The sequence below is a fragment of the Oncorhynchus mykiss genome, chromosome 9 (genome assembly GCF_013265735.2).
Source record: "Oncorhynchus mykiss isolate Arlee chromosome 9, USDA_OmykA_1.1, whole genome shotgun sequence".
Taxonomy (NCBI): domain Eukaryota; kingdom Metazoa; phylum Chordata; class Actinopteri; order Salmoniformes; family Salmonidae; genus Oncorhynchus; species Oncorhynchus mykiss.
In genome coordinates, this window is record NC_048573.1 from 61249490 (window position 1) to 61319615 (window position 70126).

Sequence of the window (70126 nt, forward strand, 5' to 3'; positions counted from 1 at the left end):
ATATAGTCCAGATTCAAAACTAGGGTTGCTAACCAAGCCAGCTGATCGTTCGTTCTATTAGCTCAGTTGTCAGAGACGCGACCCAGTCATTCAGTCTAAATGTTCCATGCCATACTGGCTGGCAACGTTCTTATCCTTTGCTTGCTAGCTAGCCAACTATGGCTAACTTAGTCACATCAAAAAGTGCAGTCAGAATAACAGCAAAGTAGCTGCATTTGGATTTGTTTAAACTGTTTTCTAGTGACCTTTATTTGGATATATCCATAACAATGAGCCAATGAGGTGCGATTTCCCTTGTCAGGACACTGTTCAGAGGAGCTAGCCAACAACACTGCTAACACAATCACAAAAAATTTAAGCTGTATAAACAGCAAACTAGCTGCACTTCATTTCTTTCATTGCCATTTCTTTGCATATATCCATAAAAATAATGCCAACTAATTCATGATTTCGACTGTCTGAGAAATGTCGGTCTCATCCCGACTCCCATCATGTTCATTACTATGGGACAGCTGGAGATCGAATTTTAATATTTAAACAATGTTGCAAATGTCAGGGAGACACAGCAAGGTTTAAACAAATCTCTGCTGTTGAAAACTAAATGTTAATCTAAAAGAAATAGATAATGTCGAGATGCTTTTTATAGTGGGGATCTGGCCGTGCTGATGAGAATGGATTGCGCAGTCAGATGGAACAGAGTAAATAGGCATTTTAACTAATAGATTTTGCAAGTGGTAACTTGTGGAATAAACACCGGCTGAGATGCCGTTTTAACCAATCAGCATTAGACCCACCCATTGTTTAACAGATAGCTCTTGCTAACTTTATCAAGCTAGCTAATGTTAACACTTGACAGCTGTCAGTTCCTTATTTGTTGATTTATTTCACCATTTTCTTTCCCACCCCTAATTCATGAATATGTACAGTGGGGAGAACAAGTATTTGATACAGTGGCGATTTTGAAGGTTTTCCTACTTACAAAGCATGTAGAGGTCTAATTTTTATTATAGGTACACTTCAACTGTGAGAGACGGAATCTAAAACAAAAATCCAGAAAATCACATTGAATGATTAAGTAATTAATTTGCATTTTGTTGCATGACATAAGTATTTGATCACCTACCTCTTAGGTTCTCTTTAAGAATCCCTCCTGTTCTCCACTCATTACCTGTATTAACTGCACCTGTTTGAACTTGTTACTTGTATAAAGGACACCTGTCCACACACTCAAACAGACTCCAACCTCTCCACAATGGCCAAGACAAGAGAGCTGTGTAAAAGGACATCAGGGATAAAATTGTAGACCTGCACAAGGCTGGGATGGCAACAAGGCTGGGATGGCTTGGTGAGAAGGCAACAACTGTTGGCGCAATTATTCAAGTTCAAGATGACGGTCAATTACCCTCGGTCTGGGACTCCATGTAAGATCTCACCTCGTGGGGCATCAATGATCATGAGGAAGGTGAGGGATCAGCCCAGAACTACACGGAAGGACCTGGTCAATGACCTGAAGAGAGCTGGGACCACAGTCTCAAAGAAAACCATTAGTAACACACTACACCGTCATGGATTAAAATCCTGCAGCGCACGCAAGGTCCCCCTGCTCAAGCCAGTGCATGTCCAAGCCCGTCTGAAATTAGCCAATGACCATTTGGATGATCCAGAGGAGGAATGGGAGAAGGTCATGTGGTCTGATGAGACAAAAAGAGAGCTTTTTGGTCTAAACTCCACTCGCCATGTTTGGAGGAAGTAGAAGGATGAGTACAACCCCAAGAACACCATCCCAACTGTGAAGCATGGAGGTGGAAACATCATTCTTTGGGGATGCTTTTCTGCAAAGGGGACAGGAAGACTGCACCGTATTGAGGGGAGGATGGATGGGGCCATGTATCGCAAGATCTTGGCCAACAACCTCCTTCCCTCAGTAAGAGCATTGAAGATGGGTCGTGGCTGGATCTTCCAGCATGACAACGACCCAAAACACACAGCCAGGGCAAGTAAGGAGTGGGTCCGTAAGAAGCATCTCAAGGTCCTGGAGTGGCCTAGCTAGCCTCCAGACCTGAACCCAATAGAAAAATTGGTGGAGGGAGCTGAAAGTCCATATTGCCCAGCGACAGCCCCGAAACCTGAAGGATCTGGAGAAGGTCTGTATGGAGGAGTGGGCCAAAATCCCTGCTGCAGTGTGTGCAAACCTGGTCAAGAACTACAGGAAACGTATGATCTCTAATTGCAAACAAAGGTTTCTGTGCAAATATTAAGTCCTGCTTTTCTGATGTATCAAATACTTATGTCATGTAATAAATTGCAAATTAAATACTTAAAAATCATACGTGATTTTCTGGATTTTTGTTTTAGATTCCGTCTCTCACAGTTGAAGTGAACCTGTGATAAAAATTAGACCTCTACATGCTTTGTAAGTAGGAAAACCTGCAAAATCAGTAGTGTATCAAATACTCTCCACACTGTATAAGTAGCATTCAGGATTAGACCCACCCGCTGTATAACAGATAACAGCTAGTAAGATATTCCGAGTGTGGAACCTAAACAAGCATTTCCACTCTCGGGCAGGAATTACGTCAAAATGGGGGAGGCATTTGCTTCTGGTGGGCAACTTTAAAATTTCTAATACGCATCACTGATAGATTGAATATTTGTCTTTAAGATCCCCATTACTCTTCCTGGGGTCCAAACCGTTAAATCACATAAAACAATAGAACATACAAGACATCACTATATTAAATGTACAGTATAAAATCCACAATATTACAATGTGTGTAAAGTGAGTGAGTGTGCGCATGTGAGTGTTTGTCTCCCAACAGTCCACGTTGTGCCAGGAGGTGTTATCAGTTTTTTAAAAATCTGATTTTACTGCACACTTGAGTTACTTGTTGTGGAAGACAGATCCATGACTACATGGAACTATGTAGTAAGTGCTGTGTTTCCCAGAATCTGGGGGACTGTGGAAACCTCTGGTGGCATGTCTAGTAACATGTACATTATTTTCATGATGTATGACCGCATTTCCTTCTGCAAAATAAAATATTCACAACCATAGTTTTGGCAAGATAACACAGACCAAGCTGAGATGTGTAAATATTAGGTCAAGAACCAACTGCCATGACCCAAATCACAGCATAATGTAACAGTAAATATAGATACTAGTTCAGTATCAAGAGTAAAGCATGGCCAAAGACAGGATGCCGGTTCATGTTAAAATGATTGCTGTTTAATTGATTAACTTAATGTACAAACAAGTGCTAAAAATATTTTTCATAACTGGCTAACCACAACATAACAGTTGTGGTCCCACACTGAATTTAACAGATTACAGACACACCGACACCAAAGACAGCGTATAGGAAGCGTGATTAAAATAAAGATACTGTTCCAGCTTTAACGCTGCATGTCAACCAATCAGAAAGTACCTTTACATTGTGCAATCTGTAATGCTTCAGCAATACAGATTGAATAGAGCCACTACAGAATACTTCAAAACACATGAATACATATTACTCTGTTGGAAATAGTGGTTTCAAAGATCAAGTGAAAGACGTTGGAACATGTATTTTCATTCCATTTTGAAAACATGGCAAGTGGGGTTGTCTTGTTTGGATATGTTGAACACCGCTCTGCTTAGTAGGGTACATTGATCAGAATAAAGCAAAGTCACTGTAGGCTATACAATAGACATCAAACTCCAAAATATTCTTCATTACAAGGCATAGTGAAGAATCCAGAGCACGTTGAACATTCAAAATGCACTAAGCTGAGCCTGATATTACAGAGAGCTGCAGGTTTCTTTCCTATAGAACACCATGACCCAGATAGTCTTGCACTGTGGTTAACGTCACTATGTACATTTACTCAAGGCAGTAATTAAACTGTTGGGTATGGTGGATGTTATATTACAAGTGGTTGAATAGCAGATCTCCAATACATTTGCGCAATCTGCTTAAATCAGTTCCCAGTTATTCTTACACATGCAATGTGAGCCAATTACACACAAATCCAGAACAGTTTAGAGGGAAAATGTGTCACATAAACATGACTCATCTCTGAAAATAGACATAACATTGTAAGCATGTATTTTCCCCATTTAACTTAATTAAAACTAGATGCATTTACATTCTTTTAAATAAATATTTCATTGTCTTATCTACAATATAACTCCAACACAATATAAATAGGCTATAAGTGCAAATAAAGATTCCAAAGCTGGATCATGAGTCCTTGATCACTCAAAGAACTAGCACACTTTACAAAATAAGTATACTACATCAATTCCATGGTCTCCTTATAAAACCAACCTTTTTAAATGAACCTGACATTTACACAATTAAAGACCAAGGCCAATGATTAGAGCTAAAGTTAGTGAGCGCCCATTGATTCTCCGAACCCGATTTTGTTCATGAACTCCAGATTACATTCAACACATCTGCAACCTAGTCTATGAAACCAGTGTTGACCTTTGGTGGTACGACTTTATCAAGACATTGGTGTCAAACTGCATGATATATTGTGAGTTTTTTTTTTATATTGCAAAGGATATGATTTCCTTAAATCTTCTTATTTCAGAGGGGGTAAAACTGGCTTTGTGATGCATGGTCGCTCTAAAGAGCAGCTTCCATACATATGTGGGACTTTTAACATCAGAATGTAGGCAATGAGATGAGGCAGGCTTAGATTAAGAAAAAGTGATATGTGAAGTACACTGGAAACATGAATAGTTATTAACTAATCAAGTAAGGCCACTCCTTATGCACAAGCTTCCAAATGGGAGAGAACCAATACATTGGTCATGAGGTTCCTAATCATCACATAATAAAGCTTCCTTTGAAAGGATATGAATCATTCCCGGTAATTGGGAAGGGCTGCTGCATTCATAAGCGGGAGGGTAGTAGATGATTCGGAGGCACCGTCACAGCAGCCAGTTCTCTGTGACTCCTTTCTCAATGAAGCAGGAGACGACTAAGGCAAATTAGGCTACTTGGCACTAAAAACAAAAACAAAACATCAAAATAAAATTGTTAGACAACTCCTGAAAAAATATTTATTTATATACTGATAATAACTATCTACCCAGCTAAACAAAAACCAACATGGACCTGTGGAACACAAACTGGATAAAATCTGTTGGACTTTGACACATATCACTGAACAGCTGCCACATGTCAGCTTGAAACAAAGTTTGAGATCATTATGTTTCAGTTCAAGGTTCATGCTCACCCTTCAAAAAAACTAAACATTTTGCATTTCACTGCCAATTCATTCTCAAATCACATTCCACCAACCTTTTCTTATTAAATAAAAACTGTGTGCTCAGAAGCCTTCTTACCATGGCAGAGGATGCTACAACTCATTATCTTCAGAGTTTTTAGTGGCCACATTTGATGAGTAGCCACCTCGAGAGCTGTAACCCAGAAGTCGAGCACCGGTCATCATCCGCCATTTCTCAACCTTAGAAAACCGCCACCATTGCCCACCACCTAAGTGACTACCCCTCTAGACCTCTTCAATGACACACACCAACCAGCTCAATGCTAAAAGAGCAATACACTTCTGACATGGCCATTGTCTTCACTTTGCTCCACTACTGTGACTGGTGTATTGATATCAAAACACCAGAAAGCTTTACAAACGTAAATTATGCAGCTTTGGCAGAAACCGGCATCAGTGGTAACAGTGCAAGAACACATGCAACTGAGCTCCAAACATTTATGAAGAAAAGAGGGAGGAGCCATGACAAAGCAAGCTTTGGTTGGATGTTAGTTAATGAAATGAGAACTTCTTACCTTTGTTTAACTTTGTAGACTGCAAATACTGCACCAAAAATAATGGCTAGAAAGAAAAATAAATATGAACCCATAAGTTATTATTCTGTTTAACATCAGAGGCAGTTCCTTTTTACTTGGCATACATTTTAAAACCAAAACATTCCTGCTCCTTTTCCCTTATTGTGAATATAATGAAAAAATAATATTGGTATGCCAGTAACAATAGCAAATTATTATTAAATAACTCAGACTGCACAAGAAACATAAAGTCTATACATTTGTGAGTATGTTAGACAATTATTTAATAGTACAGCAACTAGTACACAATAGTTGAACGATAACTTGATTTGAAAAGAAAGTTGCCAATCCAATGAAACTCTTCAGAAGAATAGTTCTGCGAATTTGACCAAATTCCCACTTATTAGCATGACGCTAATGTTAGACTGTAATAGAGTACAGTATCTTCCTTGATTGATGTTGTTATCCACATAGCATGTCATTCAAAAATAACATCTGCTGCAACTCACCAAGTCCACCTACAACACAGCCTGCTATTACCCCAGTGTTGTCTGTAAATAAATAAGCATACACAGAAGGAAGGTGACATGAATTTGCAGTGAAGATGACTCATCAATAGTCTAAATACTGCTTGAACCATCAAAACATTCCATCCTGTTGTGCAACAATCGATAGATAACATTAGGGATGGGCAGGGTTATTCAAATATGAATGGAGTTGTAGATATTGGACAGTGAGCGCTGAAAAATAACCTCAATTAGTCAAGCTACTTTAGCTAGCTAGCTTAACCACAATTTGATGCAGTCAAGGCACTATCAGATGGTATGATAACTTAAGGCAGCAACAAGTTTGTCGAACTAGCGCGAGTCGGTTTGGCTACTTTCTCGGTCTTGCTCTCCCCTCTGTGCCACACAGACGGTCAGATCGCAGCACACAGGCTCTCTCTCGTCATGCGAGCATTGAAGTAAACAGAAATAACACCAACATTTTCTTTACAACATCTATTTCGACTCTCCGGATATCTGAAAATATGATATTATTTGAATACTGAAATAATTTCAAATGCCCATCCTTACATCACCAACCGACTGCATTGTCGGGGGCTCATAAGTAAGCATTTCACTGTTGTATTCGGCACATGTGACTAATAAAATGTTATTTGATTTAGATAGATGGCATCTGGGGCACAGCTTACTGTTGGCCTTTGGGGTTAGATCAGTGGGACGGGGTACACGATCTGTAACATAAAGAAGTGACATTGGGGTTAACACATACACTAATACAACATTCTGATGTTGGATAAAACAAATCAAAACAATGTAGTGAAAGAATGGAGGTGGTGTTAAGTGTTAGAGCTCGGCGATATGGGAAGAAAATATTCATATTGCGATACATTTCCTGAATTGATGCGATACACATTATGAACTTATTGTTCTATTGTTAAGTCTATATTTATTATCATCCTTTAAACTAAACTACCAGTGTGATGGTTGTAGCCATCAATTGTCCCATTAACAATCATCCATATTAGCAAAAATGTCATTTCACATTTCTGTAGTAGAGGCTACTTAACGTAATGAACGATATCAACAAAACGCGATATGGTCGCTGTAGAGAAGTTTATCATTCCAGCTCTAGTTAGTGGCATGGCATACTAGTCAACAAACTGGAGTTACATTTCAACACATTATTTCCGTGTTAGAGGCCATGAGCTCACATAGCTCAAGGTAGGATTCAGCCGTTTGTGAGGACAGAGTGAGGATAACTTCATGCATTTGATATGGGTTAAGATTTTCTCCATGACCACTTGACAGGTACATTGTTACATATATTCAGATCACAATCAATCCTTTGTTTCAGGTGAAGGAGAGTCTGATGGAGAAAAGACACCATAAACTACCACTGGATGCCGTCCAGATTACATTTGAATGTATAATTCAAGTGTCAATGGAAGTTTAGACAAATAACTAGGGGAATTTAGTGAGCATACTAGGCTGTGTATACCACACAGAACCAATGACGATTCTTCACCTCAGCCAGAGACTGACATTAACTTGGTGTTAAGGTCATTCAAAAGCCTCAGACTATTACCACAAAGGATCAAAGGTTAGGCTAATACAATGAGTTAATGTGTTCGGTGACAAAGTGTTGGCATAATATCTTCTCTCTGTCAACACTAAAACAAATATGTGAAGGTCATTCAGCTGTACAACAGGCACTCTGATTTCCTGTAGGCTAGGTAATGATAGGGGTCAGAAGCAAAGCCATCGCAAGCACACATACATACATACATACATACATACATACATATGTGGACACCGCTTCAAATGAATGGGTTAAAAGGTGCGTAAAAATCGAGAACACAGCCATGCAATCTCCATAGACAAACATTGGCAGTAGAATGGCTTACTGAATCACAAATGGCCATGATTGGGAGTCCCAGGGGGCCAGCATTGTCCGAGTTTGGCCGGTGCAGGCCGTCATTGTAAATAATTTGTTCTTAAATCGACTTGCCTAGTTAAATAAAAGGTTCAAATAAAATAAAATACTGAAGGAGCTCAGTAACTTTCTATGTGGCACCGTCATAGGCTGTTATTGTGAAGTGGAAACATCTAAGAGCAAAAAAAAAAAAAAGTTCCAAAATGCCTCTGGAAGCCACGTCAGCTTCATGAAATGGGTTTCCATGGCCAAGAAGCCACACACAAGCCTAAGATCACCATGCGCAATGCCAAGCGTTGGCTGGAGTGATGTAAAGCTTGCCGCCATTGGACTCTGGTTCAGTGGCAACACGTTCTCTGGAGTGATGAAACATGCTTCACCATCTGGCAGTCTGACGGACAAATCTGGGTTTGACAGATGCCTGGAAAACACTACCTGCCCGAATGCATAGGGACAACTGTAACGTTTGGTGGAGGAGGAATAATGGTCTGGGGCTGTTTTTCATGGTTCGGGCTTAGTTCCAGTGAAGGGAAATCTTAACGCCACAGCATAAAATTACATTCTAGACGATTCTGTGCTTCCAACTTCTGTGGCAACCGTTTGGGCATGGACCTTTCCTGTTTCAGCATGACAATGCCCCTGTGTAAAGCACATTTTTTTAATGTATGGCACATGAGACACCCGTCTGATTCACGCCTGTCTGGATCCATTGCGGAGCCCGCAGGGAAGGCACACCAGTATCTCCAGTGGTACATTTACCGTTAATTACCATAATCTCTAATCGACAATGTTAATTTGGTTACGGTATTTTCAGTTAATGCATTCAAGAATATGCATATAATTGTCAGATTAGGATAGAAAACACTCTAAAGTTTCCAAAACTGTCAAAATATTGTCTGTGATATTATTATAATATATATATAAGTTTCTTATAATCAATCCTCAGGATAAAATATATATATATATTTTATCCTGAGGATTGATTATAAAAAACGTTTGACATGTTTCTGTGGACATTATGGATAGTATTTGGAATTCGTCTGCGTTGTCGTGACCGCTCTTTCCTGTGGATTTCTGAACATACCTTTGTTTGTTTATTTTTATATCCAAAATAACACGCCAATCTTTATGGATCAAAAGGAACATTTGTGTAACTGGGAGTCTCGTGAAAGGTAAACAATTAATTTGATTGCTTTTCTGATTTGTGACCAAACTACTTGATGCTAAGTGTACATAATGTTTTGTTGAGCGATCGATAAACTTACAAATGCTTGGATTGCTTTCACTGTAAAGCATATTTTCTAAATCTGACACGACAGGTGGATTAACAAAAGGCTAAGCTGTGTTTTTCTATATTGCACTTGTGATTTCATGAATATAAATATTTTCAGTAATATTCATTGAATGTGGCGCTATGCAATGTAGCGGTTGTTGATGACAATTATCCCGTTAACGGGATTGCAGCCATAACAAGTTAACAACAAGCTAAGCTGTGTTTTCCTATATTGCACTTGTGATTTCATGAAAATTAAATATGTTTAGTAATTTAATTTGATTTTGGCGCGCTGCAATTCAGCGGAGCGGGTGTTGATGAAAAAAATCCCACTAATGGGATGGGGTGCGTCAAGAAGTTAATGTCCCATTGGTAGTCTTCCCAGTAACTTGTCCATTTTATTGTCCAAAGATTGCATGTTTGCATGCAGAATTGAGGGGGTTTATTCAATAACCTCCGAATTTTCAGAAGTCAGCCTGCTCTCCGGCCTCTTTCTCCGCCTCTTCACACAGATCACTGGGGTCGGGGCCTGTTCCCGAGGAGCCATATATCCTCCGCCTCGGGCTCGTCAGAGCCATGAAAGAAAAATTATTATATTAGTCCATGGTGAGTAATCGCAGTCCTGATGTCTAGAAGTTATTTTCGGTCATAAGAGACTGTAGCGGCAACGTTATTATGTACAAAGAGTAAAAAAAATTATAAAAAGTGAAACGCAGATTAACTTCTTGCGACTAGGGGGCGATATTTAAATGTTTGGATGAAAAACGTTCCCGTTTTAAACAAGAAATTTTATCACAAAAAGATCCCCGACTATGCATATAATTGACAGCTTTGGATAGAAAACACTGACGTAACCAAAACTGCAAAGATAGTCTGTGAGTGCAACAGAACTGATGTTACAGGTGAAACCCAGATAAAAATCCAACCAGGAAGTGCTGTATTTTTTGAAACCGCCTCATGCCAATGACTCCTTATATGGCTGTGAATGAGCTACGAATGAGCTTACGTTTTCCACGTATTCCCCAAGGTGTCTACAGCATTGTGACGTCTTTTTACGCATTTCCGTTGAAGAATAGCCGTAAGGGACCATATTTAGCAAGTGGTCACATGGTGTCACCCGCAGAAAATCTTGCGTAAAATACTGAAGTAGCCATTTTTCCAATCGCTTCTTATGAGAAACCAATTGCCTCGACTGATATATTATCGAATATATATGTTAAAAACACCTTGAGGATTGATCCTAAACAACGTTTGCCGTGTTTGTCGATATTATGGAGCTAATTTGGAAAAAAGTTTGGCGTTGTAGTGGTAGCATTTTCCGGTCGATTTCTCAGCCAAGCATGATGAACAAACGGGAGCAATTTCGCCAACAAAAATATATATTTTTTGCTATCTAACTGGGAGTCTCCTGAGTGAAAACATCCGAAGTTCTTCAAAGGTAAATGATTTAATTTGGTTGCTTTTCTTATTTTCATGAAAATGTTGCCTGCTGCCAGCAGAGCCTAGCATAGCATTATGCCATGATATACTTACACAAATGCTTGTCTAGCGTTGGCTGTAACGCATATTTTGAAAATCTGAGATGACAGTGTGATTAACAAAAGGCTAAGCTTGTGTTTGAATAGATTTCATTTGCGGATCCGGGATTGCTAGTCGCAAAATGTTAAACAAAAAATAATTGGTTGTGGGCACGTAAAATGTCTGCCTTCTGCTTAGGCGCCATATTACAATCTTGTTAGTGCTAGTTTGACCACCTGAAGGCATCTTTGAGAAGCATTTGATAGCCTTCAACAGTAACTGTACTAGAGAATTTAAAACATTTTTAAGAACATAGTATATGGGACTGATTAAGAAATGTTGCTTAATTAATTTGATTAATATTATGGTGTTTCTATACCAAGAAAAACCCTTCAGGTTTCCGTTAAGATGGAACGGAAAATATGGTGTTGACGATCAGGAGTAGGCTACAGTACTGGCCTATTTAGTTAACTTCTTTGGGACTGGGGGGGTGGGGCAGTATTGACTAGCTTGGATAAAAAGGTGCCCAGAGTAAACTGCCTGCTACTCAGGCCTAAAAGCTAGAATATGCATATAATTAGTAGATTTGGATAGAAAACGCTCGGAAGATTCTAAAACTGTTTGAATGATGTCTGTGAGTATAACAGAACTCATGTGGCAGGCAAAAACCTGAGAAAAAAAATCCAACCAGGAAGTGGGGAAACCTGAGGTTTGTAGTTTAAGTCATTGCCTATCGAATATACAGTGTCTATGGGGTCATATTGCACTTCCTAAGGCTTCCACTAGATGTCAACAATCTTTAGAATCTTATTTGAGGCTTCTACTGTGAAATGGGGGTGAATGAGAGCTGATTCAACCAGTGGCATGAGCTGACCACGCGCACACACGTGAGAGCGACCTGCGTTCCCATTGCATTTCTGAAGACAAAGGAATTTTCCGGTTGGAACATTATTGAAGATTTATGTTAAAAACATCAGAAAGATTGATTCTATACATCGTTTGACATGTTTCTACGGGCTGTAATGGAACTTTTTGACTTTGTCTGGACCTAGTGATCGCGCCTCATGAATTTGGATTACTGGACTAAACGCGAACAAAAAGGAGGTATTTCGACATAAAATGGACATTATCGAACAAAAACATTTTTGTTGAAGATCAAAGGTAAGTGAATATTTATAATGCTATTTCTGACTTCTGTTGACTCCAACATGGCGGATATCTGTATGGCTTGTTGTGTCTGAGCGCTGTACTCAGATTATTGCACGGTGTGCTTTTTCCGTAAAGTGTTTTTGAAATCTGACACAGCGGTTGCATTAAGGAGAAGTGGATCTAAAATTCCATTCATAACACTTGTTATGAACACTTATGTTTTTCTGTAAATTGATGTGGCTCTCTGCAAAAATCACTGGATGTTTTGGAACTACTGAACATAATGCGCCAATGTTAACAGATTTTTGGATATAAATATGCACTGTATCGAACAAAACATACATGTATTGTGTAACATGAAGTCCTATGAGTGTCATCTGATGAAGATCAAAGGTTAGTGATTCATTTTCTCTATTTCTGCTTTTTGTGACTCCTCTCTTTGGCTGGAAAAATGGCTGTTTTTCTGTGACTAGGTGCTGACCTAACAATCGTTTGGTGTGCTTTCGTCATAGCCTTTTTGAAATCGGACACTGTGGCTGGATTTACAACAAGTGTATCTTTATAATGGTGTAAAATTATTGTATGTTTAAGGAATTTTAATTATGGGATTTCTGTTTTGAATTTGGTGCCCTGCAATTTCACTGGCTGTTGTCGAGGTGGGACGCTACTGTCCCACTTGTACCAAAGAGGTTAACACCCCCTATGACCTCGTTTCCACAGCAACCAGTGATCTGGGTCAACAGCATCAATGGGATCAACTTTTTTTCTACGACTACAAATCCTTTTCTTGTCGTCAAATCCCTGCCAAGTCAGGTAACCTAAGCGCTTCCAAATATGGAGTTGCAGGTTTGCTATATCTGTCATCTTTGTGCATCTCTTATGTGCAAATCTATATGGCAGTCATTTTACTTAAGGACCTTGGAAATGCAGTTATATATATATAAAAAAATATTGTAATATATCCATTTACAAATACAAAAAAGGTGTTTGTTTTTGGATAGTGAACTGCATTTGTGGATAGTGATTTACATTTGTGAATTGGTACTTATTTTGTACTGATCATGATACACAAATACAAAATGCATGCTGTGAGTTGATATCATGATATTGATGCCATACGCTCCTGTCAATCTTGAGTAACAACAAACCTGATTATGCATAAAACTAGGCCTAAGCTACCTGGCCTAGGCTACCCGGCCTGCACAGTGCAGGCTTACAAAAATGTGCCCGTTTGGGGATCTGAAACTATATCTGATTGTCTTAACGCACAATCACTGTGGAGCTTCTAAAAGTAATTGTTCTTCGCCTCAAAAAGCAAGTAAACAAAGTCCGTTTTTACATTCATTGAGAATGAAAATAGCTCCTCAATGTAGCATAATTGAAAAATCTTTAAAAAAGGCCTCGCATTAAAAAAGTCCTCGCTGATTACTTATCCTCACTGAGGCCCCAGCATATTTCATACAAGGTTGCAAGTTCACTAGTGCAAGCTTCAGGCAGGACCCAAGTTAAATATTTGATACAATGTTTCAAGTTCCTTGCAAACAGGCCATGCATAGCCAATGTGATTTATAGGATATTTATTTTGATCAGGATATTTTCTACCTGCGGCGCTGCAAAGTTTTTATTTGTTGGCTTTATGTAGGCTATTTTTACATATTGGCAATGGCAATAGAAGTTCCTTTACATTTCTATCATTTGCATTTAGATAGAATTTTGATTAACCACATGACATTGAGTTTCAGATATGAAGACTATTTTAAATTAAATGAAAGCGTTCCACAAAAATCTGCATATGAAAACCATAACTGGCACGCAGATCAGGAACAGTTTATGATTCTGGTTAGATGTGTGTGTCTTAGTTTTTAATTGCAGTGCTTAAAGCATCAGGCAAAGTAGTCTACACATAGGTAATTTTATTCAAACATAGAGTGTCTATATAGGTAAAAATGCATGTTTTAAAATTTCGACCAATCGACTCAGTCTATCCAATAATTTAATTTGGGGGTTGGGGACAGCCCTAAAACACACACACACACACACAAGATTCAAATGGACTCTACCTTGGATTGTGGTTCTCTTTGTAGTAGTGGGATTTGTGGTAGTCAGAAGGGCTATAAAGACATGACATACAATTAGGCCAGTAAATTAACTATTCTTGTGCAGTCTGTCACAACACTTTACTGCTGTGATCACTCAAATGCTTTAGTCAGCCAGTGTGGTCTGAGTAGTAGAATGGTATTGGACAAGATGGTCAACCTCCCAAAGTGTGAAGGTAGCAGAGGTCAATGGAAGGTAATTTTAAATGGGTAAAATATTGAACTTCAACACCAGTTTGTCATCAATCGTAACCAGCTTTGCTACTAAAAATGCAGAGGCCAATATCAAGGAATGGATCAAAAACAGAACAGAAATAGATGGAAACTAAAATGACCAAATCCAAACTTATAATGCATACAGAGAAAATAAATACTTGAGATTGCTATGCATATGGTGAAAAATAACAAAATAAATACTTGAGATTGCTATGCACAAGCATGCATATGGTGAAAAATAACAATTAGCATGAACATGAATTCAAATACCATCTTGCCTCATGAAAAGTAATTGTGTTTATATGAGTAGAGGTCAGTTCCATAAAAAAAGCCAGTTTGTCGACACATTGGTCTTCTGGTCATGAACACCAAATGATGCAAAATTTCTGAGCTAAAGTATACACTGAATTGTGTTAAATAACAAACAGTGAAATCAGTCTTACCTTTGCATGTTGGGTAAGGAGCTGACCAGCCTTCTATGTCACAGGTCAGACTGGCTTTTCCCTCCATCTCATATCCAGCATTACACCTATACGTCACAAAAGACATGTACGTATAGGGGGGACGGCCGTCAATCCGAACACCATTCACAACAACAGGAGGAAGACATGACACCACTGCAGACATAAACAAAGAGATCTCATTAGCTGCTGTTTTGAGGTGAACAACATGACAAAAGTATATTATTTATTGGTTTTAGACTACTTGAAGCAATAAACAATGTTGTTATAATCACCCATTTATGAATAATGCAACTAATTATTATCTATCAAATAAATAGGGTAGATTCTATTGAAACCTACTTCCTCTGAGCTCAATGTTGCATCATGGTTATTAGATTAGGCCTACACATTAAACATGCTTTAGACTGCTTGATTGCCTGTCTCATGCACATCTGTGATAATGTTTGATTTTATTAAGCTAGATACTGTGATATTTACACATTTATCTTTCAGAGGAGGTCATCTGGAACTTGATCATGACTGTGTGGTGGAGGAAAAAAGTGGAAGCCCAAATAGATTTTATCAGTGTAAGCAACTTGTGTCAAACTCATTCCATGGGAGGCTGAATGTCTGCGGGTTCTCCTCCCTTGTACTTGATTGATGAATTAAGGTCACTAGTTAGTAAGGAACTCCCCCTCATCTGCTCATCTTAATTAAAAGGAAAACCAGTAGACCCTCCATGGAGGGTGAGTTTGACACCCCTGGTGTTAGCAGTTCATTATTGTTTTATTAACAATCATACTTATAAAAACAGGGGAAAAGGAAAGCTTTCAACATACTTTTACACTCCGGTGGAGCTGGCTGGAATTCTCCATTCTCACTGCAGGTTATGTATTTAGTTCCAACCAGAGTGTAATCCTTCTCACAGTCATATTGCACTACACTTCCATAGTCATACGTATCATCAGGTGGGACAACAGGCCCACCGTTGACAATGTTTGGGGGCTTTCCACACTTCACCACTGCAGATTAGAGCACAACAGCAGTTATGAAGAGATGACTCAGGCACATGCACAGAACTGTTAATGTTATTTTCACTTGACACGCTCCTTCAGATTACCAACCTTCACATACAGGAACTCTGCCATCCCAGCCTCCAGCCATACAGGTCCTTACACCGCTGCCCACAAGCACATAGCTGAAATATAGAAAGATTAGACAATACGAGACACTTTTTACAACTTTGCTTTCAGGATAGTAAGGGTTACAACAGAGACTGTTCACAGCTCTGATCAAAATAGTAATAACAGATGAAATTGAAATACTTTTTGTTTAGCTTTTAGGGAGGAGAAGTTTGATTAAGGCCTATTTGGAAAAATCACTAAATTAGGCCAACAAATGGACAGCTTTGTGAAAATGTTGACATGTTAATTCTAAAAAAATAAAATAAAACATTGAATAACATCTAAGACTGAAGAAAGCACTGACCCAGTGTTACAGGTAGCAACTACCTGGTCTCCAAACAAGATCCCCTCAGAGAGATTAAACTGGCCGTTCATCACTTCTCCTGGGCTGCCACACGACTTCCCTGAAACAACCATAGAGAAAACCAGTCAGACTTTCAAAATGACAGAGTGAGAAAGAGTTTAATGTTAGCACAAAACAGGTTAGAATTCCAGGCTAGTATTTCAATTAGATTTAAGGATGGGCAATGAATATATCAAGTTGAGTGGGTAAGTAAAAACTGGAAATATTTACAAGAATATGGCACAAATTTCCAGAACAAAAATAAATAGACGATTATATTACTTTCGCATTTCAGTTTCACTTCACTCCACACGCCAGCAGTACAGGTGACTGGCGTAGATCGTCCTGTACTGGCATATCCAATTGCACACTGAAAAGTGACTTTTGCGCCATCTACAAATGTCTCTTGCGTGATGAAGGCATCTGACAAAACCATGTTTGGCCCTCCTATGGGTTTGGTACAGTTTTTAGCTGAAAGAAGTGGAGACAAAATGGAATTCTGTTAATGACCAAGATGAACAAATACAGGAGACAACATTTTCAATTCAACCCACAAACTGTTGTAGTTTAAGCTTTAAACCACCATCTAGACAGAGAGAGATAAAAAGAAATAGGATTCTATACAGAAATGACCCCACCTTGGACAGTGAGAACAATCAAGGCCAGCTGGACCATCCATATCGTCAAGGGCCAACAGATGTTTGAGGGCTGCATGACATTATTTTCCTGTAACAAGCAGCAGCACACAATTTCCTGGATTGGTTGGTTTGCTTGTACTGCAAAGTTTTTTTCAGATCGCCACCTACGTAGACGAATTTCTCTAAATATCCACTTGCCGTAATCACGCTGTTGAGAAGGAAAAACACACACTGTCATACAAAAATCTTTGAGTTAGGGTAGCCATACAGATAACTAACTTTAGCTAGCCTAACTGGTAACGTTACTAGTGAAGCCTGGGACAAAGCACAATCAAACTTGCCCAAAACAATGTAACTGCCATGGAAACGCGTGGGGGAAAGGGCCATGGGGGAAATATCCCGAATCTCCTCATTGCCCCAAGCAAAATGTACCTACATTTAGGCTATTGTTTGTGTGAATTTCAGACTGTGGGGGATTACACTTGTATGGATGTTTACCCCAACACATGTTCATGTCATCATTGACATGACTACCAATATCTGTATGCTAGCTATGCTAACCAGCTTATACAAACAGGAGTAAGCATTTAGCATTCACTTCTAAATCTGAAAAAGGGACAACTATGTTATACAGCGAAAAACAGCCCAATGCAATATACACTGCTCAAAAAAAATAAAGGGAACACTTAAACACCACAATGTAACTCCAAGTCAATCACACTTCTGTGAAATCAAACTGTCCACTTAGGATGCAACACTGACAATAAATTTCACATGTGCTGTGTGAAAATGGAAATGGAATAGACAACAGGTGGAAATTGTAGGCAATTAGCAAGACACCCCCAATAAAGGAGTGGTTCTGCAGGTGGTGACCACAGACCACTTCTCAGTTTCTATGCTTCCTGGCTGATGTTTTGGTCACTTTTGAATGCTGGCGGTGCTTTCACTCTAGTGGTAGCATGAGACGGAGTCTACAACCCACACAAGTGGCTCAGGTAGTGCAGCTCATCCAGGATGGCACATCAATGCGAGCTGTGGCAAGAAGGTTTGCTGTGTCTGTCAGCGTAGTGTCCAGAGCATGGAGGCGCTACCAGGAGACAGATCAGTACACCAGGAGCTGTGGAGGAGGCCGTAGGAGGGCAACAACCCAGCAGCAGGACCGCTACCTCCACCTTTGTGCAAGGAGGAGCAGAAGGAGCACTGCCAGAGACCTGCAAAATTACCTCCAGCAGGCCACAAATGTGCATGTGTCTGCTCAAACGGTCAGAAAACAGACTCCATGAGGGTGGTATGAGGGCCCGACGTCCACAGATGGGGGTTGTGCTTACAGCCCAACACCGTGCAGGACGTTTGGCAAATTCGCCACTGGCGCCATGTGCTCTTCACAGATGAAAGCAGGTTCACACTGACTACGTGACAGAGTCTGGAGACACTGTGGAGAACGTTCTGCTGCCTGCAACATCCTCCAGCATGACCGGTTTGGCAGTGGGTCAGTCATGGTGTGGGGTGGCATTTCTTTGGGGGGGCCGCACAGCCCTCCATGTGCTCGCCAGAGGTAGCCTGACTACCATTAGGTACCGAGATGAGATCCTCAGACCCCTTGTGAGACCATATGCTGGTGCGGTTGGCCCTGGGTTCCTCCTAATGCAAGACAATGCTAGACCTCATGTGGCTGGAGTGTGTCAGCAGTTCCTGCAAGAGGAAGGCATTGATGCTATGGACCGCCCGTTCCCCAGACCTGAATCCAATTGAGCACATCATGTCTCGCTCCATCCACCAACGTGGCGTTGCACCACAGACTGTCCAGGAGTTGGCGGATGCTTTAATCCAGGTCTGGGAGCATGCCCAGGCGTTGTAGGGAGGTCATACAGGCACGTGGAGGCCACACACACACACTACTGAGCCTCATTTTGACTTGTTTTAAGGACATTACATCAAAGTTGGATGAGCCTGTAGTGTGGTTTTCCACTTTAATTTTGAGTGTGACTCCAAATCCAGACCTCCATGGGTTGATACATTTGATTTCCATTGATAATTTGTGTGATTTTGTTGTCAGCACATTCAACTATGTAAAGAAAAAAGTATTTAATAAGAATATTTCATTCATTCAGATCTAGGATGTGTTATTTTAGTGTTCCCTTTATTTTTTTGAGCAGTGTATATAGACCAAATTATTTGGACAACCATACAAATGAGTGGATTCGGCTATTTCAGCCACACTTGATGCTGACGGTTTATAAAATCGAGTGTACAGCAATGCAATCTTTATAGACAAACATTAGCAGCCTTACGGAAGAGCTCAGTGACTTTCAACGTGGCACTGTCATAGGATGCCACATTTCAAACAAGTCAGTTGGTCAAATTTCTGCCATTGGACTCAGTGGCAACAAGTTCTCTGGAGTGATGAAACATGCTTCACCATCTGGCAGTCCGACGGACAAATCTGGGCTTGGCAGATGCCAGGAGAACGCTACCTGCCCAAATGCATAGTGCCAACTGTAAAGTTTAGTGGAGGGGAGTGTGTCCTGGTTCGGGCTTAGCCCCTTAGTTCCAGTGAAGGGAAATCTTAACGCTATAGCATAAAATGATATTCTGGACAATTCTGTGCTTCCAACTTTGTGACAACCGTTTGGGAAATACCCTTTCCTGTTCCAGCATGAGGAATGCCTCTGTGCACAAAGAGAGGTCCATACAGAAAGCGTGTCGAGATCGGTGTGGAAGAACTTGACTGGCCCGCACAGAGCCCTGACCTCATCCCCATCGAACACCTTTGGGACAAATTGGAGCACCAACTGCGAGCCAGGCCTAATCGCCCAACATCAGTGCCCAACCTCACTAATCCAAGCAAGTCCCCGCAGCAATGTTTCAACATCTAGTGGAAAGCCTTCCCAGAAGATGGATGGATAAAAGTGGGGACCAACTCCATATTAAATACCCATGATTTTGGAATGAGATGTTCGACGAGCATGCACTACATGACCAAAAGTATTTCCAAAATCAGACTTGAGTAATTAGTTACGGTTTTCCATTACATCTAGAGCATTTGTGACTGTAGCAGGAGCTAGCAACCATTTCATTCATTTTTTTGCCGACCTTCACTGACACCTGTCATATTCAATGCGTGTTGCACGTTCGTATATTCATCAGTTATTCAGCACTCTGACACACAAACGAGAGTTCTCTGAAATCAGAGTAGATAGCCAAAATGAATTTACAAAGTTTATTCTCAAAGTCGCGGGGATGTCACGTCCTACTTTTATCAGTACACTCATAACCTAAGAATGACAAAATATCTATTAAATCAAATAACCGTATGTCGCAAATAAGCCATACATGTTTTTGTTGACCAGATTCAACACTCCATACAAAGTCATTTTTTGGTGAGCGAAAAATCGCCACCTGCTGGAGGGAGACAGATTCTCCGCTGAGTTGGGCCCCTCTCTTTGGGTGTGTTCGTAAATTTACTCTGGTATCTACTACTATTTCAGATAACTCTCGTCTGAGTCTGCCAGAGCACAAGAATGCGCAACACCAGTTGAATGTTGGCAAAAATACTTAATTAAAATTGTTGCCAGCAGTACAGTTACAACGCTCTAGATAACATGAAAACAGTCTAATCAGCTCTGCTAGTGCGAGTAAAATTGTCAGTGTGCAGTGTTCTCTCGGTGTCTGGAAGTAGCTAGCAAGCTAGCCAACTTTTGCCAGTTAGCTTGGGTGCTTAACCGACGTGAGGTCAGAATGGTCGAATCAACCCCACTTCTCGGCCAGAGTGCACTCACGAGTAGGCTGGACAATGGAACAAGTCAAAATTCACCCAAGGATGAAAAACGGCCAAAGAATGTTGAACAATGACTGTTCTGGCTGTTTAAAAATCAGTCACATATTGAAAAAGAGGACAGGGACATTTTTTTGTTTGTTTAGGGTATACACCTTTTTCTGGAGAAGAAAATCATTAACCATGGAGCAGAAACATTTTGAATTTGATGGCTATGTGCCAGCCATCACTAATACTGTGACAGGGAACCCAAACCGGCTGCGTGCGTGCGCCATCGTGCATAAATGTATTTTGTCCCCCCACAACAAATGCGATCATGACATGCAGGTTGAAAAACTCAACCAATTACATTAAATTTGGGGACAGGTCAAAAGGCATTAAACATGTATGACAATTTAGTTACCTAGCTTGCACAGGCAACTAATTTGTCTTATTTAGCTAGCTTGCTGTTGCTAGCTCATTTGTCCTGGGATAAACATTGAATTTTTATTTTACCTGAAATGCACAAGGTCCTTTACTCCGACAATTAATCCACACATAAAACTGTCAACCGAATCATTTCTAGTCATCTCTCCTCCTTCCAGGCTTTTTCATCTTTGACCTTAACGTAAACTCACCCCATTCCATACAAATGTGCACAACCGCAACATTCAAACGAGGCAACAAAGAAAACTAATGGGACTGTAGCGACTGTGTTGACGTCAAAATCTGGGGTGTGAACTAGGTTTCTACTCAAGCGTTGATCAACTAATCAAATCGTATTTGTTATACACACATGGTTAGCAGATGTTAATGCGAGTGTAGCAAAATGCTTGTGCTTCTAGTTCCGACAATGAAGTAATAACCAACAAGTAATCTAGCTAACAATTCCAAAACTACTACCTTATAGACACAAGTGTAAGGGGATAAAGAATATGTACATAAAGATATATGAATGAGTGATGGTACAGAGCGGCATAGTCAAGATACAGTAGATGGTATTGAGTACAGTATACACATATGAGATGAGTATGTAAACAAAGTGGAATAGTTAGTGGCTAGTGATACATGTATTACATAAAGATGCAGTAGATGAAATAGAGTACAGTATATACCTATACATATGAGATGAATAATGTAGGGTATGTAAACATTATATTAGGTAGCATTGTTTAAAGTGGCTAGTGATATATTTTACATAATTTCCCATCAATTCCCATTATTAAAGTGGCTGGAGTTGAGTCAGTGTGTTGGCAGCAGCCACTCAATGTTAGTGGTGGCTGTTTAACAGTCTGATGACCTTAAGATAGAAGCTGTTTTTCAGTCTCTCTGTCCCAGCTTTGATGCACCTGTACTGACCTCGCCTTCTGGATGATAGCGGGGTGAACAGGCAGTGGCTCGGGTGGTTGTTGTCCTATATGATCTTTATGGACTTCCTGTGACATCGGGTGGTGTAGGTGTCCTGGAGGGCAGGTTGTTTGCCCCCGGTGGTGCGTTGTGCAGACCTCACTACCCTCTGGAGAGCCTTACGGTTGTGGGCGGAGCAGTTGCCGTACCAGGCGGTGATACAGCCCGACAGGATGCTCTCGATTGTGCATCTGTAGAAGTTTGTGAGTGCTTTTGGTGACAAGCCGAATTTCTTCAGCCTCCTGAGGTTGAAGAGGCGCTGCTGCACCTTCTTCACGATGCTGTCTGTGTGGGTGAACCAATTCAGTTTGTCTGTGATGTGTACGCCGAGGAACTTAAAACTTACTACCCTCTCCAATACTGTCCCATCGATGTGGATAGGAGGGTGTTCCCTCTGCTGTTTCCTGAAGTCCACAATCATCTCCTTAGTTTTGTTGACGTTGAGTGTGAGGTTATTTTCCTGACACCATACTCCGAGGGCCCTCACCTCCTCCCTGTAGGCCGTCTCGTCGTTGTTGGTAATCAAGCCTACCTACCTTGTGTCGTCCGCAAACTTTATGATTGAGTTGGAGGCGTGCGTGGCCACACAGTCGTGGGTGAACAGGGAGTACAGGAGAGGGCTCAGAACGCACCCTTGTGGGGCCCCAGTGTTGAGGATCAGCGGGGTGGAGATGTTGTTGCCTACCCTCACCACCTGGGGGCGGCCCGTCAGGAAGTCCAATACCCAGTTGCACAGGGCGGGGTCGAGACCCAGGGTCTCGAGCTTGATGACGAGCTTGGAGGGCACTATGATGTTAAATGCCAAGCTGTAGTCGATGAACAGCATTCTCACATAGGTATTCCTCTTGTCCAGATGGGTTAGGGCAGTGTGCAGTGTGGTTGAGATTGCATCGTCTGTGGACCTATTTGGGCGGTAAGCAAATTGGAGTGGGTCTAGGGTGTCAGGTAGGGTGGAGGTGATATGGTCCTTGACTAGTCTCTCAAAGCACTTCATGATGACGGAAGTGAGTGCTACGGGGCGGTAGTCGTTTAGCTCAGTTACCTTAGCTTTCTTGGGAACAGGAAAAATGGTGGCCCTCTTGAAGCATGTGGGAACAACAGACTGGGATAGGGATTGATTGAATATGTCCGTAAACACACCAGCCAGCTGGTCTGCGCATGCTCTGAGGGCGCGGCTGGGGATGCCGTCTGGGCCTGCAGCCTTGCGAGGGTTGACACGTTTAAATGTTTTCCTCACGTCGGCTGCAGTGAAGGAGAGTCTGCATGTTTTGGTTGCGGGCCGTGTCAGTGGCACTGTATTGTCCTCAAAGCGGGCAAAAAAGTTATTTAGTCTGCCTGGGAGCAAGTCATGGTAATGGCACTATAGTATTGGAGAAAAGTTGAAAATAAAAAAATAAAACTGACCCTCCGTTACATCGTGATGTGTCATGTCGTAACGTACAGCACTCATAAAGCAACTATTTCTGTCTTACGATCTCCATCCACCAGGTGTAGCACAGTAATTTTGTGTGTCATCACTGCATGCGATCATCATTCCCAAAGCCGCTGTTTACTTCTAAGATCACTTTAGCACCGCACTAAAAACCGATTCAAATTCGACACAAACCTTCAAAATAGGTATGTATTCACACATTATATAAACTCTTTATAGTGTTTTATTTACATTTAGAGGCGATTAGGTGACGAGTTGGACAGATCGAGTGAAAAAAAGCAATTTTCCCACAAAACATCTCTCCTTTTCACTATCACGCATTAGCTTCGCTTCCCCACCTGCCATTTTTTAAAAGACCCGACGCGGCTCATTGCCTGCTTGAATTATGCAGAAACGGGCAGCGTTTAGGTCATGTAATTGAATCTGTTGGAAAGGGGAGAAATTGTGCTTTACAATGGCATTGACATCACAGTTGATCTGGAAGTATTTCGTTTTTGGGGCGCTAAAATAAGGGCAATTGTACGGACCAAGGCGATGTACGAGTTTACGTTATATGGTGATTGGCATCTAAACTTTCATAGCATTACCACAACAACGGCAAAACAGTTAGTCTTTCAATCACCCACGTGGGTATAACCAATGAGGAGATGGCACGTGGGTACCTGCTTCTATAAACCAATGAGGAGATGGGAAAGGCAGGACTTGCACCGCGATAAGCGTCAGAAATAGGAATTACTTCTATTTTAGCCCTTGGCAACGCAGACGCTCGTTGGCTCAATAATCGAATAACAATAATTGCACACAAAGTAGACTACACTTTTTTATTTTTTTTTATTTTTATTTCACCTTTATTTAACCAGGTAGGCTAGTTGAGAACAAGTTCTCATTTGCAACTGCGACCTGGCCAAGATAAAGCATAGCAGTGTGAACAGACAACAACACAGAGTTACACATGGAGTAAACAATTAACAAGTCAATAACACAGTAGAAAAACAAAGGGGGGAGTCTATATACAATGTGTGCAAAAGGCATGAGGTAGGCGAATAATTACAATTTTGCAGATTAACACTGGAGTGATAAATGATCAGATGGTCATGTACAGGTAGAGATATTGGTGTGCAAAAGAGCAGAAAAATAAATAAATAAAAACAGTATGGGGATGAGGTAGGTGAAAATGGGTGGGCTATTTACCAATAGACTATGTACAGCTGCAGCGATCGGTTAGCTGCTCAGATAGCTGATGTTTGAAGTTGGCGAGGGAGATAAAAGTCTCCAACTTCAGCGATTTTTGCAATTCGTTCCAGTCACAGGCAGCAGAGTACTGGAACGAAAGGCGGCCAAATGAGGTGTTGGCTTTAGGGATGATCAGTGAGATACACCTGCTGGAGCGCGTGCTACGGATGGGTGTTGCCATCGTGACCAGTGAGCTGAGATAAGGCGGAGCTTTACCTAGCATGGACTTGTAGATGACCTGGAGCCAGTGGGTCTGGCGACGAATATGTAGCGAGGGCCAGCCGACTAGAGCATACAAGTCGCAGTGGTGGGTGGTATAAGGTGCTTTAGTGACAAAACGGATGGCACTGTGATAGACTGCATCCAGTTTGCTGAGTAGAGTGTTGGAAGCCATTTTGTAGATGACATCGCCGAAGTCGAGGATCGGTAGGATAGTCAGTTTTACTAGGGTAAGCTTGGCGGCGTGAGTGAAGGAGGCTTTGTTGCGGAATAGAAAGCTGACTCTTGATTTGATTTTCGATTGGAGATGTTTGATATGAGTCTGGAAGGAGAGTTTGCAGTCTAGCCAGACACCTAGGTACTTATAGATGTCCACATATTCTAGGTCGGAACCATCCAGGGTGGTGATGCTAGGCGGGGATGCGGGTGCAGGCAGCGATCGGTTGAAAAGCATGCATTTGGTTTTACTAGCGTTGCCAATAATAAGGTAGCCGAGGAAAGCAGAAAGGTCTAAATGCCAACAATAGCGAGGCAGGCATTGTGACACAGAACAATCGGCTGGGAATAGAACATTCGGAAGGCGAGTCCAATAGAACTAATGAGCTGGCAGGGTGAAAAAAATTCACTAAAATTGGGCATGTATTTTTCGCGATTTACTATAGAACTACGGCAAGCAGCTGGGACATATAGTAATATTACTTAATTAACTGTGTTCCACGACGCATGCAATTACATCTATTTTTATAAAAGCGTTACAAATGGAACGTGTCCAGCCTATACACAGATAGCTAAACCGCCCAAAGTATTCGCAACCCAACTCCACCGTGATGCTAACGGTACAACAGCTAACTAATTAGCCAGGCTAGCAAAACCATAGTCAAATAGTATCTACTGCGTTACCTAGCTTTGTTATTTTGTATTTTCGTGATTTTATTGAAAATAGTTCAGCAGTATGGCACGAGGGGTGTGACATGTTATGGCCAAAAGAGAACAGCAATGGCGTATTGTAGGCACTAACTCCGCCATGCCATGGTTCGTTGGGAAAGGCCTATAGACAGAGAGGAAGAGGTATTGTGTTTGTAAATTCACTCTGGAGTGCCAGAGTGCGCTCTGGGCGTTCGTAAATTCAGAGCGTTGTCAATTGTCCATTTGTAAATTCAGAGCGTTTTCGCTCTCTGACTAGTCGTATTTGATCAACTCCATTGATGTCTAGTTTGAGGAAACACTCGGATATTGTAGCTGGATCAGCTTGCTACCGTGTTAGTGTCCATTGCTAGCTAGCACTTTCTCTAATTTCCAATAATGATAATCTATGGTATTTGGAAGTCTTACCTTATTGTTCAAATGGTCTGTCCACTTTCTTCAAAAAGCTGCTCCGTCGAATATGTATTCTAACTCACTGTTCTGGCTTCTTCTTCTATGCTATCATGGCGGTCCGCAAACAATCGACAATCGTTTAAGTGCATGCCGCCACCTACTGGGCTGGAATGTACGATCAATCATGATCTGCCCAATTCTGTACTACCATGAAAATAAAATCGAAACCCAAATAAATCCCTAATAATTTCTACCCCCCCCCCCCCAAAAAAAAACTCCACCTCCCCAACACCCCTACCCCATTCAACTGTGTATATATATACATATATATATATCTCATGCTGAATCACTCCCCCCTTAGAATTGTTCAGCACGTCAACAACCATTTCAACAGTAAACATGTTATCTATTTTGTCGTCTCAACAATAACCTTCAAGCTGGCATTTCTGCTTTCCACAACTGAGTCGTATTGATAACCTTACCAATAAAAGCTAGTCAACTTTATTCATTATCAAAGTGTCCTTTGACACTGCAAGTTCATTCCTCCAAACCATGCCAGGACCAGCAGAAACACCAGTCCCAACATTAGGTCCACTTACTACAGGAGCAGCCATGGAAGCTCATAATGTAAAAAATATATATAAAAAAATAAATCAAACTTTGTCACATGCGCCAAATACAACAAGTGTAACCTTACCGTTAAATATGATCTTTATTTAACTAGGCAAGTCAGTTAAGAACAAATTCTTATTTTCAATGATGCCTAGGAACAATGGGTTAACTGCCTTGTTCAGGGGCAGAAGGACAGATTTTTACCTTGTCAGCTCAGGGATTTGATCTTGCAACTTTCCAGTTACTAGTCCAACGCTCTAACCACTAGGCTACCTGCAAGCCCTTAACCAGTAAACAGTGCAGTCCACACTGTAGTCTTACAGCAACTGCTTACGATATATCATGACTAATTCTATATCTCTGAGCCTCTCTGCACCTGGCATCCACCAAATGCTGCACTATGTTCCACCCCCATAATTACAACGCTTAACCTTCACATTGCTACCACATTCACCGTAACCACGTTCCCTTCCACACCTGGCACAGCTTTTACTTCCTTTACATTGAACAGCTACATGTCCCATTCTTTTGCATTTATAACACCTTAATGGGGATGGGACAAATTATCTGACATTGAATTTAAGGAATCCTATATGTACTTTTCCAGGCATAACCTTCTTAAACCTCAGCAGCACTGATAGGCTTTCATTTCTTTGACCTTCTTTCCTACAGACTAACATTTTGGCCTGAATCACTCTTTCTCCATTTTTTTCTTAAATATCATCTATGGACATATATTGGTACCTCAGTGATGACTCGCCTCAATCTAGCATAAGCACCAGGGACATGGCTTTTAATCTTCTTCCCATTAAACTTTTCCATTGTCAGAATCTTCTCTTGCTGAGCCTGGCTACCACAAAATGTTAACAATATACCATTTCCAATTAACCAAGCTAATTTCACTTCATCTACAGCATTAGTTAGTCAGATAGGGTGTAAGTGAGGCCCTGTGGTCTCATCAAACACTATCACTACTTTTCACTCCAACACATCATTACTCTTGCTTCCTACCTTGGCCCTCTTTATGCTTTTGTTTTACTATGATCTCTCTTCTACCGGTCTTAATATATATTTTTTTATATAACTAGGCAAGTCAGTTAAGAACAAATTCTTAATTACAAGGACAGCCTACCCCAGCAGTGATACAACCTGGATTCGAACCAGGGACTGTAGTGACGCCTCTTGCACTGAGATACAGTGTCTTTGACTGCTGCACCACTCGGGAGCCCATTCCAACCCCTCCGGTCCTTGACCCTCATCCTCCCGCTCCATACCATCAGAACTGACACCCATATTGTTGGCATTTCAACACAGCTGTTACTTCACCAACTTTTTCCAAATTACATCTGCACTACTCGCCGCCATTTCCGACCGGTGGCTCCTTCTTCTTTAAGGTTTTATGGCAGACTGCACCCATTGGTGTATTGCTGCCACCTACTGTACAGCTATTGAACAAAAAAAGTTGAATATCCATTGCGGGAAACGGGGTGGGGAATACCACCATTTTATACGATACAAAAATAAAATTAATCCCAAAAGGCCCCACCCTACTCCTTCAGTGATAATCCAAATCACATCCCTACACAGGCTCAAGGGCCTTTGCGGATGGAACATTTCCATCGACAGGATTCCTTGTAATGCCTCTGCTGTTAAATCCGAGTCCCAAAAAACTTTCAGCCGCGCTTACAACGATGCCTTTTTTCTAAGATTTCTTTATTTGCGCTGTGCGGTTTATAACTAATGCAATAAATGATACAAAGTCCACCTTTAACATGCAACATGTCAGGATCCTGTTGGCGAGTAACATTTACTGATGTCTCAACATAACCTCACATAACCCAAATATATGTACGAAGGGAGAGACTTCTTCAAATAACAAAATAATGAATGGAGTGGGTTTCCTCACTCCATCCACCATACGGGTCAGTCGGCATGCACCAACCACTGCATCTACTGTTCTCTCAGATAAGATAACTTCAGAACAAACTTCTTTTCCCCCCCCCCAAATTTTTTTTGGGGGGACTCTTGTTCCATGTAGTGAATCTGTTATTCAATGCGTTTGCATGGGCTAACATTTTTTATCAAATACTTTTTTAATATATACAGTGCATTCGAAAAGTATTCAGATCCCTTAACTATCCACATTTTGTTACGTTAGTTTTATTCTAAAAATTGATTAAATCATTTTTTCTCATCAAGCTACACACAATACTCCATAATTATAAAGCAAAAACAGGTTTTTAGATTTTTTTTTGCAGAAATATCACATTTACATAAGTATTCGAGGCAGGTAGCCGGAAGGTTACTAGATCGAATCCCTGAGCTCACAAGGTAAAAATCTGTCGTTCTGCCCCTGAACAAGGCAGTTAACCCGTTGTTCCTAGGCTGTCATTGTAAATATGAATTTGTTCTTAACTGACTTGCCTAGTTAAATATTCTTTTTTAAATTCAGACCCTTTACTAAGTACTTTGTTGAAGCACGTTTGGCAGCGATTACAGCCTCGAGTCTTCTTGGGTATAAGGCTACAAGCTTGGCACACCTGTATTTGAGGAGTTTCTCCCATTCTTCTCTTCAGATCCTCTCAAGCTCTGTCAGGATGGGGAGTGTCGCTGCACAGCTATTTTCAGGTCTCTACAGAGATGTTCGATCAAGGTCTGGCTGGGCCACTCAAGGACAAACAGATTTGTCCCGAAGCCACTCCTGCGTTGTCTTGGCTGTGTGCTTAGGGTCATTGTCCTGTTGGAAGGTGAACCTTCGCCACAGTCTGAGGTCCTGAGCACACTGGAGCAGGTTTTCATCAAGGATCGCCCTGTACTTTGCGCCGTTCATCTTTTTCCCTGAAAAACATCCCCGCAGCATGATGCTGCCAGCACGATACTTCACCGTAGGGATGGTGCTAGGTTTCCTCCAGATGTGACGCTTGGCAAAACATCATTTAGGTTCCTTTTGGCAAACTCCAAGCAGGCGGTCATGTGCCTTTTACTGAGGAGTGGCTTCCGTCTGACCACGCTACCATAAAGGTCTGATTGGTGGAGTGCTGGGTTAGGGTTAACAACAACGCTCTGTCAGAGTGACCATTGGGTTCTTAGTCACTTTGCTGACCAAGGCCCTTCTCCCCCGATTGCTGAGTTGGCCAGGCGGACAGCTCTAGGTGGTTCCAAACTTCTTCCATTTAATAATTATGGAGGACACTGTTCTTGGGGACCTTCAATGACACAGAAATGTTTTGGTACACTTCCACAGATTTGTGCCTCGACACAATCCTGTCTCAGAGCTCTATGGAAAATTCCTACAACCGCATGGCTTGATTTTTGCTCTGACATGCACTGTCAACTGTGGGATCTTATATAAACAGGTGTGTGGCTTTCCAAATCATGTCAAATCAATTGAATTTACCACAGGTGGACTCCAATCAAGTTATAGAAACATCTCAAGGATGATCAATGGAAACAGGATGGCCTGAGCTCAGTTTCGAGTCTCATAGCAAAGGGTCTGAATACTTATGTAAATAAGGTATTTTTTTTTTATACATTTGCAAACATTTTAAAAACCTGTTTTCGCTTTGTCATTATGGGGTATTGTGTGTTGACTGACAAGGATTTTTTTTTTTTTTACTTAATCCTTTTTTTAATAAGGCTGTAACGAAACAAAATGTGGGGAAAGTCCTGCATCGTCTGTGTTTGGCCGGGGTAGGCCGTCATTGTAAGTAAGAATCTGTTCTTAACTGACTTGCCTAGTTAAATAAAGGTGCTTTTTTTTTTTTTTAAAGAAAGAAAGATCTGTTTGTCATGTATGATAGAAGAGGTTTAAAAACAACAGCTGCATATGCATTTTAGCCAAAACATATGGCATTCAATACAATCTTCTCTAAAAACAGTTGTACAATGGGCTCTACAATAAGATAACCAGTTTGGTGGGCTTGCATAATGTTGAATGCATTGGAATATATGATAACGAGCCTATAGGATTATAGAAAAAGCAGCTGGGTAAATGAATGTTAGTTTCAAATGCTAGATGTCCAGTGACTGAGTATATTTACGTGGTTAAATGATTAACATTCCTACTAAACTTCTAGAAGTTGACGGTGCCTACACCGTCCTCAGAACAGCATCAGTGTTGCAGTTCTTTACAAAACCAGTGCGCCTGGCACCTACTATTACACCCCGTTCAAAGGCACATCTTTTGTCTTGCCCATTCACCCTCTGAATGGCACGTCTCAATTGGCTAAAAATTCCTTCTTTAACCTCTCTTCTCCCCTTCATCTACACTGATTGTAATGGATTTAACAAGTGACATCAATAAGAGATTATAGATTTCACCTGGATTAACCTGGTCAGTCTATGTAATGGAAAGAGCAGGTGTTCATAATGTTTTGTACACTCAGTGTATATCAACTGCCGTGAAGAGCACAATCTTACAATGTTGCAGTCCAGAAATAAGAGCTTTAAATCTATGCCAAAAGCCTGGGCCTCTGATGGAGACTGTAGAACTGTCATCAATGCATGCTTCAGTATTCCCCCTTCTTTCTAGGAGCATTTGTGTGACTAGGCCCCATAGGCATATCGAAAGGATCCCACCCACCCTGGTCACCAATGTAACTGACCGATATAGAGAGAGACAATTGCCTTGTGTGGTCCAGAGACGAGATCTCTACCGTCTATGGCAAAAGCCTGGGCTACTAACAGGGACAATAGAATTCTCCCCACTGCATGTTACAATTGTAAAGTAATCTCTTTGTCACCTGTTAAACTAAATCTACATTGAATTTAGTCTTCGAGATGTCTCACAAGTCTTCAACTGGCAGCTTCATTAAATAGTACCCGCGACCGGGAGGTCCATCGGGCGACGCACTAACCCGCGTCCGGGTTAGGGAGGGTTTGGCCAATAGGGATATCCTTGTCTCATCGCGCTCTAGCGACTCCTGTGGCGGGCAAGGCGCAGTGCGCGCTGACCAGGTCGCCAGGTGCACAGTGTTTCCTCCGACACATTGGTGCGGCTGGCTTCCAGGTTGGATGCGCGCTGTGTTAAGAAGCAGTGTGGCTTGGTTGGGTTGTGTTTCGGAGGACGCATGGCTCTCGACCTTCGTCTCTCCCGAGCCCGTACGGAAGTTGTAGCGATGAGACAAGACAGTAACTACTAACAATTGGATACCATGAAATTGGGGAGAAAAAGGTGGGGTATTTTTTTAAATAATAATAAATAAACAAATAAATAGTTCCCGCAAAACACCAGTCTCAACGTCAACAGTGAGAGGTGACTCCGGGATGCTGGCCTTCTAGGCAGAGTTCCTCTGTCCAGTGTCTGTGTTCTTTTGCCAGTCTGAGAGATGGCTTTTTCTTTGCAACTCTGCCTGGAAGGCCAGCATACCTGTGTCGCCTCTTCACTGTTGACTTTGAGACTGGTGTTTTGCGGGTACTATTTACTGAAGCTGCCAGTTGAGGACTTGTGAGGTGTCTCTTTCTCAAACTAGACACTCTAATGTACTTATCCTCTTGCTCAGTTGTGCACCGGGGCCTCCCACTCCTCTTTCTATTCTGGTTAGAGCCAGTTTGCGCTGTTCTGTGAAAGGAGTAGTACACAGCGTTGAACGAGATCTTCAGTTTCTTGGAAATTTCTAGCATGGAATAGCCTTCATTTCTCAGAACAAGAATATACTGACCAGTTTCAGAACAAAGGTTGTTGTTTCTGGCCATTTTGAGCCTGTAATCGAACCCACAAATGCTGATGCTACAGATACTCAACTAGACTAAAGAAGGACAGTTTATTTGCTTCTTTAATCAGCACAACCATTTTCAGCTGTGCTAACATAATTGCAAAATGGTTTTGTAATGATCAATTAGCCTTTTTAAAATGATCAACTTGGATTAGCTAATACAACGTGCCATTGGAACACAGGAGTGATAGTTGCTGATAATGGGCTTCTGTACGCCTATGTAAACATTCCATTAAAAAAAGCTGCCGTTTCCAGCTACAATAGTCATTTACAACATTAACAATGTCAACACTGTATTTCTGATCAATTTGATGTTATTTTAATGGACAAAAAAAATGTGCTTTTCTTTCAAAAACAAGGACATTTCTAAGTAACCCCAAACTTTTGAACGGTAGTGTACATTCAGTAATCTTCCTCTGATTTGTCATCCTGAGGGTCCCAGAGATAAAATGTAGCATAGTTTTGTTTGATCAAATCCATTTTTATGTTCAAATGTAGGAACTGGGGTCTACAGTTTGACCCCACGGCTGTCTCTGGCTCCACACACCCCCCTCCCGGCCATCTAGATGTGTGAAAGTTGGTGTATAAGCTAATGATCCATCATTTATGACTTTCCTGGGGGTGTGTAAACAGCATTTTTGTTTGTTCTCTATAGTTACATTTTCAAGTATATATCAATTGACCAATTCGGCACATTTGGGCAATCTTCTGGCAGAATTGATACAAAATATTGTATTCTTGTTGTATAGTAACTAGCTACCTAGCAAGCTAGATACGTTACAGTTGCTGCATTCTAATTTGGGAGTAATAGTAAACACCAGTGGTGTTTAGTACCTAGATACGGAGAACTTGATTGGCAGACGTGATTAGCAGAGATGGTACCTGGATAGTAGTGATGGGCATTCCGAATCTTTCTGTGAGCTGGCTCATTTGGCTCTGTTCACACAAAAGAGCCGGATCATTTGTCTCCCAAACGATTTGTCGTTCAAAATGCTTCCGAATTTACCTAGAACCATGAAAAAAAAAAAGCTAATCTCCAATGTCAGATCGTGAAATGCGAGTTCAAATACATTACCTTGCCAAATTGTAAAAAGAATCAGCGTGGACCAGATTGAGGCGCTCCCCCCACAATGTATTGTTTCTGCAGTGAGGATTCACCTTCTTTAGATAATTATTTTGTAACTTTTCTGCAGAACAACGTTGTTTTCAGCTCAAACTGCATTAGTAGCAGTATGCAAATCAGGGAACTAAATGAAAGGCTCTTTCACCAATGTGATTCTGTTCCCGACCTTCAACAAAAAGATCTGTTCAAAAAGAGCTATTTGTTCATGAATGACCCATCACTACTGGATAGTACACAAGTTTTGATTGGTTTAAATCATGGGGAAAACTGTTTTTTTACCCACCCATAACATATACTATCGCCGCATTGACCAGAGTTATATAAATGTAATTTCTGAAGTGGATTATCTCTTTAAAGGTAAATTCCAATTGAGTGGACATCTGCAGCGTTTGTAATGTGATCTCTGTGACCGAGGTTACATTGCATAGCCGTGGTTTTGCAGTTAGGGTGCATAACTGAAAAGGGTCGATGTTAAGGGAATTTTTATCAATGATGACTAATTATGTATACATTTCAATCAGGACTGACTAATCAGAATACTATTATGTTACTGTATATGTACTAATCAGAATACTATTATGTTACTGTATATGTATGAATTTTCTTTTTAATCTTAGTACTGAATATAATGTGTAAATATAATTAATTATTAGAACAATGACTGTCTGTTCCTTGGTAGAAATGAATGAACTATATCGCCAGACTGGCTAGAATGCTTATCTACACAGGCTGACCTTGGCTCTAGGCGAGGTGGGAAGGCATGAGAACAAGAGCCTTTCTACCAGTGTCAAGAAGAGACGGAACATTTAGAAAACGCTGACGTCATTTTCAGTTTATAACCTGTGGTAAAATGTGTAATGAGCAGTACTCTCGAGAATAAACGCAGCTGGTTGATTTCAAAGGCTGGTCTCTGTCCATTTTATACCAATAAGGGTCTTACAATCCCTTATGAATTGACAGAGTGATTAATTTTAATTGGTTATTAAAACAGAGGAATTTAATTCCTGCAACAGCCGATGAGATTGAATCCCGGCCTTACTTTGGAAGTGTTTATCCTTGTGAAACCTCTACTAGCCTACTGTACTCTACTGCCTATATGTTGCAAGCAAAAAATGTCTCGTCGCATATACTGTATTTCCATGATGTATGACCATGTTTCCTTCCCTTCAGCTAAATAATAAAACATTATTCCCAAAGCAGTTCCAGGTTTGGCAAGATAACACAGACCAATCTGAGATGTGTAAATATCAGTTAAAGAACCAAGGACTGCCAAGACCCAAACACAGCATACTGTACCATCACTCATTCATATATCTTTATGTACATATCCTTTATCCCCTTAATCTTGTGTCTATAAGGTAGTAGTTTTGGAATTGTTAGCTAGATTACTTGTTGGTTATTACTGCATTGTCGGAACTAGAAGCACAAGCATTTCGCTACACTCGCATTAACATCTGCTAACCATGTGTATGTGACAAATAAAATTTGATTTGATTTGATTTATTATGCATAGAGACAGATAGAGAACTCTATTGCCCAAAAGCCAGATTTTGTGTAACCGATGTGAAATGGCTAGCTAGTTTGCGGGGTGCGCGCTAATAGCGTTTCAATTGGTGACATAACTCGCTCTGAGACCTTGAAGTAGTTGTTCCCCTTGCTCTGCAAGGGCCATGGCTTTTGTGGAGCGATGGGTAACAATGCTTTGAGGGTGGATGTTGTCGATGTGTGCAGAGGGTCCCTGGTTCGAGCCCAGGTAGGGGCGAGGAGAGGGACGGAAGCTATACTGTTACATTTGCATGGGCAGTGTTATTGAGGACTTTCACCATTTTGAACTAGTCAACTGGGAAGGACTTCCTATGGGTTAAGGAAGGATCACAAAATTCCATCCAGGTCACCGGGAGGGATCAGCCCATAGAGAATGCTAGAGAAAGCATCCCTATATAGTTCCCATTATGGTGTCTGTAAGCACACGGGAAGAACCATTCAGGCAGTCTTAATTTCAAAGTAGTCAATTTGTCATGATTAGCTGATCCCTCCTGATGACCCGGTTGGGCATGACTACAACAAGATTAGTGGGATGGAACAGCCAATAAAGTTGGAAGTACCACCCAGTTGACTACATACAAATAGGGGAAGCACTCAATAGCACTGCCCATGCTAAAAAACTGCCTTTTGGCCACTAGAGGCATCTATCAATCTCTATGGATCATCCAAATAATTATACTTGTGTGTGAACATTCCACAACTGCAGTTGGCAGTAAATCACAAACCTTGGCTTTGTACCTGCTCAAACAACACACTTCAGGTGGCAGTATGCACCCTTTAAGTTAGTTTACCAATTCATAGATGTAGAAGAAAACTGATTACTTCAAAATGGAGATGGTCTCAGTGGCGCTGCCTATGCTCTCACAGATGCCATAATGGGAGAGATATCCCCTGCAATTTATCCAGAACGCCATAATCGGACAGATACAAAGATGTTGACTACTTCAAGATGGAGCCCACCTGGTGTTCAACCTTCCAAAGTTCTCCCATGTCACCCTGCTCCTTCGCACAGTTCCTCCACTGGCCTTCTGTCAAAGCGTGCATGCACTACAAGACCATGGTGCTATACCTAAACCTTGAGCCACCTTTGATCTCTTGGCCCTTATGACTGAGAAGTTGTTGTCCCCTCTAGCTCACTAAGGGCTGGATTCAATCCATATCGCAGAAGATCCGTGTTAAAATGTAAAGGTAATTTGCGATTGAGCGGACATATGCAGCGTTTGCGAGAATGCGGTCTCCACAACCGCTGGAACATTGCCTTTAATTGTCAATTGCCCTATTAAGCGGATTTTCAGCGCTACGGATTGAATAGTGTGATAAGTCGATCTGGATGAGAACACTGCTAAATTACAAATGTACATTTAGATACTAAGATGCGATGCCTAAGTCTATAGTATCAATATTAACCCGTGGAGAAAGATGGAGGTTTAATTGATTGGTACATTACATTTATTTGAATCAAACAAGTGCAACAAACATGTGTTTCATAACCGGCTGCCCACAACATACTAGTTTAAAGTGGTTCCACACTGATAATTGAACAGGTTCCAGAAAAGTACAGCATATAGGGACAGAGGTGAGATCCACAGAATACTTCACACATTAATACTTCATTTTGTGAATTCTGTGCTCCTCTGTTGGATATTGAGGTTTCAAAGATCAAATGAAAGATGACATTTATGGAAAAAGGATGAAAATTCTCTTGTTTGGTTATGTTTAACACCGATCTGCTTACTTAGTAAGGTACATTGATCAGAACAAAGCTAATTCAAATGGACTATACAATAGACACTGAACTCCAATATTTATTATACTTTTATTTGCAACATTCTAAACTTGCCCTACTAAATAAGAACCTGCTTTCATATATGAAGCAACCCCTAGTGTTATGAAAACAAGTGCTATTAGTTCTCACACAACATATTAAATCTGTTACTTTCATTAGGAAAGCCTGTAAAAGAGCAATGGAATAAAAAGGGCAGTGGGAAATGTCTGTCAAGATAATATAAAAGAAATAAAGGCTACAACTGCAGAATGTTTGGTATTTTCCCTTGACAAGGCATAGTGAAGAATCCAGAGCACGTTGAACATTCAAAATGCACTAAGCTGAGCCTGATTTTACAGAGAGCTACAGGTTTCTTTCCTATAGAACACCATGATCCAGTGGTCCTGTTGGAAGAGACTCTTGCAACAGTTTCATTAAAACTTATTTACATTAATTTACAAAATATTTCATTGGCTTATCTACAGTAGAACTGCAAAATAAGTGCAAATAAAAGACTCCAAAGCTGGATCATGAGCAAGAGTCCTTGATCCCTCAAAGAACTAGCACTTTACAAAATAAGTATAAAGCATCAATTCCTTTAGCATTCATTGTCTCCGGTGTGCCAAGAGTTATCCTAATAAATCCAAGCTTTTCAGATTCACGTCACAATAACAGAATTAAGACTCATCAATGACTAGAGCGAAACTTGGTGAAAGCCCATTGATTCTCATTGAACCAGATGTTCATGAGCTATAGGATAGGTTCAACACATCTGCAACCTGGTCTATCAAACCAGTGGTGGCCTTTGATGGTGTGACTTACATATAAAGACCTTGTGGGTCTTGTATGGAAATGTATGCACTCACTACTGTAAGTTGCTCTGGATAAGAGCATCAACTAAATTACAAATGTTTTGTTTATCTTAACAGATATGATTTCCTTCAATTTCTCCCCCCCCCCCCCCCCCCCCCCCCAGAGGTGGCAAAATTGGCTTTGTGAGGCAAGTTCACCCAGAAAAGCAGCGACCCTACATATGGGTGAATTTTAACATGAGAATGTTGCAATGAGTTATATCAGGATCAGACTAGGAGTGATGTGAAGTACACTGGAAACATACAAGTAATCAAGTTAGGCCACTCCTTAAGCACAAGCTTCCAAATGGAAGTGAACCAATAGATTCTTCATCGGGAGGTTTCTAATCATCATGTGATATCCATATCCTTTTAAAGTATATGGACCATTCCCGCTGTTTGGGAGGGTGGTAGATTCACAGCAGCCATTTTTCTGTGACTCCTTCCTTCTCAATGAAGCAGGAGGAGACTGAGGTAAAGTAGAAGACTTGGCACTGAAAAAGACACCGCAAAAATACATTTCTTTATACACTGATAATAACCATCTGCCCAGCATTTTTTTTTTTACAAAACCAACATGGTGGACCTGTGGAGCACAAACTGGATAAATCTGTTGGACTTTGACACATATCATCACTGAACAGCTGCCACAACATGTCAGCTTGAAGCCAAGTTTGAGATCATTATGTTTCAGTTCAACGTTCAAAAAGTCATCATTGCTCACCATTCCAAATAAACATTTAGCATTATTCTAATTAATTCTCAATCACCCATCTTTCCTTATTATCTCAAATTAAATCAAAATGTATGCTCATAAACACTGTCTGAGTTTTTAGTGGCCACATTTCCTGAGTAGCCACCGAGAGCTGTAACACAAAAACTCTAGTAATCATGACTATTTCTAGATGACCAGGTAGCCAAGCCCTCACAAAACCACCAGCTTTGCCCAATGCCCACCACCTGAGCGACTTCCCCGGCAAGTAGCCTAGCAGTTAAGAGCGTTGGGCCAGTAACCACCAGCTATATTGCTCGTTCTGTGCGTGATTTCCTGCAATCCAGGAATGTCAGTGTTCTGCCACAGCCAGCAAAGAGCCAGGATCTCAATCCCATTAAGCACGTCTGGGACCTCTGATGTTGGACTGTAATAGACTATAGTCTCTTCCTTGACTGATATTGTTATCCACATTGCTCGTCATAAAAAAATTAAAAGAATCTGCTGAAACTTACCAAGTACACCTCCAAAACTGCCTACTATTTTCCCAGCATTGTCTGTAAATAAACAAACAGAAGGAAGGTGACATGAATTTGCAGTGAAGCTGAAATCACCAAAATACGACTTGAAATCAAAGAGAAAATCATATAGCTACAACAAAAAGATGAAAAGCAACTGGGTGATCGCTTACTGTTGGTGTCTGGGGTTGTATGAGTGGCGTCAGGTACACGATCGGTTACATAAAAAAGAGAGAGAGAACACACAGATTTAACAATTACTAAATACAGAATACGGATGTTGGATAAAACAAATGAAATAATGTAGTGAAAGAATGAGGTGGTGTTAGTGGCTTGGCATGCCGGTGAAGAAACTAGTGTTACACTTCAACACATTCAACACATTATTTCCGTGTTAGAGGCCATGAGCTCACACAGCTCAAGGTAGGATTCAGCCATTTGTGAGGACAGAGTGAGGATAACTTCATGCATTTGATATGGGTTAAGATTTTCTCCATGACCACTTGACAGGTACATTGTTACATATATTCAGATCACAATCAATCCTTTGTTTCAGGTGAAGGAGAGTCTGATGGAGAAAAGACACCATAAACTACCACTGGATGCCGTCCAGATTACATTTGAATGTATAATTCAAGTGTCAATGGAAGTTTAGACAAATAACTAGGGGAATTTAGTGAGCATACTAGGCTGTGTATACCACACAGAACCAATGACGATTCTTCACCTCAGCCAGAGACTGACATTAACTTGGTGTTAAGGTCATTCAAAAGCCTCAGACTATTACCACAAAGGATCAAAGGTTAGGCTAATACAATGAGTTAATGTGTTCGGTGACAAAGTGTTGGCATAATATCTTCTCTCTGTCAACACTAAAACAAATATGTGAAAGTTATTCAGCTGTACAAAAGGCACTCTGATCAAATCAAAGTTTATTTGTCATGTGCGCCGAATACTTACAGTGAAATGCTTACTTACAGGTTCTAACCAATAGTGCGAAAATAGTGCGAAAAAAAGTGTGTGGGTGTGTAATGAAATAAAACAGTAAAAATAAATGTGAAAATAACAGTAGCAAAGCTATATACAGACACCTGTTAGTCAGGCTTATTGAGGTAGTATGTACATGTAGGTATGGTTAATGTGACTATGCATATACACTGCTCAAAAAAATAAAGGGAACACTTAAACAACACAATGTAACTCCAAGTCAATCACACTTCTGTGAAATCAAACTGTCCACTTAGGAAGCAACACTGATTGACAATAAATTTCACATGCTGTTGTGCAAATGGAATAGACAACAGGTGGAAATTATAGGCAATTAGCAAGACACCCCCAATAAAGGAGTGGTTCTGCAGGTGGGGACCACAGACCACTTCTTTGTGCAAGGAGGAGGACTGCCAGAGCCCTGCAAAATGACCTCCAGCAGGCCACAAATGTGCAAGTGTCTGCTCAAACGGTCATAAACAGACTCCATGAGGGTGGTATGAGGGCCCGACGTCCACAGGTGGGGGTTGTGCTTACAGCCCAACAACGTGAAGGACTTTTGGCAATTGCCAGAGAACACCAAGATTGGCAAATTCGCCACTGGCGCCCTGTGCTCTTCACAGATGAAAGCAGGTCCACACTGAGCACATGTGACAGACGTGCCATTAGGTACCGAGATGAGATCCTCAGACCCCTTGTGAGACCATATGCTGGTGCGGTTGGCCCTGGGTTCCTCCTAATGCAAGACAATGCTAGACCTCATGTGGCTGGAGTGTGTCAGCAGTTCCTGCAAGAGGAAGGCATTGATGCTATGGACTGGCTCGCCCATTCCCCAGACCTGAATCCAATTGAGCACATCTGGGACATCATGTCTCGCTCCACCCACCAACACCACGTTACACCACAGACTGTCCAGGAGTTGGCCTCATCAGGAGCATGCCCAGGCGTTGTAAGGAGGTCATACAGGCACGTGGAGGCCACACACACACACACTACTGAGCCTCATTTTGACTTGTTTTAAGGACATTACATCAAAGTTGGATCAGCCTGTAGTGTGGTTTTCCACTTTAATTTTGAGTGTGACTCCAAATCCAGACCTCCATGGGTTGATAAATTTGATTTCCATTGATAATTTGTGTGATTTTGTTGTCAGCACATTCAACTATGTAAAGAAAAAAGTATTTAATAAGAATATTTCATTCATTCAGATCTAGGATGTGTTATTTTAGTGTTCCCTTTATTTTTTTGAGCAGTGTATGATGAACAGAGTAGCAGTAGTGTAAAAAGAGGGTTTGGCGGATGGTGGGACACAATGCAGATAGCCCGGTTAGCCAATGTGCATGGCACTGGTTGATCGGACCAATTGAGGTAGTACGTACATGAATGTATAGTTAAAGTGACTATGCATATATGATAAAACAGAGCGTAGCAGCAGCGTAAAGGAGGGGTTGGGGGGGGCACACAATGCAAATAGTCCGGGTAACCATTTGGTTGCCTGTTCAGGAGTCTTACGGCGTGGGGGTAAAAACTGTTGAAGCCTTTTTGCACTCTGGTACCGCTTGCTATGCGGTAGTAGAGAGAACCGTCTATGACTGGGGTGGCTGGGGTCTTTGAAGCTCTCAACCTGCTCCACTGCACCCCAGAGGTGCGTGCTCAGGCTCCCTGTTTACCCACAGGGTCATCTGCAAACTTAATGATGGTGTTGGAGTCGTGCCTGGCCATGCAGTCGTGGGTAAACAGGGAGCCTGAGCACGCACCTCTGGGGTGCTCCAGTGTTGAGGATCAGCATGGCAGATGTGTTGCTACCTACCCTCACCACCTGGGGGCGGCCCGTCAGGAAGTCCAGGATCCAGTTGCAGAGGGAGGTGTTTAAGTCCCAGGTTCCTTAGCTTAGTGATGAGCTTTGAGAATACTATGGTGTTGAAGGCTGAGCTGTAGTCAATGAACAGCATTCTCACATAAGTGTTCCTTTTGTCCAGGTGGGAAAGGGCAGTGTGGAGTGCAATAGAGATTGCATCATCTGTGGATCTGTTTGGGCGGTATGCAAATTGGAGTGTCTAGGGTTTCTGGGATAATGGTGTTGATGTGAGCTATTACCAGCCTTTCAAAGCACTTTGGACGTGAGTGCTACGGGTCTGTAGTCATTTTGGCAGGTTGCCTTAGTGTTCTTGGGCAAAGGCACTATGGTGGTCTGCTTGGAACATGTTGGTATTACAGACGCAATCAGGGACATGTTGAAAATGTCAGTGAAGACACCTGCCAGTTGGTCAGCACATGCCCGGAGCACACATCCTGGTAATCCGTCTGGCCCCGCAGCCTTGTGTAGGTTATACTCACGTCGGTTACAGAGAGCGTGATCACACAGTCGTCCGGAACAGCTGATGCTCTCATGCATGCCTCAGTGTTGCTTGCCTCAAAGCGAGCATAGAAGTGATTTAGCTCGTCTGGTAGGCTTGCATCACTGGGCAGCTTACGGCTGTACTTCCCTTCGTAGCCTGTAATAGTTTGCAAGCCCTGCCACATCCGACGAGTGTCGGAGACGGTGTAGTATGATTCAATCTTAGCCCTGTATTGACGCTTTGCCTTTTTGATGGTTCGTCGCAGGGCATAGCGGTATTCCTTGTAAGCTTCCGGGTTAGAGTCCCGCACCTTAAAAGCAGCAGCTCTACCCTTTAGCTCAGTGTGAATGTTGCCTGTAATCCATGGCTTCTGGTTGGGGTATGTACGTACAGTCACTGTGGGGACGACGTCCTCGATGCACTTATTGATAAAGCCAGTGACTGATGTGGTGTATTCCTCAATGTCATCTGAAGAATCCCGGAACATGTTCCAGTCTGTGATAGCAAAACAGTCCTGTAGTTTAGCATCTGCTTCATCTGACCACTTTTTTTACATAACGAGTCACTGGTGCTTCCTGCTTTAATTTTTGCTTGTAAGCAGGAATCAGGAGGATAGAGTTGTGGTCGGATTTACCAAATGGAGGGCAAGGGAGAGCTTTGTACGCGTCTCTGTGTGTGGAGTACAGGTGATCTAGATTTTTTTTCCCTCTGGTTGCACATTAAAAAATTGATAGAGATTTGGTAGAACTGATTTAAGTTCCCCTGCATTAAAGTCTCCGGCCACTAGGAGCGCCGCCTCTGGGTGAGTGGTTTCCTGTTTGCTTATTTCCTTATACAGCTGACTGAGTGTGGTCTTAGTGCCAGCATCTGTTTGTGGTGGTAAATAAACAGCCACGAAAAGTATAGCTGAGAACTCTAGGCAAGTAGTGTGGCCAGCTGTTGTTTACAAATATGCACAGACCACCACCCCTCGTCTTACCGGAGTGTGTGGTTCTATCCTGCCGATGCAGCGTATATCCTGCTAGCTGAATATCCATGTCGTCATTCAGCCACGATTTAGTGAAACATAGGATATTACAGTTTATGTCCCGTTGGTAGGATATTCGTAATCGTACCTCATCTAATTTATTGTCCAATGATTGCACATTGGCGAGTAATATTAACGGTAACGGCAGCTTTCCTACTTGACTTCTCCGGGTAGGCTAGGTAATGCTATGGAGAAGAACATGAGGGGTCAGAAGCAAAGCCATTGCTCGGCTATATACAGTACACCGAGTGTACAAAACATTGAGTCGCACCCCCTTTAACCATCAGCATAGGTTCTACAACATGTTGAAAGCGTTCCACAGGGATGCTGGTCCATAGCTGGTCCATATTGACTCCAATGCTTCCCACAGTTGTCAAGTTGGCCGGTTGTCCATTGGGTGGTGGACCATTACACACGGGAAACCCACTGTTCCTAGGCCGTCATTGAAAATAAGAATTTGTTCTTAACTGACTTGCCTAGTTAAATAAAGGTAAAATAAAATAAAACTGTTGAGTGTGAAAACACAGTAGTGTTGCAGTTCTTGACACACTCAAAACGATGCGCCTGGCACCTACTACCATACCCCATTCAAAAGGCACAAATATTTTGTCTTGCCCATTCACCATCTGAATGGCACACATACAGAATCTGTCTCAATGCTTAAAAATCCTTTAAACGTTCTCCTCCCATTCATATACACTGAAGTGGATTTAACAGGTGAAATCAATAAGGGATCATAGCTTTCACCTGGATTCACCTGGTCAGTCATGGAAATATCAGTTTATTAGGTACACCCATTAGTACCAGGTCAGACCCCCCTTTGACTCCAGAATAGCCTGAATTATTCGGGACATTATACAAAGTGTCGGAAACATTCCACAGGGATGTTGGTCCATGACGAAGCGACAGCATCACGCAGTTTCTGCAGACTGGGCGGCGGCACATTCATGCTGCCGGTTTCATTTAATCCCAAAGCTGCTCTAATGGGTTGAGGTCTGCGGACTGCACAGGCAACTCAAGTAAACTGAACAAACTCATGTTCCAGGCAATGTTTTTCCACTCCTCAATTATCCAGTGTTGGTGATCACGTGCCTCCTCTTGTTTTTAGCTGATAAGAGTTGGACCTGGTGTGGTCGCCTGCTGCAATAGCCCATCCGTGACCGATGAGTTGTGTCTGTCCGAGATGCCGTTCTACATACCACTGTTGTACTGCCATTATTTGCTTGTTGCCTGCCTGTTAGCTTACATGATTCTTGCCATTCTCCTTCAACCTCCCTCATCAGCAAGCTGTTTTCGCCCACATGACTGCCGCTGACTGGATGTTTTTTTGCACGTAGCACCATTCTTGATAAATCCTAGACACTGTTGTGCGTGAAAAGCCTAGTGCGGGAGAAGCCCGGCTACCGTTTCTTAGATACTGGATCCGGCACACCTGGCACTGACGATCATACCACGCTCAGTCGCATTGGTCACTCGTTTTACCCATTCTAAATGTTCAATCGAACAGTAACCGAATGCCTCGATGCCTGCTTTATATAGCAAGCCACGTGACTCACTATCTATAGGAACAATCCTTTTTCGTGACTGGGTGGTACCAAATAAACAAAGTAAGTGATTTTTATATATATAAAAAACAAACAGATTAGGATTGTGCCAAGCATTATCAAAACACTCTTACTGTGGACATCTTAGTAGCCGCAGTAGTGGGGTTTGTTGTAGTCAAAAGGGCTATAAAGAAATTACATATACAGTTGAAATCAGAAGTTAACATACACCTTAGCCAAATACATTTAAACGCAGGTTTTCATGTTCATTTCTGACATTTAAAATCAGAGTAAAAATTCCCTGTCATACAGGCTGACCACCGCTTGTGTCGTGTGTTCTGCAAAATAAAGTTAGAAATCTATATTATTAAATTATTATGCACACGCTAACGAGCATCTGCGTTGCCAAGGCCTAAAATAGAAGACAAAATGCATTTATGCACGATGGCGTACGCGTGCAGCCGGATTGGATTCCGTGATAAGTCAGTTAGGATCACCACTTTATTTTAAGAATGTGAAGTGTCAGGATAATAGGAGAGTGAATTATGTATTTCAGCTATTATTTCTTTCATCACATTCCCAGTGGGTCAAAAGTTTATATACACTCAATTAGTATTTGGTAGCATTGCCTTTAAATTGTTTAACTTGGGTCAAACGTTTCGGTTAGCCTTCCACAAGCTTCCCACAATAAAATAGGTGAATATTGGCCCAATCCTCCTGACAGAACTGTTGTAACTGAGTCAGGTTTGTAGGCCTCTTTGCTCGCACACGCTTTTTCAGTTCTGCCCAGAAATGTTCTATGGGATTGAGGTCAGGGCTTTGTGATGGCCACTGTAATACCTTGACTTTGTTGCCCTTAAGCCATTTTGCCACAACTTTGGAAGTATGCTTGGGGTTATTGTCCATTGAAGACCCATTTGCGACCAAGCTTTAACTTCCTGACTGATGTCTTGAGATGTTGCTTCAATATATCCACATCATTTTCCTCCTCGTGATGTCATCTATTTTGTGAAGTTCACCAGTCCCTCCTTCAGCACGCACCCCCACAACATGATGCTGCCACCCCCGTGCTTCACGGTTGGGATGGTGTTCTTTGGCTTGCAAGCTTCCGCTTTATCCTCCATAACGATAGTCATTATGGCCAAACAGTTATATTTTTGTTTCATAAGACCAGAGGACATTTCTCCAAAAATACAATCTTTGTCCCCATGTCCCCTTTTTTTAATGGCGGGTTTGGAGCAGTGGCTTCTTCCTTGCAAAGCGGACTTTTAGGTTACGTCAGTATAGGACTCGTTTTAATGTGGATATAGATACTTTTGTACTCGTTTCCTCCGGCATCTTCACAAGATCCTTTGCTGTTGTTCTGCGATTGATTTGCACATCGCACCAAAGTACAATCTATATGAGACAGAAGGCGTCTCCTTCCTGAGTGGTATGACGGCTGCATGGCTATGGTGTTTATACTTGCATACTATTGTTTGTACAGATGAACGTGGTGTTTGGAAATTGCTCCCATGGATGAACCAGACTTGTGGTCTACATTTTTTTTTTCTTTCTGAGGTTGTGGCTGATTTCTTTTAATTTTCCCATGTCACGCAAAGAGGCACTGAGTTTGAAGGTAGGCCTTGAAATACAGCCACAGGTACACCTCCAATTGACATGGCAGAGTAAACTTAGCGTATGTAAAGTTCTGACCCACTGGAATTGTGATAGAGTGAATTATAAGTGAAATAATCTGTCTGTAAACAATTGTTGGAAGAATTGTGCCATGCACAAAGTAGATGTCCTGACCGACTGGCCAAAACTATAGTTTGCTAACAAGAAATTTGTGGAGTGGTTGAAAACGCGTTTTAATGACTCCAACCTAAGTGTATGTAAACTTCCGACTTCAACTGTAATTAGGCCACTAACTATTATTGTCCGGTCTGTCATAACACTTTCCTGTTATGATCTCTTAAATGCTTTAATGAGCCAGTGTGGTCCAAGGAGTAGAATGGTGTTGGACCCAATAGCTAGTCCATCACAAATAAAGTGTAAAAAGGGAAGATAAATACCAGAGGTTGCTATGCACAGGCATGCATATGGAGAAAACAACTACCATGAACACTAACACATGTACCATCTTTTCTTATCAAAAACACCTCAACGTGTTTATGAGTAGAGGTCAATTCCATTAAAAAAAAGACAGTTTGCTGACACATTGGTATTCCCGTCATAAACACCAAATGATGCAAAATATCTGAGCTAAAATATTAGGCTAAAGTGTTAAATAACAAACAGTGAAATCAGTCTTACCTTTGCATGTTGGGTAAGGAGCTGACCAGCCTTCTATTTCACAGGTCAGACTGGCTTGTCCCTCCATCTCATATCCAGCATTACACCTATACGTCACAAAAGACATGTACGTATAGGGGGGACGGCCGTCAATCCGAACACCATTCTCAACAACAGGAGGAGGACATGACACCACTGCAGACGTAAACAAACATGTGTCATTAGCTGCTGTTTTGAGGTGACCAACATGACAAAAGTATATTATTTATTGGTTTTAGACTACTTGAAGCAATAAACAATGTTGTTATAATCACCCATTTATGAATAATGCAACTAATCATTATCTATCAAATAAATAGGGTAGATTCTATTGAAACCTACTTCCTCTGAGCTTAATGTTGCATCATGGTTATTAGATTAGGCCTACACATTAAACATGCTTTAGACTGCTTGCCTGTCTCATGCACATCTGTGATAATGTTTGATTTTATTAAGCTAGATACTGTGATATTTACACATTTGTCTTTCAGAGGAGGTCATCTGGAACTTGATCATGACTGTGTGGTGGAGGAAAAAAGTGGAAGCCCAAATAGATTTTATCAGTGTAAGCAACTTGTGTCAAACTCATTCCATGGGAGGCTGAATGTCTGCGGGTTCTCCTCCCTTGTACTTGATTGATGAATTAAGGTCACTAGTTAGTAAGGAACTCCCCCTCATCTGCTCATCTTAATTAAAAGGAAAACCAGTAGGCCCTCCATGGAGTGAGTTTGACACCCCTGGTGTAAGCAGTTCATTATTGTTTTATTAACAATCATACTTATAAAAACAGGGGAAAAGGAAAGCTTTCAACATACTTTTACACTCCGGTGGAGCTGGCTGGAATTCTCCATTCTCACTGCAGGTTATGTATTTAGTTCCAACCAGAGTGTAATCCTTCTCACAGTCATATTGCACTACACTTCCATAGTCATACGTATCATCAGGTGGGACAACAGGCCCACCGTTGACAATGTTTGGGGGCTTTCCACACTTCACCACTGCAGATTAGAGCACAACAGCAGTTATGAAGAGATGACTCAGGCACATGCACAGAACTGTTAATGTTATTTTCACTTGACACGCTCCTTCAGATTACCAACCTTCACATACAGGAACTCTGCCATCCCAGCCTCCATCCATACAGGTCCTTACACCGCTGCCCACAAGCACATAGCTGAAATATAGAAAGATTAGACAATACGAGACACTTTTTACAACTTTGCTTTCAGGATAGTAAGGGTTACAACAGAGACTGTTCACAGCTCACAGCTTCAAAGTTTGATTAAGGCCTATTTGGAAAAATCACTAAATTAGGCCAAAAAATGGACAGCTTTGTGAAAATGTTGACATGTTAATTCTAAAAAAATAAAATAAAACATTGAATAACATCTAAGACTGAAGAAAGCACTGACCCAGTGTTACAGGTAGCAACTACCTGGTCTCCAAACAAGATCCCCTCAGAGAGATTAAACTGGCCGTTCATCACTTCTCCTGGGCTGCCACACGACTTCCCTGAAACAACCATAGAGAAAACCAGTCAGACTTTCAAAATGACAGTGAGAAAGAGTTGAATGTTAGCACAAAACAGGTTAGAATTCCAGGCTAGTATTTCAATTAGATTTAAAAATGGGCAATGAATATATCAAGTTGAGTGGGTAAGTAAAAACTGGAAATATTTACAAGAATATGGCACAACTTTCCAGAACAAAAATAAATAGACGATTATATTACTTTCGCATTTCAGTTTCACTTCACTCCACACGCCAGCAGTACAGGTGACTGGCGGAGACCGTCCTGTACTGGCATATCCAATTGCACACTGAAAAGTGACATTTGCGCCATCTACAAATGTCTCTTGCGTGATGAAGGCATCTGACAAAACCATGTTTGGTCCTCCTATGGGTTTGGAACAGTTTTTAGCTGAAAGAGGTGGAGACAAAATTTAGTTCATGTTAATGACCAAGGTGAACAAATACAGGAGACAGTCTTACAGGCTGACTACACCGCTTGTCACATGCGCTGCAAAATAAATGTTGAAATCTATATTATTCAATAATTATGCGCGCGCCAACGAGCATCTGCATTGCCAAGGCCTAAAACAGAAGTCCGTTCTATTTGTGACGCAGATCGCTCTGCAAATCCTGCATCTTCCATTTCCGCATTGGTTTATAGAAGCAGATGGCACGTGCCATCTCATTGGTTATACCCACGTGGGTGACTGAAAGACGAACGAGGTCAGTGGCGGTAATGAACCGAATTTATTAAAGATGCCAATCACAATATAAAGTCAAGGGAAGAAAAAGCCTGGAAGGAGGAGAAATGACTAGAAACGAGTCGGTTGATCGTTATGTGTAGATTAATTGGCGGAGTAGAGGACCTTGTGCATTTCAGGTAAAATAACAACTAAATGTTTATATCCCAGGACAAATTAGCTAGCAACAGCAAGCTAGCTAAATAGGACAAATTTGCTAGCAAGTGCAAGCTAGCCATCTAAATTGCCATAAATATTTAATGTTTTTTGACCTGTCCCCAAATGAATATAATTGGTTCAGAGTTTGTTTTGATATATTTTAACCTGCGCATCATGATCACGATTGATGTGTGTGGGGGGGGGGGCGCAAAATGCATTTATGCATGATGGCGCACGCACGCGTGCAGCCGGATTGGATTCCGTGATAGGATCACCACTTTATTTTAAGAATGTGAAGTATCAGGATAATAGGAGAGTTAATTGTGTATTTCAGCTATTATTTCTTTCATCACATTCCCAGTGGGTCAAAAGTTTATATACACTCAATTAGTATTTGGTAGCATTGCCTTTAAATTGTTTAACTTGGGTCAAACGTTTCGGTTAGCCTTCCACAAGCTTCCCACAATAAAATGGGTGAATATTGGCCCAATCCTCCTGACAGAACTGTTGTAACTGAGTCAGGTTTGTAGGCCTCTTTGCTCGCACACGCTTTTTCAGTTCTGCCCAGAAATGTTCTATGGGATTGAGGTCAGGGCTTTGTGATGGCCACTGTAATACCTTGACTTTGTTGTCCTTAAGCCATTTTGCCACAACTTTGGAAGTATGCTTGGGGTTATTGTCCATTGAAGACCCATTTGCGACCAAGCTTTAACTTCCTGACTGATGTCTTGAGATGTTGCTTCAATATATCCACATCATTTTCCTCCTCGTGGTGCCATCTATTTTGTGAAGTTCACCAGTCCCTCCTGCAGCAAGCACCCCCACAACATGATGCTGCCACCCCCGTTCTTCACGGTTGGGATGGTGTTTTGGCTTGCAAGCCTCCCCCTTTTTCCTCCAAACATAACGATGGTCATTATGGCCAAACAGTTCTATTTTTTGTTTCATCAGACCATTTCTCCAAAAAGTACAATCTTTGTCCCCATGTCCCCTTTTTTTAATGGTGGTTTTGGAGCAGTGGCTTCTGCCTTGCAAAGCAGACTTTTAGGTTATGTCAGTATAGGACTCTTTTTAATGTGGATATAGATACTTTTGTACTCGTTTCCTCTGGCATCTTCACAAGGTCCTTTGCTGTTGTTCTGGGATTGATTTGCACTTTTTGCACCAAAGTACAATCATCTATATGAGACAGAAGGCGTCTCCTTCCTGAGCGGTATGAGGGCTGCGTGGTCCCATGGTGTTTATACTTGCGTACTCTTGTTTGTACAGATGAATGTGGTACCTTCAGGCGTTTGGAAATTGCTCCCAAGGATGAACCGGACTTGTGGTCTACATTTTTTTTTCTTCCTGAGGTCGTGGCTGATTTCTTTTGATTTTCCCATTATGTCACGCAAAGAGGCACTGAGTTTGAAGGTAGGCCTTGAAATACAGCCACAGGTACACCTCCAACTGACTCAAATGATGTCAATTAGTCTATCAAAAGCTTCTAAAGCCACGACACAATTTTCTGGAATTTTCCAAGCTGTTTAAAGGCACAGCAACTTAGTGCATGTAAAGTTCTGACCCACTGGAATTGTGATAGAGTGAATTATAAGTGAAATAATCTGTCTGTAAACAATTGTTGGAAGAATTGTGCCATGCACAAAGTAGATGTCCTGACCGACTGGCCAAAACTATAGTTTGTTAACAAGAAATTTGTGGAGTGGTTGAAAACGCGTTTTAATGACTCCAACCTAAGTGTTTGTAAACTTCCGACTTCAACTGTAATTAGGCCACTAACTATTATTGTCCGGTCTGTCATAACACTTTCCTGTTATGATCTCTTAAATGCTTTAATGAGCCAGTGTGGTCCAAGGAGTAGAATGGTGTTGGACCCAATAGCTAGTCCATCACAAATAAAGTGTAAAAAGGGAAGATAAATACCAGAGGTTGCTATGCACAGGCATGCATATGGAGAAAAACAACAACTACCATGAACACTAACACATGTACCATCTTTTCTTATCAAAAACACCTCAATGTGTTTATATGAGTAGAGGTCAATTCCATTAAAAAAAGACAGTTTGCTGACACATTGGTATTCCCGTCATAAACACCAAATGATGCAAAATATCTGAGCTAAAATATTAGGCTAAAGTGTGTTAAATAACAAACAGTGAAATCAGTCTTACCTTTGCATGTTGGGTAAGGAGCTGACCAGCCTTCTATTTCACAGGTCAGACTGTCTTGTCCCTCCATCTCATATCCAGCATTACACCTATACGTCACAAAAGACATGTACGTATAGGGGGGACGGCCGTCAATCCGAACACCATTCTCAACAACAGGAGGAGGACATGACACCACTGCAGACGTAAACAAACATGTGTCATTAGCTGCTGTTTTGATGTGACCAACATGACAAAAGTATATTATTTATTGGTTTTAGACTACTTGAAGCAATAAACAATGTTGTTATAATCCCCCATTTATGAATAATGCAACTAATCATTATCAAATAAATAGGGTAGATTCTATTGAAACCTACTTCCTCTGAGCTCAATGTTGCATCATGGTTATTAGATTAGGCCTACACATTAAACATGCTTTAGACTGCTTGCCTGTCTCATGCACATCTGTGATAATGTTTGATTTTATTAAGCTAGATACTGTGATATTTACACATTTATCTTTCAGAGGAGGTCATCTGGAACTTGATCATGACTGTGTGGTGGAGGAAAAAAGTGGAAGCCCAAATAGATTTTATCAGTTTAAGCAACTTGTGTCAAACTCATTCCATGGGAGGCTGAATGTCTGCGGGTTCTCCTCCCTTGTACTTGATTGATGAATTAAGGTCACTAGTTAGTAAGGAACTCCCCCTCATCTGCTCATCTTAATTAAAAGGAAAACCAGTAGACCCTCCATGGAGTGAGTTTGACACCCCTGGTGTAAGCAGTTCATTATTGTTTTATTAACAATCATACTTATAAAAACAGGGGAAAAAGAAAGCTTTCAACATACTTTTACACTCCGGTGGAGCTGGCTGGAATTCTCCATTCTCACTGCAGGTTATGTATTTAGTTCCAACCAGAGTGTAATCCTTCTCACAGTCATATTGCACTACACTTCCATAGTCATACGTATCATCAGGTGGGACAACAGGCCCACCGTTGACAATGTTTGGGGGCTTTCCACACTTCACCACTGCAGATTAGAGCACAACAGCAGTTATGAAGAGATGACTCAGGCACATGCACAGAACTGTTAATGTTATTTTCACTTGACACGCTCCTTCAGATTACCAACCTTCACATACAGGAACTCTGCCATCCCAGCCTCCATCCATACAGGTCCTTACACCGCTGCCCACAAGCACATAGCTGAAATATAGAAAGATTAGACAATACAAGACACTTTTTACAACTTTGCTTTCAGGATAGTAAGGGTTACAACAGAGACTGTTCACAGCCCTGATCAAAATAGTAATGACAGATAATACGCCTGAAATTGAAAGACTTTTTGTTTAGCTTTTAGGGAGGGGAAGTTTGATTAAGGCCTATTTGGAAAAATCACTAAATTAGGCCAACAAATGGACAGCTTTGTGAAAATGTTGACATGTTAATTCTAAAAAAATAAAATAAAACATTGAATAACATCTAAGACTGAAGAAAGCACTGACCCAGTGTTACAGGTAGCAACTACCTGGTCTCCAAACAAGATCCCCTCAGAGAGATTAAACTGGCCGTTCATCACTTCTCCTGGGCTGCCACACGACTTCCCTGAAACAACCATAGAGAAAATCAGTCAGACTTTCAAAATGACGGAGTGAGAAAGAGTTGAATTTTAGCACAAAACGGGTTAGAATTCCAGGCTAGTATTTCAATTAGATTTAAGGATGGGCAATGAATATATCAAGTTGAGTGGGTAAGTAAAAACTGGAAATATTTACAAGAATATGGCACAACTTTCCAGAACAAAAATAAATAGACGATTATATTACTTTCGCATTTCAGTTTCACTTCACTCCACACGCCAGCAGTACAGGTGACTGGCGGAGACCGTCCTGTACTGGCATATCCAATTGCACACTTAAAAGTGACATTTGCGCCATCTACAAATGTCTCTTGCGTGATGAAGGCATCTGACAAAACCATGTTTGGTCCTCCTATGGGTTTGGTACAGTTTTTAGCTGAAAGAGGTGGAGACAAAATTGAGTTCATGTTAATGACCAAGGTGAACAAATACAGGAGACAACACTTTCAATTCAACCCACAAACTGTAGTAGTGTAAGCGACAAACTACCATCTGTAGAAAGAGAGAGATACAAAGAAATAGGATTCTGATTCTATACAGATATGACCCCACCTTGAACAGTGAGAACAGTCAAGGCCAGCTGGACCATCCATATCGTCAAGGACCAACAGACGTTAGAGGGCTGCATGACGTCTTTTCTGTAACAAGCAGCACACAATTTCCTGGTTTGCTTGTTCTGTACTGTTCGTTTTGCCAGATGCCTACCTAAGCGTATCAACTTCTCACAATATCCACTAGCCGACTATCCACTAGCGACTAGCGTGCCGATACGAGCTCTGGCGTCACAAATTTAAGTTATCAAAAACGAGATTTCAGCACCCAAATAATAGCACACATTATTATATGTGACGTCGGAGTTTCAGTCCACCCACATTTGTCGCCACTCAACTCCATTTTAAATTGTTGCGTTTGATCGGCTAGGTAAATATCCACTTGCCTTAATCACACTGCTGGCAAGGAAATACACATATCACTCACAATAAGGTTTGCCAAATGTTAACGAACGTTACTGGACTCTGGGACCTAGCTAGCCCAATAATGTACTCATAAGGAGCCTACAGTTATTCCTTAAAGCCTTTACTGCTTAAAGGAGTAGTTCGCTATTTTAAAGCTTGATGTTAGATGACTCCTCACTCTGAAAGTAGTCTATGGGCCAGGAGAAACTAACCCATGGTTTAGTTCTTTATACAGCCATTACAAACTTCAGCTAACTTCAGCCAACCCTAGATAAAAATCAATGGAAGTGATGGGGGGCATGTGAGCATGTTGTGTTATGGCCAAATCACCTTAAAAAAGGTCCATCAAACCAAATACAGAGTTGATTTTAGGTAATTGACATGTTTCTCATGATCACTTCTATTGATTTTAGCTAGCAGTTGCTAACGTTTGCAATGGTGGTTTAAAAACAATTGTACCACGAATTACAGTTTCTCCTGGTCCATAGGGTAAGGAACCATCTAACAGTTGTAAAATTGTGAACTTGTCAAGGACTTTGCATGTTATTTCCAAAACATCCAAATACTACAAAATGTGAATCGATTCTAAACTGCGATAACGTTACGGTTCTAAAAACATAAAGTCCTTTACTTTCATATTACAAATGCAAAATATACACTTAGTTAACTGGCTTTATCACATTTGCAGCCGACAGCATTTTTTCCAGTTACAACACAGACATTAAGAGAATGCTAGAACGCTAATTAGCCTTTTTTTGTAAACACATGCTGTAAAATGGAGATATGTTCGTGTGGGAACTCTGACCCTATTAAAAGGTGTGTAGTAATTGAACCGTTTTATTATTTCTAGCTGTCATGAAATATAGTTCAGACTGGTCTCAGACTAGACGTAACATAGTATAATCAAGGACACTCAAATTAATATTGTAATGACCCTGGTTTATATGAGGCAGAGTCGATTTCCGCGCTTATAAACCCAGGGTCGTTACAATACTCATGTGAGTGTCCTTGATTAAACTATGTTACGTCTAGTCTGAGACCAGTCTGAACTATCTTTCATGACAGCTAGAAATAATAAATATGTTACGATTGGTATGGTTACATATGATAGAAGGTTACTTAAGGCAAGCGTGTTGGGTGTTCGAATCTCATCATGGACAACACCCGCAGCTTCGCAACTACTTAGTATTTTGGATAACCCTTCCTCTAATCCCGAGAGCTAGCTAACACTAGCAGTAACCACCTAACTAACGTTAGCCACAACAAATGGGAATTTGTAACATATGTTTCGCAAAAAAAAATACTGTACCACTGCAAATGAGTAACATATTGTACGAAACGGGTGATTGACGTTCACAAATGAATACATACCATAAGAAAAGTAACATAATACTAAAGAAACTCTCGTAGATTTATGTAAAGAATCATATGAAATGCCCACGTTGGATAGCTACGTTCCTTATGTTTTAAAAACGGTACCGCAAACGATCACATCGAGCGTCTGGGAAGAAGATACCACATACTGTACTGTTTTTGAAGATACCTTAATCAAAAAGCAATAAAGGTAGGTCGCGTCTATGAATGGGGTAGGACCACCTAGCTAACTAGAAAGCAGGGCAAATTGTAGCTGAATCTCTAGCTACCGTGTTTGCGTACATGGCACTTTCTAGAATAATTTACAATAATTATCAGCGTTATTTGGAAAAATCTTACCTTATTGTTCAAATGGTCTGTAGGCTTTCTTCACCTTGAAACTATGTCTGCCTGGCTAGCAACATGACGTTTGTGTTACACCTGTGTTTAAGGGCATTGCTCCTCCCTGTCAGGAGCAAGGGGCCGTGTCCTTAATAAAGAGACAGTAAGCAAGCAATTCATTTTTTTATATATATATTTTTTAAATGGAACCTTTATTTAATTAGGCAAGTCAGTTAAGAACAAATTCTTATTTACAACGATGGCAGAATCCGGACGACGCTGGGCCAATTGTGCACCGTCCTAGGGGACTCCTAATCACGGCCGGATGTGATGCAGCCTGGATTCGAACCAGGGACTACAGTGACACCTCTTGCACTGAGATGCTGGTGCCCATTTCGATTTGGGGAGAAAGGGCAGTGGGCACAAAAAGGCATAGCACATAAAAACACAAATAGAAGTGATTGTCAGGGCGGTGGGAGACTCCCCAAACATATGGAAGAAGGTACTCTGGTCAGATGAGAGTTGAGCTTTTTTGGCCATCAAGGAAAACGCTATGTCTGGCACAAACCCAACACCTCTCATCACCCCGAGAATACTATCCCCAAAGTGAAGCATGGTGGTGGCAGCATCATGCTTTGGGGATATTTTTCATCACCAGGGTCTGGGAAACTGGTCAGAATTGAAGGAATGATGGATGGCGGTAAATACAGGGAAATTCTTGAGGGAAACATGTTTCAGTCTTGCAGAGATTTGAGACTGGGACAGAGGTTCACCTTCCAGCAGGACAATGACCCCAAGCATACTGCTAAAGCAACACTTGAGTTGTTTAAGGGGAAATGTCTTGGAATGGCCGAGTCAAAGCCCAGACCTCAATCCAATTGATAATCTGTGGTATGAATTAAAAATTGCTGTACACTAGCAGGAACACATCCAACTTGAAGGAGCTGTAGCAGTTTTGCCTTGAAAAGTGGGCCAAAATCCCAGTGGCTAGATGTGCCAAGCTTATAGAGACATATCCCAAGAGACTTGCAGCTGTAATTGCTGCAAAAGGTGGCTCTCCAAAGTATTGACTTTGGGGGGGTGAATAGTTTTGCACGCTCAAGTTTTCTGGGGATTTTGTCTGTTTTTTTGTCTTATTTCTTGTTTGTTTCACAGTAAAAAATATTTTGCATCTTCAAAGTGGTAGGCATGTTGTGTAAATCAAATGACACAAACCCCTCAAAAATCAATTTTAATTCCAGGTTGTAAGGCAACAAAATAGGAAAAATGCCAAGGGGGTGAATACTTTCGCAAGGCAAGGTATGAGGCCTAGGCCTACATGGTTTTAGAACATTGTGTGTCATCCAGCAAACAGCATCTAAGCGTTGTTCTGTGACAGTTAAACAATTAATGAACACTATGCCAGCTATTGATGCCAGATGCTCAGATCTGATAGTGATCCAATCATTAACATATTAGTACGCATCTTCCTTATACCAGGTAAGAACAGTCCAGGTCATCTCAATATGAACTGAAGGATTGGAATGCTGAGCCACAAAGTGGCAGCATTGTAAAATAATGTATGATCACCACTTTGGTATTTAGAAACACAAGTAAACGTGGTGTGTAGAACAATCCTCAGTTTGACTCATGCTGAGTAACAGAACCTTTCACCATTTCCTGACACTCCTTTTTGCACTGACACAATCTGTCCACGACATAGATATGCTTCCAACTACCTGGGGAAAGTATTTGCATCTTTTAGGCATGTTTCCAAGAAGTAAGATATTGCAAATATTCTCGTCTTTTTTGTGGTTAACGCAATATTGTCACCACTTCCTTCCTCGTGAACAGTTTTGCTAGATCCAAACATGTTCTTAAAACAGTTACAGCAAATACATTCCTTACAGAATCTTTTACCAACAGGTTTACATCTGATATGTTAATATACAGTATTCAATAATCTATCACACACTAAACACCACTATGGAAAACTTATGTTGAGGTTATGAGTTTAAAGAATGGGCAGGAACTGGAATTGGTTTGTCATTTCTGGGCAACGTCTAGAGGGTTTGGCTTTCCATTGTTTTGAGTGTCGACATTGAAAACAAATTCTCATGCTGTGACCATGTCTTATTGTATGAGTCCCTGGGAAGGATAGAATATAATGTCTTATTGTATGAGTCCCTGGGAAGGATAGAATATAATGTCTTATTGTATGAGTTCCTGGGAAGGATAAAATAACAATCATCATGGAATTGGAAATGGATCCTAATCTCACGTGGGGAAATGGATCCTAATCTCATCACCACGTGACACACAACTCAGTATTTTTCCGTTGTACAAACTAAATTGTAATAACTTATCCATTACAGATTATTTCATAAAGTGTCATTTTGACTTAAGCTCTTTCAGTTCCATTTACTTTTCTCTGGCTTTTTCTTGATGGAAAATATTATCGGTGTCTCTGACGAACATAATAGATAAGGCTTTTATACGGGGCAATAAAAGCTTGATTGAGAAAGTCATCGGACAAGTTAATCAATCACAGGAAGAACATACGCATTATGAATTCCTGAGTAATGCAATGAAAGTCACCTGACTCATAAAGCAAATTTTTTTTATTCTATAATATCATTCACAGTAAGGGAGGAGACTTCCTGTTTTACAGTCACAATAGATATGGTTTAGATGTAAGGTTCTGTATTTCCTTAGTCAACCTTGTGTTCTGTTTCGTTGTGTTTTTGAGCGTAGCCCTGTTTCTTTGTGTTCTTGAATGTAGCCCTGTCTTTCATTTTTGTTCATTGATTTCACCTGTGTTAGTTAGTCACCTGGTCTCATCAGCTCCTTATTTAGTTCAGTTCATTCTGTTTGTGCCTTTGTGAGGTATTGTTCGTTTTGACTCTACTAAGCCTTTTCCTAGCTTGTTTGTGAGAACCAGTTATAGCCTTCAGTCCTAGATTTGATTCACCTGCCTGTTTGCCTACCTGTGTATTGCCTGCCTGTGACCACGGTTCCTGCCTTCTGCAAAGGTGAAAGAAACACCTGCTGTGCTCTGCGTGTGAAGCTACACCTTTTTCTCCCTGAGAATTCATTACAGATGATCAATACAGGCAAATTAATATGCCTACCCTAAGACAAATAATTGATGGAAATGTATGAACAAGACTATGTATTTTGCCGCTAAAATATATGATAAAATAACACATCCCCCCTGCAGACCAGACACTGGTCTGTTGGGTAGGGAATTAGTATCTGTCTCAGGTAAATACATTTAAAAAAACTCCCGTCTCCCTGTAAAAAACAATATTAGTGAGCGATTAGGTGATTGTGTCATTATGATAAGAAATGCAAATGTTTATTTTAGGATTACATGATGTCACTTAAGGTCCTTTCATAATGTAAACCATATTGACCATGTGATGTTTCAAACTTCCATAACACAATCATTACTGCCCTCCTGTGGCTAACTGTAACTCTTCACATCCTCACTGGCACCTAGATTTAAACTATTATTTTGTGTCAAGACTATTTAAAATGTATTAAATATAATATAATCCTACCTTTAGCCTTTGTATAGGTAAGTAGATAGCCAATTCTATATTTTTAATGTCTCTGAAGGATGTTATATGTTATATGTTATATGACGACAATGACAAAAGAGTTAGCTAAAGTACATATCTGCGACTAAGGTAAAACAAAGTGGTCAGTTTGCCAAAGGAAACTTTCTGTTGTCATAGAGACTGTTGAATCACACTTGCGTAGGTCTGCACTTGTGCACAAGACACACAGCTGCTATCAGAGTAGCCAGGAAAAGCCAGCGCAGGACCTCATAACAAACAGGCAACAATGCCCATGCCCTGAAAAACAAACAAAAAGAGTTATGATTGAAAATCGCTCATTGAAAATGAAATTCCACATTACATACAGCAGTAGTCTAAAGATTTAATTCCCACAATAACATACACAGTACAATTGTTAAGAGTTCACAGTACATCTTCATCTATACACCTTCATCTATACCCAGTGGTGGAAAAAGTACCCAAATGGCATACTTGAGTAAAAGTATAGATACCTTAATATAAAGTTTTACTAGTCACCCAGTAAAATACTACTTGAGTAAAAGTCTGAAAGTATTTGGTTTTATATATACTTAAGTATCAAAAGTAAATGTAATTGCTAAAATATACTTAACTATCAAAAGTAACAATATAAATCATATAAAATTCCTTATATATCCTTTAAAATGTAGTGATAGCCAGCGGCACACTCCAACACTCAGACTCTTTTTTTTTTAATCATACGCTGACCAACTGGCAAGTGTCTTCACTGACATTTTCAACCTCTCCCTGTCCGACTCTGTAATACCAACATGTTTTAAGCAGACCACCACAGTCCCTGTGCTCATGAACACTAAGGTTACCTGCCTAAATGACTACCGACCCGTAGCACTCACAATTGTAGCCATGAAGTGCTTTGAAAGGCTGGTCATGGCTCACATCAACATCATCATCCCAGAAACCCTAGACCCACTCCAATTTGCATACTGCCCCAACAGATCCAATGATGATGCAATCTCTATTGCACTCCACACTGCCCTTTCACACCTGGACAAAAGGAACACCTATGTGAGAATGCTATTCATTGACGACAGCTCAGTGTTCAACACCATAGTGCCCTCAAAGCTCATCAATAAGCTAAGGACCCTGGGACTTAACACCTCCCTCTGCAACTGGATCCTGGACTTCCTGACGGGCTGCCACCAGGTGGCTTGGGTAGGTAACAACACATCCGCCATGCTGATCCTCAACACAGGGGCCCCTCAGGGGTGAGTGCTCAGCCCCCTCCTGTACTCCGTGTTCACTCATGACAGCACGGCCAGGCACGACTCCAACACCATTACATTTGCCGATGACACAACAGTGGTAGGCCTAATCACTGACAACGACAAGACAGCCTATAGGGAGGAGGTCAGAGACCTGGCCGTGTGGTGCCAGGACAACAACCTCTCCCTCAACGTGATCAAGACAAAGGAGATGATTGTGGACTACAGAAAAAAGAGGCCCGAGCACACCCCCATTCTCATTGACGGAGCTGCAGTGGAGCAGGTTGAGAGCTTCAAGTTCCTTGGTATCCACATCACCAACAAACTAACATGGTCCAAGCACACCAAGACAGTCCTGAAGAGGGCACGACAAAACCTATTCCTCCTCAGGAGACTGAAAAGATTTGGCATGTGTACTCAGATCCTCAAAAGGTTCTACAGCTGCACCATCGAGAGCATCCTGACTGGTTGCATCACTGCCTGGTATGGCAACTGCTCGGCCTCTGACCGCAAGGCACTACAGAGGGTAGACTCCTGAACATCTAGTCAAATGGCTACCCAAACTATTTGCAGTGCCCCCCCTCACCCCCTCCACTGCTACTCTGTTTTCATCTATGCATTGTCACTTTAATAACCACCTAAACTCAGCAACAACAAAAAAACATCCTCTCACTGTCAACTGCGTTTATTTTCAGCAAACTCAACATGTGTAAATATTTGTATGAAAATAACAGGAATCAACCACTGAGACATAAACTGAATAAGTTCCACAGACATGTGACTAACAGAAATGGAACAATGTGTCCCTGAACAAAGGGAGGGTCAAAATAAAAAGTAACAGTCAGTATTGTGTCTCCTCCTCATGGACTGCACCAGATTTGCCAGTTCTTGCTGTGAGATGTTACCCCACTTTTCCACCAAGGCACCTGCAAGTTCCAGGACATTTCTGGGGGGAATGGCCATTATCCCTGGTGAGACAAAACCACGACTCGTCAGTGAAGAGCGTTGTTGCCGGTGATGGCTGGTTAGAACCTGCCTACAACAGGCCTACAAGCCTTTTGTCCAGCCTCTCTCAGCCTATTGCGGACAGTCTGAGCACAGATGGAGGGATTGTGTGTTCTTGGTGTAACTCGGGCAGTTGTTGTTGCCATCCTGTGAGGGTGTTGTTACACGTGGTCTGCCACTGCGAGGACAATCAGCTGTCCGTCCTGTCTCCCTGTAGCGCAGTCTTAGGCGTCTCACAGTATGGACATTGCAATTTATTGCCCTGGCCACATCTGCAGTCGTCATGCCTCCTTGCAGCATGCCTAGGGCACGTTCACGCAGATGAGCAGGGACCCTGGGTATCTTTCTTTTGGTGTTTTTCTGAGTCAGTAGAAAGGCCTCTTTAGTGTCCTACGTTTTCCTAACTGTGACCTTAATTGCCTACCGCCTGTAAGCTGTTAGTGTCTTAATGACCGTTCCACAGGTGCATGTTCATTAATTGTTTATGGTTCATTGAAGAAGCATGGGAAACAGTGTTTAAACCTTTACAATGAAGATCTGTTATTTGGATTTTTATGAATTATCTTAGAAAGACAGGATCCTGAAAAGGGGAAGTTTCTTTTTTTGTTGAGTTACATGTACAGTCGTGGCCAAAGGTTTTGAGAATGACACAAATATTAATTTTCACCAAGTCTGCTGCCTCAGTTTGTATGATGGCAATTTGCATATACTCCAGAATGTTATGAAGAGTGATCAGATGAATTGCAATTAATTGCAAAATCCCTCTTTGCCATGCAAACATTTCCACTGCATTTCAGCCCTGCCACAAAAGGACCAGCTGACATGTCAGTGATTCTCTCATTAACACAGGTGTGAGTGTTGACGGGGACCAGGCTGGAGATCACTCTGTCATGCTGATTGAGTTCGAATAACAGACTGGGAGCTTCAAAAGGAGGGTGGTGCTTGGAATCATTGGTCTTCCTCTGTCAACCATGGTTACCTGCAAGGAAACACGTGCTGTCATCATCGCTTTGCACAAGAAGGGCTTCACAGGCAAGGATCCTGCTGCCAGTAAGATTGCACCTAAATCAACCATTTATCGGATCATCAAGAACTTCAAGGAGAGCGGTTCAATTGTTGTGAAGAAGGCTTCAGGGCGCCCAAGAAAGTCCAGCAAGTGCCAGGACTGTCTCCTAAAGTGATTCAGCTGCAGGAACGGGGCACCACCAGTACAGAGCTTGCTCAGGAATGGTAGCAGGCAGATATGAGTGCATCTGCACACACAGTGAGGCAAAGACTTTTGGAGGATGGCCTGGTGTCAAAGAAGAGCAGCAAAGATGCCACTTCCCTCCAGGAAAAACATGGACTGCTGAGGACTGGGGTAAAGTAATTTTCTCTGATGAATCCCCTTTCCGATTGTTTGGGGCATCCGGAAAAAAGCTTGTCCGGAGAAGACAAGGTGATCGCTACCATCAGTCCTGTGTCATGCCAACAGTAAAGGATCCTGAGACCATTCATGTGTGGGGTTGCTTCTCAGCCAAGGGAGTGGGCTCACTCACAATTTTGCCTAAGAACACAGCCATGAATAAAGAATGGTACCAACACATCATCTGAGAGCAACTTCTCCCAACCTTCCAAGAACAGTTTGGTGATGAACAATGCCTTTTCCAGCATGATGGAGCACCTTGCCATAAGGCAAAAGTGAAAACTAAGTGGCTCGGGGAACAAAACATCACTATTTTGGGTCCATGGCCAGGAAACTCCCTACACCTTAATCCCATTGAGAACTTGTGGTCAATCCTCAAGAAGCGGGTGGACAAACAAAATAAAATTCTAACAAACTCCAAGCATTGATTATGCAAGCAAGAATGGGCTGCCTGCCATCAGTCAGGATGTGGCCCAGAAGTTAATTGACAGCATGCCAGGGCAGATTGCAGAGGTCTTGAAAAAGAAGGGTCAACACTGCAAATATTGACTCTTTGCATCAACTTCATGTAATTGTCAATAAAAGCCTTTGACACTTATGAAATGCTTGTAATTATACTTCAGTATTCCATAGTAACATCTGACAAAAAATATCTAAAGACCCTGAGGCAGCAGACTTTGTGAAAATTAATATGTGTGTCATTCTCAATACTTTTGGCCACGACTTTACATACTACGTCAACTAACCAGTGCCCCCGCACATTGACTCTGTATCGGTACCCCCATTCACAGTGCCTTGAGAAAATATTCACCCCTTTGGCATTTTTCCTATTTTGTTGCCTTAAAACCTGGAATTAAAATATATGTTTTGTGGGTTTGTGTCATTTGATTTACACAACATGCCTACCACTTTTAAGATGCAAAATAGTTTTTATTGTGAAATAAGACAAAAAAAAGCAGGAAACTTGAGCATGCATAACTATTCACCTCAAAGTCAATACTTTGTAGAGCCACCTTTTGCAGAAATTGCAGCTGCAGGTCTCTTGGGATATGTCTCTATAAGCTTGGTACATCAAGCCACTTGGATTTTTGCCCATTCTTCAAGGCAAAACTGCTCTAACTCCTTAAAGTTGGATTGGTTCCTGCTGGTGTACAGCAATCTTTAAGTCATACCACAGATTCTCAATTAGATTGAAGTCTGGGCTTTGACTCGACAATTCCAAGACATTTTAATGTTTCCCCTTTAAACCACTCGAGTGTTGCTTTAGCAGTATGTTTAGGGTCATTGTCCTGCTGGAAGGTGAACCTCTCAAATTTCTGGAAGACTGAAACAGGTTTCCCTCAAGAATTTCCCTGCATTTAGCGCCATCCATCATTCCTTCAATTCTGACCAGTTTCCCAGTCTCTGCCGATGAAAAACATCCCCACAGCATGATACTGCCACCACCATGCTGGGGATTGTGTTCTCGGGGTGATGAGAGGTGTTGGGTTTGTGCCAGACATAGCGTTTTCCTTGATGGCCAAAAATCTCAGTTTTAGTCTCATCTGACTAGAGTACCTTCTTCCATATGTTTGGGGAGTCTCCCACATGCCTTTTGGCAAACACCAAACGTGTTTGCTTATTTATTCTATAAGCAATGGCTTTTTTTCTGGCCACTCTTCCGTAAAACCCAGCTCTGTGGAGTGTACGACTTAAAGTGGTCCTATGGACAGATACTCCGATCTCCGCTGTGGAGCTTTGCAGCTCCTTCAGGGTTATCGTTGGTCTCTTTGTTGCCTCTCTGATTAATGTCTTCCTTGCCTGGTCAGTGAGTTTTGGTGGGCGGCCCTCTCTTGGCAGGTTTGCTGTGGTGCCATATTCTTTCCATTTTTTAATAATGTATTTAATGGTCCTCCATGGGACGTTCAACGTTTCTGATATTTTTTTATAACCGAACCCTGATCTGTACTTCTCCACAACTTTGTCCCTGACCTGTTTGAGGAGCTCCTTGGTCTTCATGGTGCCATGGTGCACACCTTGCTTAATGGTTTTGTAGACTCTGGGGCCTTTCAGAACAGGTGTATATATACTGAGATCATATGACAGATCATGTGATACTTTGATTGCACAGAGTTTGACTTTATTTAACTAAATATGTGACTTCTGAAGGTAATTGGTTGCACCAGATCTTATTTAGGGGCTTCATAGCAAAGGGGGTGAATACATACAGTGGGGAGAACAATTATTTTATACGCTGACGATTTTGCAGGTTTCCCTACTTACAAAGCATGTAGAGGTCTGTAATTTTTATCATAGGTACACTTCAACTGCGAGAGATGGAATCTAAAACAAAAATCCAGAAAATCACATTGTATGATTTTTAAGTAATTAATTTGCATTTTATTGCATGACATAAGTATTTGATACATCAGAAAAGCAGAACTTAATATTTGGTACAGAAACCTTTGTTTGCAATTACAGAGATCATACGTTTCCTGTAGTTCTTGACCAGGTTTGCACACACTGCAGCAGGGATTTTGGCCCACTCCTCCATACAGACCTTCTCTAGACCTTTCAGGTTTCGGGGCTGTCACTGGGCAATACGGACTTTCAGCTCCCTCCAAAGATTTTCTATTGGGTTCAGGTCTGGAGACTGGCTAGGCCACTCCAGGACCTTGAGATGCTTCTTACAGAGCCACTTCTTAGTTGCCCTGGCTGTGTGTTTCGGGTCGTTGTCATCCTGGAAGACCCAGCCACGACCCATCTTCAGTGCTCTTACTGAGGGAAGGAGGTTGTTGGCCAAGATCTCGCGATACATGGCCCCATCCATCCTCCCCTCAATATGGTGCAGTCTTCCTGTCCCGTTTGCAGAAAAGCATCCCTAAAGAATGATGTTTCCACCTCCATGCTTCACGGTTGGGATGGTGTTCTTGGGGTTGTACTCATCCTTCTTCTTCCTCCAAACACGGCGAGTAGAGTTTAGACCAAAAAGCTCTCTTTTTGTCTCATCAGACCACATGACCTTCTCCCATTCCTCCTCTGGATCATCCAGATGGTCATTGGCAAACTTCAGACGGGCCTGGACATGCGCTGGCTTGAGCAGGGGGACCTTGCGTGCACTGCAGGATTTTAATCCATGACGGCGTAGTGTGTTACTAATGGTTTTCTTTGAGACTGTGGTCCCAGCTCTCTTCAGGTCATTGACCAGGTCCTGCCGTGTAGTTCTGGACTGATCCCTCACCTTCCTCATGATCATTGATGCCCCACAAGGTGAGATCTTGCATGGAGCCCCAGACCGAGGGTGATTGACCGTCATCTTGAACTTCTTCCATTTTCTAATAATTGCGCCAACAGTTGTTGCCTTCTCACCAAGCTGCTTGCCTATTGTCCTGTAGCCCATCCCAGCCTTGTGCAGGTCTACAATTTTATCCCTGATGTCCTTACACCCTCTCTGGTCTTGGCCATTGTGGAGAGGTTGGAGTCTGTTTGATTGAGTGTGTGGACAGGTGTCCTTTATACAAGTAACAAGTTCAAACAGGTGCAGTTAATACAGGTAATGAGTGGAGAACAGGAGGGCTTCTTAAAGAAAAACTAACAGGTCTGTGAGAGCCGGAATTCTTACTGGTTGGTAGGTGATCAAATACTTATGTCATGCAATAAAATGCAAATTAATTACTTAAAAATCATTCAATGTGATTTTCTGGATTTTTGTTTTAGATTCCGTCTCTCACAGTTGAAGTGTACCTATGATAAAAAAAAATGACAGACCTCTACATGCTTTGTAAGTAGGAAAACCTGCAAAATCGTCAGTGTATTGAATACTTGTTCTCCCCACTGTATGCACACACCTGTAATGAACACGATGGGAGACAGAGAGCTGGTTTCAAGTGCAGGGCGCAACAGGTGATTATTTGTAAAGGACCACAGGAGGAGGCAGGTAGCTGGGTCCAAGGGCAGGAAGAAGGTCAGACACAGGGGGTCCAAAAAGGCAACAGTACAGGCAGGAAAAAGGATAATAACGTTGTCCGTGAGATCAGAATATAGGTTGATAACAGGAAATCCGATCCGGCTACAGTACCGGTAGTGAATAGGCAAAAGGGCATTGTTAGTGAGGCAGGCAAAAACTATCATACACGGGAGGAGTAACTCACGGGGAAAAACAGCCCCCCGAAAAATAAGTGTGTCAAAAAACAAACAATACCTCACAGTGATGGGGTGCAAAGAACTGAACTAAATAGTGTGTGATAATGACATACAGATATGTGAACAGGTGATTAGAATTCAGGGGATTGGGATTTGGAGAGTATACTGCATTCAGGGGATCTATGTGTTTGAGAGTGTGAGCTGGAAAGTGGGCTGGAAAGTGAGCTGCGTTCAGGGGATCTATGTGTTTGAGGGTGTGAGTTGGAAGCAGATGCTGTTCTTTGAAAAACTCATTTTTGTGCAATTTCTAGCTAGCTACTATTTGAAACTGTGACATGTGTCAGACGGTTTTCACTGTCTGTCCTCATGCATTTGTTATTTATGTGTGCCTACAAAATAAGTGTCCCACAAGCGGTGGGAGTTAAATCATTACACGAAGAGATTATTCATTGGGATTTTAATTTGAATAACAAATACATTTTTTCAAAACTTTACTATCGCAAATTCTATATGTGATCTGAGCATTATTCCACAGGCTCTATTGAATCAGGTCGCAGGCAGCATATGGCCCCCGGGTCGGTCTTTGCCCAGGCCTGGTCTACACCTCTGCAATCTTTCACAGCACTGTGCCTCTCTGGAAACATTCACTACACTGCAATCAAACAACGTACCACATTTGACCACTGCAAGGGGAAGTCTAACTGCACATGACATGTTAGTTTTAATGCTACATGCACAAGTACAGTGAAATGCCTATCTTGCTAGCTTTAACCTCAACAATGCAGTAATCAATAACAATGTAATACTAAAAATAACAAAAACGCACAAGATATAAAAACAAGAACACGATAAAGTAAGCATACTATATACAGGGTCAGTTCCAGTACCATATGTACAATGTCCAGGCTCCTGGATCGATAGCGATTGATACAGTATGTATAGGGGTAAGGTGACTAGGCGTCAGGGTATATGATAATCAGAGTAGCAGCAGCAAAAATTATGATTGTATGTGAGTGGGTGTGTTTCAATTCAGTATTAATGTATGTGCATATTATGTGTTTGAGCAAATGATGGAGTGAGTGTTTTGTATGTGTGTTGGAGTATCAGTGTGTGTGGTGTATAGGGCCCGGTGAGTGTGCATAGTTAACACAGACAACCACAGCCACACCCCTCAAGTACTGGCAAAATTACAGACATATCACCCGTTATTCTGGACCAATGATTGTCTGCTCTGGAACAATGATTGTATGAATGGACAAAGCTATCGATCACATGACACCATTCATTCCTACAGTACTTTCGGAAAGTATTCAGACCCCTTGAATACTTCCACATTTTTTTACAGCCTTGTTCTAAAATGTATTCAATTGTCAATCTACACACACTACCTCATAATGGCAAAGCAAAAACGGGTTTTTAGAAATGCTTCAGTTTAGGGATTGTGCCAGGTTTCTTCCACATGTGACATTTGGCATTCAGGCCAAGGAGTTCAATCTTGGTTTCATAAGATCAGAGCTTGCTCTTGTTTCCCATGGTCTGAGAGTCCTTTAGGTGCCTTTTGGCAAACTCCAAGCGAGCTGTCATGTGCCTTTTACTGAGGAGTAGCTTCGGTCTGGCCACTCTACCATAAAAGCCTGATTGGTGGAGTGTTGCAGAGATAGTTGTCTTTCTGGAAGTTTCTACCATCTCCACAGAGGAATACATTTGCCAAATGTTGCTTTGTCATTATGGGATATTGTGTGTAGATTGATGGGGGAAATGTTTTATTTAATCCATTTTAGAAAAATGCTGTAACGTAACAAAATGTGGAAAAAGAGAAGGGGTCTGAATAATTTCCAAATGCACTGTGAATACAATAGTGCATTGATGCCATATTAAGACAGTTAAGATGGCGTTTAATGGAGACATGCACAGTTTGAGCTACTCGACGACATACAGTGCCTTGCGAAAGTATTCGGCCCCCTTGAACTTTGCGACCTTTTGCCACATTTCAGGCTTCAAACATAAAGATATAAAACTGTATTTTTTTGTGAAGAATCAACAACAAGTGGGACACAATCATGAAGTGGAACGACATTTATTGGATATTTCAAACTTTTTTAACAAATCAAAAACTGAAAAATTGGGCGTGCAAAATTATTCAGCCCCCTTAAGTTAATACTTTGTAGCGCCACCTTTTGCTGCGATTACAGCTGTAAGTCGCTTGGGGTATGTCTCTATCAGTTTTGCACATCGAGAGACTGAATTTTTTTTCCCATTCCTCCTTGCAAAACAGCTCGAGCTCAGTGAGGTTGGATGGAGAGCATTTGTGAACAGCAGTTTTCAGTTCTTTCCACAGATTCTCGATTGGATTCAGGTCTGGACCTTGACTTGGCCATTCTAACACCTGGATATGTTTATTTTTGAACCATTGCTTTATGTTTTGGATCATTGT

At 41.4% G+C, this 70126-nt stretch overlaps 2 protein-coding genes across 9 annotated transcripts; both read right to left on the reverse strand.

Moving 5' to 3' along the window:
- Positions 1–3204: 3204 nt before the first annotated feature.
- On the reverse strand, positions 3205–26624 carry LOC110532574 (complement receptor type 1). 7 transcript variants are annotated; one of them, XM_021616579.2, is made up of 13 exons: positions 26469–26624; positions 17092–17299; positions 16736–16924; positions 16415–16514; positions 16051–16124; positions 15766–15948; positions 14927–15100; positions 14232–14282; positions 6988–7029; positions 6302–6343; positions 5793–5838; positions 5336–5410; positions 3205–4993 (listed from the first exon to the last, which is right to left on the reverse strand). In XM_021616579.2, the coding sequence occupies exons 2-12, from the start codon at positions 17165–17167 to the stop codon at positions 5350–5352; spliced, it is 1038 nt and encodes a 345-aa protein (XP_021472254.2). In that variant the 5' UTR covers positions 17168–17299; positions 26469–26624; the 3' UTR covers positions 3205–4993; positions 5336–5349. The 7 variants fall into 7 exon arrangements, with proteins under 7 accessions (XP_021472254.2, XP_021472255.2, XP_021472259.2 ...); XM_021616580.2 differs by having other exon boundaries at positions 17092–17179; positions 26469–26593; XM_021616584.2 differs by lacking the exon at positions 14232–14282.
- A 10254-nt stretch (positions 26625–36878) lies between these two features.
- LOC110532575 (sushi, von Willebrand factor type A, EGF and pentraxin domain-containing protein 1) lies at positions 36879–56496 on the reverse strand. Of its 2 annotated transcripts, XM_036988572.1 has the most exons (15): positions 56375–56496; positions 54258–54343; positions 53893–54081; positions 53572–53671; positions 53199–53272; positions 52914–53096; positions 52085–52258; positions 49235–49423; positions 48916–49015; positions 48604–48677; positions 48319–48501; positions 47486–47659; positions 39467–39475; positions 39291–39332; positions 36879–38557 (listed from the first exon to the last, which is right to left on the reverse strand). In XM_036988572.1, exons 2-15 carry the CDS (start codon positions 54331–54333, stop codon positions 38514–38516), a joined length of 1611 nt encoding a protein of 536 aa, XP_036844467.1. In that variant the 5' UTR covers positions 54334–54343; positions 56375–56496; the 3' UTR covers positions 36879–38513. The 2 variants fall into 2 exon arrangements, with proteins under 2 accessions (XP_036844467.1, XP_036844468.1); XM_036988573.1 differs by lacking the exons at positions 36879–38557; positions 39291–39332; positions 39467–39475 and adding an exon at positions 45295–45374.
- Between the last annotated feature and the right edge of the window lie 13630 nt (positions 56497–70126).

Coding starts and splice junctions, on each gene's coding strand:
- LOC110532575 (XM_036988572.1), bottom strand. CDS start 54,333: ATGCAGCCCTCTAACGTCTGTTGGTCCTTGACGATATGGATGGTCCAG. Junction 53,097..53,198: donor CAGAGTTCCTGTATGTGAAG/GTTGGTAATCTG, acceptor TCTAATCTGCAG/TGGTGAAGTGTGGAAAGCCC. Junction 49,016..49,234: donor AGTGAAACTGAAATGCGAAA/GTAATATAATCG, acceptor TGGTTGTTTCAG/GGAAGTCGTGTGGCAGCCCA.
- LOC110532574 (XM_021616579.2), bottom strand. CDS start 17,167: ATGCAGCCCTCAAACATCTGTTGGCCCTTGACGATATGGATGGTCCAG. Junction 15,949..16,050: donor CAGAGTTCCTGTATGTGAAG/GTTGGTAATCTG, acceptor TCTAATCTGCAG/TGGTGAAGTGTGGAAAGCCC. Junction 7,030..14,231: donor AAAGAGAACCACAATCCAAG/GTAGAGTCCATT, acceptor TTTATGTTACAG/ATCGTGTACCCCGTCCCACT.